This window comes from Mirounga angustirostris, unplaced genomic scaffold (genome assembly GCF_029215605.1).
Source record: "Mirounga angustirostris isolate CCGP_5_RB_7025 unplaced genomic scaffold, mMirAng1.0.hap1 SCAF_3, whole genome shotgun sequence".
NCBI lineage: Eukaryota > Metazoa > Chordata > Mammalia > Carnivora > Phocidae > Mirounga > Mirounga angustirostris.
In genome coordinates this window covers 89,343,700-89,415,788 of record NW_026991711.1, presented here as the reverse complement: position 1 = coordinate 89,415,788, position 72,089 = coordinate 89,343,700, and positions in this window count along the sequence as shown.

The window sequence follows — 72,089 nt, the reverse complement described above, 5'->3', positions numbered from 1 at the left end:
GCACCCCAGTGTTCATAGCAGCAATGTCTGCAATAGCCGAACTGTGGAAAGAGCTGAGATGCCCTTCAACAGATGAGTGGATAAAGATGTGGTCCATATATACAATGGAGTATTACTCAGCCATCAGAAAGGATAAGTACCCAACTTTTACATCAACATGGATGGGACTGGAGGAGATTATGCTAAGTGAAATGAGTCAAGCAGAGAAAGTCAATTATCATATGGTTTCACTTATTTGTGGAACATAAGGAATAGCATGGAGGACATTAGGAGAAAGAAGGGAAAAATGAAGGGGGCAGAAATCAGAGGAGGAGATGAACCATGAGAGACTATGGACTCCGAGAAACAAACTGAGGGTTTTAGAGGGGAGGGCATGGGAGGATGGGTTAGCGGGGTGATGGGTTTTAAGGAAGGCATGTACTGCATGGTGCACTGGGGTTATACGAAAACAATGAATCATGGATCACTACATCAAAGATTAATGATTTATTGTATGATGACTAACATAACATAATAAAATTAAATTAAAAAATTTAAAAAAGACATCATTTCTTTTCATTGGAATATGGTCATGGCAAAACAAGATCTGGGCATTGACTGTATTTAGTGCCACTGGGATGTCATCACTTTTAGGCCTTCTTACCTGAGAGAGCAAGGGAATACATCTGTGTACACTAACCAAGTAGATATATATACACATATCCATGAACGTTTTTTACAACTAATCATCAATATCTGTATTCACTAACCATGTATTCATAGTAATGTCTCCAACTCAAATTCATAACTGCATGGATCATTGTACCTGTTCACCCTTGCTTATCTATAACTTTCTGCTCTCAAGTAGAGAAGCCTGGTTCCTGTTTTCTGCCAGCCATTCATCAGACCATTAAAGTGTGGCATAATTTTATGGAAGTGTCAGAAATGTTAGACTATACCCCCATGGGTAATAACTTTATCGGCTAGATTATAGCACTTAACATAATATTTCTTTTAATCTTAGAGACTCCTGTCATTTCCAGGGATACTTAGGTCAGCATCTTTTCTCCCCACTCCCTGCAGTTAGCTTGTTGTATGCATTTGCAATACTGCTAGATTGTTGTGTACTATTCTATATCCCATTCTGGTTTCTCTCAATCCCCTAAGTGAATTTGGAATCGTTGATTATCTACAATTGGTAAAACATACAATTACTCTATTAATAAAAATAAAATTGTTATGGGGGAGATTTAAATTTAAAAACACCCCAACATGTAACTCTAACAAACCACAGAGAAGTATTTAAAGAAAATTTAGGAGAATGTATTTGTTTATTTGTTTAAGATTTTATTTATTTATTTGAGAGAGAGCGCACAACATGGGGAGGGACAAAGGGAGAGGGACAAGCAGACTCAACAGAGCAGGACCCTGGGATCATGACCTGAGCCGAAGGCAGACACATAACTGACTTTGCCACCCAGGCACCCTTAGGAGAATATATTCATAAGCTTGGGAATGAGATGACATTTTTAAGACAACATAAAGTGAAGAGCCACAGTTGTCTAAAATTACTACATTAAAATTCAAATATTGTATTAAAAAGACTATGGACAGATTATGAAAACTTATTACCAACATATGTAAGTGACAAAGAATTAAAGTCCCCAGAATATATGGAATATTCCTTAAAAAAACAATCCATTGGAGGGCAACTGGGTGGCTCAGTTGGCTGAGAGTCAGATTTGATTTTGGCTCAGGTTATGATCTCAGGGTCCTGAGATTGAGCCCTGGAAAACTGCTTGAAATTCTCTCTCTCCCTCTCTCTCTGCCCCCACCCCCGTTCTTGTGCTTGCACACTCATGTGCATTCTCTCTCTCTCTTTCAAACAAACAAGCAAACAAAAAAAGCAAAAAAACAAACAAAAAAACAATCTATTGAAAAGACACTATGAAGGCATTATGTTTAACAATAAGGTAAAATATTCACACACACATATATATATAATATCAATAGAATAGCATGCATTATTGTATAGTTTCATTTTAATTTGGTTAACACAAAATGTTATGTATATATGAATTTTTTTGTGATTTTAACCATTTTCTTCTTCATAGTTTTTTTTTTAAGATTTTATTTATTTATTTGAGACAGAATGAGAGAGAAAGAGCATGAGAGGGAGGAGGGTCAGAGGGAGAAGCAGACTCCCTGCTGAGCAGGGAGTCCGATGCGGGACTCGATCCCGGGACTCCAGGATCATGACCTGAGCCGAAGGCAGTCGCTTAACCAACTGAGGCACCCAGGCGCCCCTTCTTCATAGTTTTTTTTTTTTTAATTTTATTATGTTATGTTAGTCAACATACAATACATCATTAGTTTTTGATGTAGTGATCCACGCTTCATTGTTTTCATATAACACCCAGTGCTCGATGCAGTATGTGCCCTCCTTAATACCCATCACCAGACTAACCCATCCCCCCACGCTCCTCCCCTCTAACACCCTCAGTTTGTTTCTCAGAGTCCATAGTCTCTCATGGTTCATCTCTCCCTCCGATTTCCCCCCTTTCATTTTTCCCTTCCTTCTCTTAATGTCCTCCATGCTATTCCTTATGTTCCACAAATAAGTGAAACCATATGATAATTGACTTTTTCTGCTTCACTTATTTCACTTAGCATAATCTTCAGTCACATCCATGTTGATGTAACAGTTGGGTATTCATCCTTTCTGATGGCTAAGTAATATTCTATTGTATATATGGAACACATCTTCTTTATACATTCATCTGTTGAAAGGCATCTCAGCTCTTTCCACAGTTTGGCTATTGCAGACATTGCTGCTATGAACATTGGGGTACATATGGCCCCTCTTTTCATTACATCTGTGTCTTTGGGGGAATACCCAGTAGTGAAATTGCTGGGTTATAGAATAGCTCTATTTTTAATTTTTTGAGGCCCTCCACACTGTTTTCCAAAGTGGCTGTACCAACTTACATTCCCACCAACAGTGTAAGAAGGTTCTCCATTCTGCACAACCACTCCAACATTTGTTGTTTCTTGCCCAGTCAATGTTTGCCATTCTAACTGGTGTAAGGTGGTTTCTCAATGTGGTTTTAATTTGAATTTCCCTGATGGCTAGTGATGATGAACATTTTTTCATGTCTGTTAGCCATTTGTATGTCATCTTCAGAGAAGAGTCTGTTCATGTCTTCTGTCCATTTTTTGACTTGATTATTTGTTTTTTTGGGCGTTGAGTTTGAGAAGTTCTTTATAAATCTTGGATACCAGCCATTTATCCGTAGTGTCATTTGCAAATATCTTCTCCCATTCTGTAGGTGGCCTCTTAATTTTGTGACTATTTCCTTTGTTGTGCAAAAGCTTTTTATCTTGATGAAGTCCCAAAAGTTCATTTTTGCTTTTGTTTCACTAGCCTTTGGAGTTGTACCTTGAAAGAAGTTGCTGTGGCCGATGTCAAAGAGGTTGCTGCATATGTTCTCTAGGGTTTTGATGGATTCCTGTCTCACATTGAGGTCTTTCATCCATTTTGAGTTTATCTTTGTGTATGGTGTAAGATAATGGTCCAGTTTCATTCTTCTGTATGTGGCTGTCCAATTTTCCCAGCACCATTTAATGAAGAGACTGTCTTTTTTCTATTGCATATTTTTTCTTGCTCTGTTGAAGAGTATTTGACCACAGAGTTGAGGGTCCATATCTGGGCTCTCTATTCTTTCCCATTGGTCTATTTGTCTGTTTTTGTTCCAGTACCATGTTGTCTTGGAGGTCACTGTTTTGTAAGCTATATATTTATATTTATATATTTATATATTTTAAGCTATATAGCTTGAAATCAGGCAATGTGATGCCCCTAGCTTTGTTTTTCTTTTTCAACATTTCCTTGGTGATTCAGGGTCTTTTCTGATTCCATAGAAATTTTAGGATTGTTTGTTCCAGAACTTTGAAAAATATCATTGGAATTTTGATTGGGATGTCATTGAGGTATAGATTGTTCTCGGTAGCATAGCCATTTTAACATACACCTTAAAGAACTAGAATAAAAGCAACAAATGATGCCAAAGCCATGCATTAGAAGAGAAATAATTAAGATTAGAGCAAAGATCAATGAATTAGAAACCAGAAACACAGTAGCTCAGATCGACAAAACTAGAAGCTGGTTCTTTGAAAGAATTAATAAGATAGATAAACCACTGGCCAGACTTATCCAAAAGAAAAGAGAAAGGACCCAAATTAATAAGATTATGAATGAAAGGGGAGAGATCACGACTAACACCAAGGAAATAGAAACAATTATTAGAAATTATTATCAACAACTATATGCCAATAAATTGAGCAACCTGGATGAAATGGATCCCTTCCTGGAAACCTATAAACTCCCAAGACTGAAACAGGAAGAAATTGACAACCTGAGTAGGCCAATAACCAGTAACAAGATTGAGGCAGTGATCAAAAACCTCCCAAAAAACAAGAGTCCAGGGCCTGATGGATTCCCTGGGGAATTCTACCAAACATTCAAAGAAGAAATAATATCTATTCTCCTAAAGCTGTTTCAAAAAATAGAAAGAGAAGGAAAGCTACCAGACTTATTCTATGAGGCCAGCATTACCTTAATCCCCAAACCAGGCAAAGACCCCATCAAAAAGGAGAATCTCAGACTGATATCCCTGATTAATATGGATTCCAAAATCCTCAACAAAATCCTAGCTAATAGGATCCAACAATACATTAAAAGGATCATCCACCACAACCAAGTGGGATTTATCCCTGGAATGCAAGGGTGGTTCAACATTCACAAATCAATGTGATAGAATACATTAATAAGAGGAGAGAGAAGAACCGTATGGTCCTCTCTATTGATGCAGAAAAAGCATCTGACAAAATACAGCATCTTTTCCTGATTAAAACTCTTCAGAGTATAGGGATAGAGGGAACATTCTTCAAGTTCATAAAGTAAATCTATGAAAAACCCACAGTGAATATCATCCTCAATGGGGAAAAGCTGAGAGCCTTTCTGTTAAGATTAGGAGCATGGGGCGCCTGGGTGGCTCAGTTGGTTAAGCGACTGCCTTCGGCTCAGGTCATGATCCTGGAGTCCCTGGGTCGAGTCTCGCTTCGGGCTCCCTGCTCGGCAGGGAGCCTGCTTCTCCCTCTGACCCTCCCCCCTCTCATGTGCTCTCTCTCTCATTCTCTCTGTCTCAAATAAATAAATAAAATCTTTAAAAAAAAAATCAGGAGCATGACAAGGGGATGCCCACCCTTGTCACTATTGTTCAACATAGTATTAGAGGTCCTAGCAACAGCAATCAGACAACAAAAATAAATAAAATGTATTCAAATCGTCAAAGAAGTCAAACTCTCGGTCTTTAAAGATGACATGATACTTTATGTGGAAAACCCAAAAGACTCCACCCCCAAATTCCTAGAACTCATACAGCAATTCAATAAATATGGCAGGACACAAAATCAATGCACACAAATCAGTTGCTTTCTTATACACTAACAATGCAACTGTAGAAAGAGAAATTAGAGAAATGATTCCATTTACAATAGCACCAAAAAAACATAGACACTTTAGAATAAACCTAACCAAAGAGGTAAAAGATCTGTACTCTAGGAACTACAGAACACTCATGATAGAAATTGAAGAAGACATGAAAAGATGGAAAACATTCCATACTCATGGATCAGAAGAATAAACATATTTTTTAAATATTATTAAAATGTTCCAAAATTTGAAAATGGTGACTTTTATAATAAGGAAAAATATAAGAAAGTAAGAAGAAAGGGAGAAAATCTTGAACATGAAAATCTTGCATATAAATTCTGATTTCATCACTTCCTGACTGTGCCCTTTTGGGAAAGTTAATTAGGCCCATTAATCCTGAGTTTCCTCACCTCTAAAGTAGAGATAGTAATATTTACCTATCTGGCCACTGTTGAGAACCATACAAGATAATTCAGTTACTTACTAGTCATTGAAAAATAACATCTTTTTCTGTCCCGCTTAAACTAGATACCCACATCTTGACCAGTGTACTGTGCTTAGGTCTGCGTTACATAATTTCATTCAGCATTAACTTCCCCTTCACCTTTCTTATTTTCCAATGAGACTGAGTGCCCTTTGTGTCCACTAGCTACTCAAAGGTGAGGGACCCCTTAAACTTCTTTAGTCCCTTTCATCTCTTTTCCACATGATAGAAGAGAAAACAAATTTGAAAAATCTCTGGCAGTTTCTCAGCTTCCACAGCTGTCTCTTCCAGGACAAGCATTCCAGCTGTGGTGGTTTGAGGTGGTGCTTGTCACTAAAGTTATGTTATCATTTTTTTTTCTGAGAAAAGAAAACTTTCATACTTATCATATATAAAAAATACATTAAAACATAAAGAAGAAATTAAAATTTCCATTATTTCCCTTATAGAGATGATATTTTTGACCAGTTTGCATGGATTTCTCCCAAAGTTAATTTTTTATGCACATGTTTATAGAAACACATGCATACACATATACACTGCAGATTCATACACACATATACATATACATTTTTTTCTCCTTGATTTGACTTCTCATTGAGAAATGTTACATATGTATTGGTATTTGACATGTGTATCTTATACTTGGTAGTATTTAATTAACAAAGTTTTGGATCTAGAAATACACAGTCAATAAGCATATTGCAACTCTGCAATTTAGTCCATGACATCAGTGAAGAAATGGTTTATACTGAGTGAGAACTTAGTGTTTCTGTGTAATGAAACCTTTACCTGCATTAACTCACACAGCTCATGCAACATCTCTAAGAAGGCTGCATCTTTATTCTTTTTGTTATACAATGACCTTGGAATCAGTGGCCTTGGAAGGTAAAACACCTTGCCCAAGGTCACATAGCTAGAAGGAGTGGAGCTAGAATCTAAAGACAGACATTCCAACATTGGAACTCTGCTCCTAACCACAGTGCTATGCTTTCAGTCACTAATGTTAATAATTCAAAAGTGTTTTTGTGGGGAATCAGTAAATAAATCTATAGTTCCACTTTTATTTCTTTGAGATGTTATTTTATTTTTTTAAGTAATCTTATACTCAATGTGAGGCTCGAATTTATAATCCTGAGATCAAGAGTTGTACATTTACTGACTGAGCTAGCCAGGCACCCCACAGTTCCACGTGTATTAGTTGTTTATTAAGAAAGTTTCACTATATCAAGAAAATGTCTTTTATAAAGATATATACTTAGAATCATGTCATCACTTTTTCTTCTTCCTTTTCTTTAATTTAGTTAGTGATGGCCAATCATTTGGGTTTTGCCTTAGGTGAGCTAGATTGATGATTTTTCTAAAACCCATTTCTTAGAATATTTGTCTATATTTTGCTAAGTATTGAGAGTGTAAATGTTGATTTGATAAACTACTTAACTTTAATAGTGTTATATATCAGATAATTACAAAAGCTAACAAATATAAAAATGTATATGTAAAAGTCTGAATGCATACATATTCAGTTCTTGAAATATTTCCTATCATTAGTCTCACACTTTCCTCCAACTTTAATAAAATTAAATCTAAAAGCTGTATTTATTTGGATTTTGTTCCTCTACCTAAATATTCCTCTTTATCAATATTCCAAAGATACATTTTAACAAATGAAAATTGATAAATGTTTGAATTTGTAAAAATTAGTACCTTAATTTGTTTACCCTTAAATATTTTACTGCATATATTCTAAGAACAAGAACACTTCTTTAAATAACTACAGTAAGTAATCAAGGTCAGGAAATTTTATATCGATATCTTATAATTATCTAATCTGACTAAATCATCTGCCTTAAATATGCTCAAAGAATTAAGGGAAATACGGACAAAGAACAAAATGAAAATGGGAAAATAATATAGTAATAAAAGAAGTATATCAAAAAGAAATAGACATTATTAAAATATAAACAATCTGGGGCTGAAAAATACAGTAAATTAAATGAAGATTTACTAGGGCAGTTAAACTGCAGATTTAAGCAAGAAGAAGACAGAACCAATGGATTAAAGATAAGACATTTGAAATTACTGAGTTTAAGGACCAGAAGAAAAAAATATGAAGTAAAGTGAGCAAGCATAAGGCACCTGTGAAACACTGTTAAGCAGACTAATATACATTATGGAGATCCCAAAATGATAAGACAAAAAATGAAACAGAGAGAATATTGTTATAAGAAATAATGACCAGGAACTCCTTAATTTGATGAAGTTCAATGAATTATAACTAGGATTAACCCAAAGAGACTCACAATGAAACACAATATAACCACGTTAAGGACAAAGATAAAAAATCTTGAAAGCAACAAGAGAGAAGTGACTGATCACATACAAGTGATTTTCAATGAGATTATCAGCTAATTTCTTATCAGAAAGCTTAGAGTCCAGAAGGCAGTAGGATGATGTATTTAAAGTACTGAAAGAAAAATAACTTAAATATTTTTTTATCCAGCAAAATGGTCCTTAAAATATGAGGGAGAAATTAAGACATTTATAGATAAACAACATCCAAAGGAGTCCATAACCAGTATACCTGGCCTATAAGAAATACTGAAAATCAGATTCCTTCAAGTTGACAAAAAGACACTAGCTGATAACTCAAAACCATATGAAAAGATTTCTCTTTTTTTAAGTTATAAAGATTTCTGATAAAGGTAAATACATGGACAAATGTAAAAGCCAGTACTTTTATAATTTTATTTTGCAACTCCATTTTAGAAACATTCTATGGAATTTAAAAGATAAATACAAAACTATAAGTATACATTTATGTTATTAAGCAATGTATAAAGTTGTTATTTGTGTTATGACTAACATAAAGGGGAAGGGACAATGTAGGAGTCAAATTTTTGTATATGAGTGATGTTAATTTTGTATGAATTCATATTTGATTTTTGTATCTTTAGGATGTTATATGCGATCTTCCTAGCAACCACACATCTACTCACACAAACATAAACACACACACACACACACACATCACACACATAAACACACACACACACAAATTCAATGAATAAAAAAAGGGGAAATGAGAAGTGAATCAAAATGTATCACTAAAAACATCAGCCAAACACAAAAGAAAGCATAGATCAATAAATGGGAGACAAAGGGGATGCCTGGCTGGCTGGCTCAATCTCAGTAGAACATGCAATTCTTGATCTTGGAGTTGTAAGTTTAAGCCCTATGATGGGTGTAGAAATTACTTAAAAATAAAATCTTAAACAAAACAAAACAAACAAAAAACAGAAATGAGGGATGAAAAAGTTATACAACATACAGAAAACAAATAGAAAAAATATAGAATTCCTTCCCTACCAAAAATCCTTCAATAAAAGACAAAATAGACTTTAATAAAATAGACTTTATGGAGGCCCCTGGTGGCTCAGTTGATTAAGCCAACTCTTGACTTTGGCTCAGGTCATGATCTCAGGGTAGTGGGATCAAGCCCTGTGTCCAGCTCCATGCTGGGCATGAGGCCTGCATAAGATTTTTTTTCTCCCTCTCCCTCTGTCCTTTCCCCCCTAAAACAACAAAAACAAAAGAAAACAAACAAAAAATAAAAGACTTAATGTATGAATGAAGAAAACAGAAAGAATTGAAGACAAAATAGACAGTTCTACAATAATAGTTGAAAGATTAAATATCCCACTTTTAACACCTGAAAGAATAATCAGGCAGCATATCCATAAGAAAACAGAGCCCTTGAATGACACTATAGACCAATTGGATCTAACAGACATATATGTATATGTATCCTTCCAACAACACTAGGCTACACATTTTTCTGTGTCTATGGAATGCATGGACAGTACCTTATGCCACAAAAGAGTCTTAATATAAAAGATTGAAATCAGGGGTGCCTGGGTGGCTCATTCATTGAGCGTATGTTTTTGGCTCAGGTCATCATCCCAGGGTCCTGGGATTGAGCCCCGCATCAGGCTCCCTGTTTGTCAGGAAGCCTGCTTCTCCCTCTCTCACTCCCCTGCTTGTGCTCCTGCTCTCAGTATCTCTCTGTCAAATAAATAAATAAAGTCTTAAAAAAAACCTGATTGAAATCATATCTAGTAACCTTTCTGATCACAACTGAATGAAACTAGAAATCAATAATAGGAATAATAGGAAATTCAGAAAGAAGGCAAGATGGCAAAGAGTAGGGGACCTTGTATCATCTGGTCCCTTGAATTTAGCTAGATAACTATCAATACCCATGAATTCAGCCTGAGTTTTAAGAAAATATATCTGGAACTCTGCAAGTAGAAAAGAGACTGGTTTTTGCAAGGTAGGAGGTGTGGAGATGTGAATCTCAGGAGAGATATCAGAAGATAAATGGAAGGGGGAGGGAGCCTCCATAAGTTGGCTACTGGAAACTGATATAGCCCAGGAGGGCAAAATTGGAACCCTTAGAAATCTGCTCCTGTGAGAGATATCCTGTCTGAAAGGGGCTCAGAGGATGAAAAGGGCAGAATTCTAAGTGGGTCAGTGTGTTCTCAGGGTCCCAGGAGTCACAGAATGAATGGGGGTGCCTGAGCCAGTAGAGTGCCCAAGCAGTAGAGTGGGGAAACTGGTTATGGTCAGTGAGCCCAGGAAGAGACTCTCAGCTTGGGTTGCCATAAACCTTGAGCTGGGCCAATTGGGTGACTCTTCTCCACCTGAGCACCCTGAAAAGGACTGGAATGCATGGACCATCTGTCATCCCTTGTGAGGGGCAAAAAAAGTGTGCACACAATCGGGCATCATCTCTCAGGTTGGCGGCCATGGAAAGGACAGTAGAGAGACACTCAGCCATCCCCCAGCAGTGGTGGAGTGGGTACATGCAAGAGCCCACAAACGCTCTCAGCCCAAGGGCACACAAAGGACAGTAACGTGGTTCCCTTGGGCTCCCCTGGAGGAGTGCAGGGGTCTGCAGAGTTTGGCACACACAAAAGTGAAATCTGTTTATCTCAAAGGGTTTACTGAGGAGGGGGAACCATGATCTTTCGGCTCTGGGGCTGGAGATCAGGGCACATCCATTTTTATTCTGATCCTCTAAAGAGACACGGAAAGCCTTCAGGGAACAAAAGCCACACAGAGGACCAGCTTACACTGAGCCCAGCCCCTTGGCAAGGGGCAGTGCAATTCCGCCCAGGCAAAGACACCTGAGAAGCAGCACAGCAGACCCCTCTCTCAGAAGACAATCTAGAAGAATAGGTGTAAGCTAGGTTATGGATCCCACAAGACTGTAAAACTCCAGCACTAGGGGAAAATAGTATATTGAGCTTGAAGGTTTTCTCATGATTCATTTATCTTTCAGTCTAAAAATTTTCCATTTCTTTTTTTTTTCTTTTTTCATGTTTCACTTAGTTTCTTATTATATCAACTCCTTATTTTTTAAGTCACTTTTTAACTTTTATTTTTTACATCTACATTTTATAAATATATACTTATTTTTTGGCTTTTTTCCACTCAATTCAATTTTGGTTTTGTATATATATGAGTTTTGCTTTCTTTGAAATTTTGGGATTTAGTATCTTCTAACACACAGACTAAAATTCACTCAGGAACAAGTGGAACACCCTGTTTTGGAACACCATATTCTCCCCCCCCTTTTTTTTTTTCTTTTTCTTTTTTGTTTTGTTTTGCTTTGTTTTTGTTTACTTTTTTGTTTTGGTTTCCAACTGCTTTGGATTTGTCTAGTGTGTATTTCGTTTGGGTTGTGGTGGATATTTTCGATTCTGCTCAGTCACTCACCCATTTTTCTCTGGGCAAAATGACTAGGAGGACTATACAACAAAAGAAAGAACCAGAGGTAATCAATATGGATATAAGTAAGCTGTCAAAGATGGAATTCAGGATAACAATTATAAAATTAATAGCTAGGCATGAAAAAAGCATAAAAGACAGTAGAGAATCTCTTAGTGCAGAAATGAGATCTATCAGGCCAAACTTAAAAAAATGTTATAACTGAGATGCAGTCTAAATTGGATCCTCTAACAGCTAGGGTGAATGAGGCAGAAGAGAGAGTAAGTGATTTAGAAGGCCGACTGATGGAAAAGAAGGAAGTTGAGGAAAAGAGAGAAAAAAACACTAAAAGCCCATGAACAAAGGCTTCGAGAAATTAATGATGCCATGAAATGTACCAATGTCAGAATTATTGGGGTGCCTTAGAGTAAAGAATGAGGGAGAGGGCCAGAAGGTATACTTGAGCAAATCATAGCTGACAACTTCCCTAATCTGGGGAAGGAAACAAGCATTCATGTCAAAGAGGCAGAGAGGACCCCTCCCCAAATCAATACAAATAGATCAACACCCAGACATATAATAGTGAAGCTTGCAAATTTTAGAGGAAAAGAGAGAATCCTGAGAGCAACTCGAGACAAGAGGTTTCTTGCCTACAGAGGGATGAATATCAGACTAACATCAGACCTATCCACAGAAACCTGACAGGCCAGAAAAGTCTGGAATGATATATTCAGGGTACTCAATGAGGAGAACATGAAGCCAAGAATACTTTATCCAACAAGGATGTCATTCATAATGGAAAGAGAGATAAAGAGCTTCCAGCACAGACAGAAACTGAAAGAGTATGTGACCACCAAGCTAGCCTTGCAAGAAATATTAAGGGGGATCCTGTACATGAAGAGAGAGCCCAGGAATAACATAGATCAGAAAGAAACAGACAATCTAGCAAAACAGGGACTTTACAAGTAGTACAATGGCACTAAATTCATATCTCCCAGTAATTACTCTGAATGTAAATGGGCTAAATGCTCCAAGCAAAAGACACAGGGTATCAGATTGGATAAAAAAGCAAGACCCATCCATATTCTGTCTACAAGAGACTCATTTTAGACCTAAAGACAACTCCAGACTGAAAGTGAGGGGGTAGAGAACAATTTAGCACACTAATGGATCTCAAAAGAAAACTGGGGTACCAATCCTCATATCAGACAAACTAGATTTTAAACCAAATACTGTAGTAAGGGATGAAGAGGGACACTATATCATACTTAAAGTGTCTATCCAACAAGAGGATCAAACAATTGCAAATATTTATGCCCCCCATAAGGGAGTAGCCAATTATAAAATCCAATTAATAACCAAAGTAAAGAAACACATGGTTAGTAATACATAACAGTAGGGACTTCAACACCCCGCTCACAGCAATGGACAGATCATCTAAGGAGAAGATCAACAAAGAAACATGGGCTTTGAATGATACACTGGAACAGATGGACTTCACAGATATATACAGAACATTCCATCCTAAAACAACAGAATACACATTATTCTCAAGTGCACATGGAACTTTTTCCAGAATAGATCACATACTGGGTCACAAATTGTGAAACACAAAGAGTATTTCTTGCTTTCAGAACACAATGCTTTGAAACTTGAACTCAATCACAAGAGGAAATTTGGAAGGAACTCAAACACTTGGAGGTTATAGAACATCCTACTAAAGAATGAATGGGTCAACCAGGAAATTGAAGAAGAATTTTAAAAATCATGGAAATTAATGAGAATGAAAACACAACTGTTCAAAACTTTTGGGATACAGCAAAGGTGGTCCTAAGAGGATATTACATTGTAATACAAACCTTTCTCACAAATTAGAAAGATCTCAAATACAAAAGCTAACCTTACACCTAAAGATGCTGGAGAAAGAACAGCAAATAAAGCCTAAATCAGGTAGGAGAAGAGAAATAATAAAGATTAGAGTGGAAATCAATGAAATAGAAACCATAAGAACAGCAAAATGAAACTAGAAGCTGTTTCTTTGAAAGAATTAATAAGATTGATAAACCTCTGGCCAGACTTATCCAAAAGAAAAGAGAAAGGACCCTAATTAACAAAATCATGATGAGAGGGGAAAGATCATGACCAACACCAAGGAAATACAAACAATTGTAAGAATATATTATAAGCAACTATATGCCAACAAATTAAGCAATCAGGAAGAAATGGATGCATTCCTGGAAACTTATAAATTACCAAAACTAAAATAGAAAGAAATAGAAAGTCTGAACAGACCAATAACCAGCAAGGAAATTGAAGCAGAAATAAAAAACCTCCCAAAAAAACAAGAGTACTGGGCCCAATGGCTTCCCAGGGGAATTCTACCAAACATTTAAAGAAGAAATAGTACCTATTCTATTGAAGCTGTTTCAAGAAAATAGAAATAGAAAGAAAACTTCCAAACTTGTTCTATGAGGCCAGCATTACCTTGATCCCCAAACCAGACAATGACCCCACCAAAATGGAGAATTACAGACCAACATCCCTAATGAACATGGATTCCAAAATACTCACCAAGATACTAGCCAACAGGATCCAACAGTACATTAAAAGGATTATTCACCACGACCAAGTGGGATTTATTCCTGAGTTGCAAGGGTGGTTCAATATTTGTAAATCAATCAATATGATAGATCACATTAATAAAAGAAAAGACAAGAAGCATATGATCCTCTCAATTGTTGCAGAAAAAGCATTTGACAAAATACAGCATTGTTTCTTGATTAAAACTCTTCAAAGCGTAGGGATAGAAGGAACATACTTTAATATCATAAAAGCCATCTATAAAAAGCCCACAGCAAATATCATTCTCAATAGGGAAAAATTGGGAGCTTTCCCCTTAAGGTCAGTAACAGGACAGGAATGCCCACTCTCACCACTATTGTTCAAAATATTAAAAGAAGTCTTAGCCTCAACAATCAGACAACAAAAAGAAATAAAAATAATTGAAATTGGCAAAGAAGACTTTGACTCTTTGCGGGTGACATACTTTATGTAGAAAATCCAAAACACTCCATCCCAAAATTGCTAGAACTCATACAGCAATTCAACAACATGGCAGGTATGAAATCAATGGACAGAAAACAGTTACACTTCTATACACTAACAATGTGAATGAAGAAAGAGAAATTAAGGAATCAATCGTATTTATAATTGCACCAAAAATCATAAGATCCTAGGAATAAACCTAACTGAAGAGGTAAAGGGTCTGTACTCTAAAAACTACAGAAAATTTATAAAAGAAATTGAGGAAGACACAAAGAGATGAAAAAACTTTCCATGCTCATGAGTCAGAAGACTACACTTTATTTGCTACCCAGAGCAATCTACATGTTCAATGCAATCCCCATCAAAATACCATCAAAATTTTTCACAGAGCTGGAACAAACAATCCTAAGATTAATATGGAACCAGAAAAGACCCCAAATCACCAAGGAAATGTTGAAAAAGAAAAACAAAGCTAGGGGCATCATGTTGCCTGATTTCAAGTTATATTACAAAGCAGTGATCACCAAGACAGCATGGTACTGTCACAAAAACAGACATATAGACCAATGGAACAGAATAGAGAGCCCAGATATGGACCCTCAACTCTATGGTCAACTCATCTTTGACAAAGCAGGAAAAATAATGCAATGGAAAAAAGACAGTCACTTCAATAAATGGTGCTGGGAAAATTGGACAGCCACATGCAGAAGAATGAAACTGGACCATTCTCTTACACCATAAACAAAGATAAACTCAAAATGGATGAAAGACCTAAATGTGAGACACAAATCAATCAAAATCCTAGAGGAGGACACAGACAGCAACCTCTTCGACCTCAGCTGCAGCAACTTCTTGTAAGACACATCTCTAAAGACAAGGGAAACAAAAGCAAAAATGAACTTTTGGGACTACATCAAGATAAAAACTTCTGCACAGCAAAGGAAATGGTCACAAAACTAAAAGGCCACCTACGGAATGGGAGAAGATATTTGCAAATGACATAACAGATAAAGGGCTGGTATCCAAGGTCTATAAAGAACTTCTCAAACTCAACACCCAAAAAACTAATAATCCAGTCAAGAAATGGGCAGAAGACATGAGCAGACATTTCTCCAAAGGAGACATACAAATGGCCAACAGATACATGAAAAAATGCTCCACATCGCTTGTCATCAGGGAAATACAAATCAAAACCACATTGAGATTCCATTTAGAATGGCTAAAAGTCAATAAGACAAGGAACAACAAGTGGTGAGGATGTGGAGAAAGGGGACTCCTTTTACACTGTTGGTGAGACTGCAAGCTGGTACAGCCTCTCTGGAAAACAGTATGGAGTTTCCTTAAGAAGTTCAAAACAGAGGGTTGCCTGGGTGGCTCAGTAGATTAAGTGTCTGTCTTCAGCTCAGGTCGTGATCCCGGAGTCCTGGGATCGAGCCCCACGTCAGGCTCTCTGCTCGGCGGAGAGCCTGTTTCTCCTTCCCCCTCTTCCTCTGCCACGCCTCCTGGCTTGTGCTTTCTCTCTCTCTCAAATAAATAAATGAAATTTTAAAAAGAAAAAAAAAAGTTCAAAATAGAGCTACCCTACAACCCAGAAATTTCACTACTGGATATTTACCCCAAAGATACAGATATAGTGAAACAAAGGTGCACCTGCACTCCAGTGTTCATAGCAGCAATGTCCACAATAGCCAAACTGTGGAAGGAGCTGAGATGTTCTTCAACAGATGAATGGATAAAGAAGATGAGGTATATATACAGTAGGATATTACTCAACCATCAGAAAGAATGAGTATCTACCACTTACATCAACATAGATGGAACTGGAGGATTTTATGCTCAGTGAAATAAGTCAAACAGAGAAAGACAATTATCATATGGTTTCACTCCTATGTGGAATATAAGAAATTGTGCAGAAGATCATAGGGAAAGGGAGGGAAAACTCAATGGGAAGAAATCAGAGAGGGAGACAAACCACGAGAGACTCTTGACTCTGGGAAACAAACTGAGGGTTTTGGAAGGGGAGGGGTTGGAGGGATGGGGTAACTTGGTGATGGGCATTAAGGAGGGCACGTGATGCGATGATCACTGGGTATTATACTCAACTGATGAGTCAATGAACACTATATCTGAAACCAATGATGTATTATATGTTTTTTATTTGAATTTAACTTAAAAAAAGGAATATTAGGAAATTCACAAGTATGTGGAAATGAAACAACACACTCTTAATCAATGGTTCAAAGAAGAAATCAGAAGAGAAATTAGAAAATACCTTGACAGAAATAAAAGTGAAAAAACAATGTACCAAAACTTATGAGATGTAACAAAACCAGTGCTAAGAAAGAAATTTATGGCTGTAAATGAAAGCATTGAAAAATGAAGTTACTCAAATCAATAACTTAACTTTACCATTTAAACAACTAGAGGATGAAGAGCAAACTAAACCAAAAGCTATCAAAGAAAACAAAAGAATAATAAAGATTAAAATACAAATAAATAGAGAATAGTAAAACAAGAGAAATTCAATAAAACCCAAAATTGGTTTTTACAGAAGATCAACAAAATTGACAAACCTCTGTCTACATAAATTAAGGGAAGAAGAGAAGACTCAAATTATTAAAACCCCAAAGTAGGGGCATTACTAAAATTTTACAAAAATAAAAAAGGTAAGAGAATACTATGAACAATTGTATGCTGGCAGAATGAATATCTTAGATGAAATGGACAAATTCCTATACACACATGATCTATCAAAACTGATTGAAGAGGGGCGCCTGGGTGGCTCAGTCGTTGGGCGTCTGCCTTTGGCTCAGGTCATGGTCCTGGGGTCCTGGGATCGAGCCCCACATCGAGCCCTGCATCGGGCTCCCTGCTCTGCGGGAAGCCTGCTTCTCCCTCTCCCACTCCCCCTGCTTGTGTTCCCTCTTTCGCTGTCTCTCTCTGTCAAATAAATAAAAATTAAAAAACAAACAAACAAAAAAAACTGATTGAAGAAAAAATGGAAAGTCTGAATCAACCTATACCAGTGAGAAGATGGAATCAATCACAAACCTCTAAACAAAGAGAAGTTCAGGACCAGATGATTTCACTGGTGAATTCTACCAAACATTTAAAGTATTAACACCAATACTTTTGAAACTGTCCCAAAATATTGAAAAGTAGGGAGCAGTTCAAACACATTCTGTAAGGCCAACATTACCCAGATAGCCAATCAAAAACAGTACAAGAAATAAAAATTACAGGCCAATATCCCATATGAACATAGATGCCCATGTACTCAACAAAAAGCTAGCAACTAATTGCAGCACCATATTCAATGGATTATATACCATGACCAACTGGAATTTATTCCCGGATTAAAAACACTCAATAAACTAGGAAAAAGAAAATATCCTTGACATGATAAATACCATACATAAAACAAAACAGTGTACACACACACACAGAGATCTAATTTCATACTTAGTGGTGAAAAAATGAAAAATTTTCCCTAAAATCAGAAACAAGAGGAGTATTACCACTTTTGCCATTTCTATTCAATGTAGTATCGAAAGTTCCGGCAAGAACAATTAGCCAGGCTAAAGAAATAAAAGGTTACTTTTTTTTTTTTAATTCAATAATATGAGCCAGACTAACTTGTAGCAAATTTATAAAAAGTAACAATAACAGTAATAAACATTATAAAACGGGATATTATTTTTACAAAAAGTGTGACTTAGTACAAAAAATAGTCTTGTTTAAAAAAACAAAACAAAACAGGGGTGCCTAAGTAGAGCAGTCTGTTAAGCATCTGACTCTTGGTTTCAGCTCAGGTCGTCATCTCAGGGTCATGAGGCCGAGCTCTGTATCAGGTTTGAGTTTCTTTCTCCCTCTTCCTCTACTCCTCCCCACCATACTCTCTCTCTCTCTTTCTCTGATTTTATTTATTTATTTAAGAGAGAGAGAGATCGAGAGAGCATGAGGGGGGAGGGGCAGAGGGAGAGGGACAAGCAGACTCCCCATTGAGCAGGGAGCCCCATGTGAGGCTCAATCCCTGGACTCCAGGATCATGACCTGAGCCAAAGGCAGACACTCAACCGACAGCCACCTAGGAGCCCCTAATATTACAGATCTTGAAAGTAATTTGACAATTTATACCAAAGATTTTCAAAAATATTATTTTATTTGATTCATTAAACTTTGGGGATGCTAAAGCAATAATCCAAGACTTGTAACTGTTTTAAACCAGGGATCAGTAAATTTCTGATTTGGATCCCCGCAAGCCAATTCTGACTCACTGCCCTTATATTTTCAAGTAAAATTTTATAGGAAGATAGCCAAACCATCAATCACAAGTTGTCTATGGCAATTGTTGTGGTGCAATGGCAGAGTTGAAGTGTTGGATCAGAGACAATATGGACAACAAAACTTAAAATATTTACTCTCTGGCCCTCGACCAAAAAGGTTTGCAGACCCTATTCTTTATTATTTTATACTTAATATTAAGACAATTATTATTTTTTTTAGATTGTATTTATTTATTTGAGAGAGAGAATGAGAGAGAGCACATGAGAAGGGGGAGGGTCAGAGGGAGAAGCAGACTCCCTGCTGAGCAGGGAGCCCCATGCAGGACTCAATCCCGGGACTCCAGGATCATGACCTGAGCCGAAGGCAGTCGCTTAACCAACTGAGCCACCCAGGCGCCCAAGACAATTATTTTTAAACAGTTTTAGGTTCACACCAAAATTGAGGGAATATTACAGAGATTCAGATGCCCATTTAAAATCATTATTTATTAGAGAAAAATGGGAACAAATTATATATCTATAAAGTTGCTACTTAGGTAAATTATACCTTTAAGGTGTAAAATGTTAAAAGGAAATTCCAGTTTGGGGCGCCTGAGTGGCTCAGTCAGTTAAGCATCTACCATCTGCTCAGGTTATGATCCGGGGTCCTGGGATCGAGCCCCATGTCGGGCTCTCTGCTCGGCGGGGAGCCTGCTTCTCCCTCTCCCTCTGCTGCTCCAGCTGCTTGTTCGCTTTTTCTCTCTCTGCCAAATAAATAAATAAAATCTTTAGAAAAAAAGGGAATTCAGTCTTAATAGGGGTTTTATTAATATAAGAAATTATACTTGGTGCTTTGGTGTTTTCTTTGTTACTGTGTTGTGATGATGCTGCTTCTGTGCATTAAAGTCACATAGCTGTTGAGTGTCTGCTCAATGCCAGTTACAGGAGGAGAATCTAGGATCCCAGAGATGAAATGGCAAACTTAAAGAATTCAGAATAAGGTAAGGGGAAGGGAAATTCAGAAATTAATACACTGTGGCAGTGGCTGACAAGAAAGTCTAGATATGATAAAAGTAGTTATATATAGAAATGAGTTTTAGTGTTCAGTGTGTTGACCTGAGTGATTCTTTTTTAGTTCCTTTATGTTTTTACTTTGTTTTTTTTTTTTTAAGTTTTAATTTGAAGTACAGTTAGTTAACATACAGTGTAATATTAGTTTCAGGTGTACAATATAGTGATTCAACACTGCCGTACATCACCCAGTGCTCATCACGACAAGTGCACTCCTTAATCCTCATCACCAATGTCACCCATCCTCCTCACTCCTCCTCTCTGGTAACCATTGGTTAACAGTCCTGAATGATCTTTGCATTTAGACAAGACTGCTTTTGACCTTTTCTCTTTGACCCACCTCAGCGATGTTTGTCAGTGTTAACATAAAGATTCTGCTTGACTGTTGGCATCATCAAATGACTATCTGTCCTGTGGTGTAGGGGAGGAGAAATTAGAACCTCTGGAAGAAAGCACTCCAAACTAGACTTTGAGGGGAATGGTTGTGTTTTGCACTCTAGACTCTGCATAGAAGAGTGTGCTTTTTTTTTTTTTTTTACCTGAACACACAGTGGCTCTATTTTTTTAAACATTTTATTTATTTATTTGACAGAGAGAGAGAGAGAGAGAGAGAGAGCGCACAAGCAAGGGGGAGCAGAGGGAGAGGGAGAAAGAGGCTCCCCACTGAACAGAGAGCCCGATGCAGGGCTAGATCCCAGGACCCTAGGATCATGACCTGAGCTGAAGGCAGATGCTTAACTCACTGAGCCACCCAGGTGCCCCAGCACAGTGGCTCTATTAACATTAACCCCAATCAGTTGGTGGTTGGATGGCAGAATCAGAACTGCCCAGGTCAGTGGCAGGGGGTGGGGGGGATGTTTCCATTTTAGTGACTAAATTAATTTTGTTTTTACCTCCTGCACCTGTGTACATGTATGAATGTGAGCAGGAGGTAGAATAAGAAAAAAAAAAATGCTCAAGAGTAAATAAAGCGATTAAAAGCAATTTCAAGCTCTGTGAGATACATCCTTTGAGTGAGTTACTAACTGTAGACATTATATTTGTTTGATTAGAGGAATATTGTAAAGCCTGATGCCATAGCAAGCTTGTGATATGGTTTTTAGACAGGATTAATCTCTTCAGACCACTGGGAATCATACAAATTCCTGCCTCCACCCCCCACTCATCCTTCACCTTTAGCTCCCTTCCTCCCTACCCTCTGGGTTACCTGCTATGCCCAGCCACTAGTCACAAGGGCCTTCTTTCTGTTTCTGAAATATGCAAAGCTCCTCTCTCTCGGAATCTTTATACTTCCTGATTCTTCTGCATATGGTGGCCCTTTCCAGATAGTTTTCTTCCATATTCCTTTTCATCATTTAAACTCTCAGCTCTAATAAAATTATCCTATTTGTCTATATATCGATTTATGTCTTTACTAACTTTTCATTTCTCCTCACTTTACTCTGAGTTCCATTAGAGCAAGGTCCTTGACAATGCTTACCTGAAACAGTGCCTGGCATTGAATAAATGCCCAACATCAATTTGGTCATAAAAAAAAGATCTTTTAGGTTATGTATGAAAATTTCCTTTTCTCTTTAATAGATGAAGAAATTGTATCTCTTGAACATTTTACCATTTCTCAAGTTTTTCACAGTCTTACACAGAGGACTTCCATCCTCTAATTCCAATCATCCCCTTATGGATCACACTCAACAACCTGACCTCATGATCCACTGCCAACTTCACTGTAATATCACATTTGATCAGTGAGACTTTGTGATTTATTTGTATTTGTAGAACAGCCATAGAGTTTACCATCCTGCCCTGTCTTTTTACTTCCCATACCATTGTTTTCATGTCTGCCTCCTTAAGTATTATTTTCTCTTCTGGATATAAGTCCTCTTAATACATTGCCTGCCATAAACCTGCCTTTTTCATTATAATCCTCACATTACAACCAGAGACTCTTTTTTACAATACACCGATAAATATGGAACTGAAGTTCTTATTTTATCAAAGAGGCATATAGCTTCTTTAGGGTAATATAAGCATACCACCTCTGTGGCATGTAAACTCATCTTCCTAAGCTCCCCAACCTCCTTCTACTTCATCTCCTGCTCTGTCTCCATGCACAGTGTGCCCGCTGACTACACACACCCCTCATTGCCAGTGCCACTCTCTAGTCCCTTTACACACTCTGCTTTGATGACACCCTTGCCTCTGCTGGAGGCTGACCCAGTTCAAACATAACAAGCTTTGAGGAACTTTTCCTGATTTTTCATTTAGACTTAAAACTCCTTCCTTTTTTTTAACTACTGGAGGTATTCTTTTGAAAAATAAATATCTTCCTATACCAATCAGAGGAAACTCATTTTATAAATTGAGATAAGGGAGGACCCCTCTCTTTAGACTGGAGACTCCCGAGGCCAGGGCACCCTAATAATTCTTGCTCCCCCACCAATGGATATAACCACTTCTTACCGTAAACTCTCAGAACATTTTACATACCTCTTTTATGGCTTTCACCATGGTGTCTTACCTAACTTATGAATTCCCTTCTAGAAGATTTAAAGTTATTTTGAGCATATAACAGTATTTCTAATTTTGTTTTCTTCTTGATATATAAATATATAGATATATACACACACAACAATAGAAATGAACATTTATTTATAGCTTTTAAGTAGTGTTTCATAGATGAATCTTTAATCTTTGAGTTCTTGGACACTCCTTACATTGTCTATTTCTTCATCCCGTTAATTCAGGTTAGCATGTGAATATTTTGAATAATAGGGTGCAGGAGAAGTGATGCTCAGATATTTCTGGGCTTAGTCATAACAAACTTACTGTTTCTACATTGATCTCTGAGTCCTGAGCACCAAGTAAGTAGGCTGATTGCCGGGCTGGAGAAACAACATGGAGATGAAGAGTCTGGCCTTTAACTATAACCACTGAGGAAATAGATGTGAGAGAAAAGCTGTTTTTCATGCTCTAGACTCGTCCAGCTGCCAGCTGACAACTGCTAAATTTGTTCTGTTGGTATCATGTGTAGAAGAATCCCCCACTTGAACCCTTCTCCTATTAATGACCCATAGAATCATGAGATATACATATACAAATAAATTATTTTTTAAGTCACTTAGTTTTTAGGTAGTTTGTTTTTGGTCAGTTGCTCAGACATTTCCGATTTATAGTAAACAAATTAGGTGTTAAAGCCCTGAGCTATTTCCTAAGGCTATCCAGCCAGCTAGTAGCGAAATATTCTTGTAGCTTCTTCTATCTCTAAGTTCTGTACACTCTCTATACTTCGCAGCATCTGTACTAAATATCTGCTTCTATTTGCCTAAGTTATATAGCATATAGTGGACATCCAGGGGCATTCTAATGTAAAGTTCTAGATGTAATTATAAATAAAGTTGCCAGATTTAGCAAATGCAAATACAGGTATACAGTTAAATTTGACTCTCAAACAAAGAATACTTTTTTTTTTTTTCAAATATAAGTATGCCCTACATTATACTTGGTACTTATACTAAAAGAAAAATAATGGTTGTTTATCTAATATAAACTTAAGTGGATGTCTTGCATTTTATCGAGCAAATCTAAACATAGAGAAAATATTCAATAAGACTTTGGGAAGAATCCTTGAGCTCTGAAACTCAATATTCTAATTTGGGACATTATTTACCACTTAGGAGGATTAAGAAGGTAAAGGGAGACACTGCTTTCAGGAATTCCTACCTTTATGTCTGCCTTAACTTTGATGCTGGGGAAATGTTAGTTCAAATTTAAATAGTCTCATTCTGATTCTGAATCTTAAACTTTTTTCTGTATATTAAAGCCTCAATCATCTTTTTTTCTTCCATAACTGCTCCATTCAGAAATACATATATTTATTAAGGGCTTGCTAAAATCCTGCACTGACTCTGGTAAAATTATATTGAATAATAGAAATATATCCATACATATAAAAATTTAGTTTCATGTAATAATATTTAATATATAATTTAAACCTTTGAACCAGTTCTTGGCATTATCAACATTTCGACATGAGAAAACAGAGGTTCATTGAACCGAAGCTACTTGATAAGACTCTACAGGTAGTAAACACACTCTGAGGAAGAAATGAAAGAAAAAGAGGGTTTTTTGAAATCTCTGCAATACAAAAAAGATAACAAATGCCCATCATCATATTGCTACCTTCTATTTGGGAAATTCACCTTTTTCCTCCCCTTTAAAGAACTCCCTAGATTGCAACTCTTTCAAACGTCTGTTAGCAAAAGAAGTATTTTCCAATTGTATTCTATTTTCTGAGACATAATAGGTGAAAAGTCATACATTCATAAAAGTCACCTCAAAGAATTTGGGTTGTATAGATAAAACAGGATAAAACATTTAGTGCTATTTTTCAATAAGAAAACCAACCACTTGAACCAAATATGTTTCCTGGGCACACAGACTTTTGGACAATAAAATTATTTTTAGAGCATAAGTCAGGCCCTTCTTTGCTCATCCAGGATGACAACTAGAATATCTCACTTAATCGTGGGCTTTTGAAGATCCATCTGCAAGCATTTAATAAACAGCCAACAAGAGATATATAGTACGATTCAACAATATATAAAACCGGAGCTTTGGACTTGACAGAAACTGTAAACAGTGTCTAGTTCAGATCCCCATTTTGTAGAAAATAAAACTGAAGCCCATAGAAGTTGAGTGAAATAAGGTCACACTTTTTCAGTGTCAAAGCAAATTAACTTAATGAGTATTCATGGATAATTGCTACATGATTAGTCCAGTGTTAGTGAGCAGTTTTGGCGGTCTGGTTTCCTCACAACTTTTCTTAAGTTTCCAATCTACTCAAACCACATATGCTGTAAACTATTATACAGAATGAACATGGTATTGTTTGATTTTAAGCCAGTGGAATAGTCTTACATATCATCTATATGCTAGTATCTCCGGAATCCATAACTCCAGAGCATCTTTATGAGTTCCAGGCCTGTAAACTCTATTCTGAATTTGACACATCCATGTCAGTGTGCCACAGGGTTTCAAACTACACACGCACAAAATTCCTATGTTTAGATTTCCCCCTACAACATGCACTCATGAGTTTTCTTTGTCTTTCTTTCCAAGGGCACTTAGGCACAAAACATAATAAATTGGATTTAAAGAAGATAACATTTCCAACCTTGGGTATAGGCATTTTTTCCCCTTCTATTTTGAAGTATCAGCTTACCTAGTAAGTATGTATTTTCAGAGGGAAGAGCTCCGCTTTCTTCCTAATTTATTCATGTATTTTCTTCCTGTTTTCGGTTTTAATCCGAAAGCTTCCCAGCCTGATCCTCATAAGAACAATTAGAAGCAGCTTCACAAAGAGAGGAAAAACAGAGATGAAAGGTCTAAAAACACCAAATGAGGGGTAGGACAATTCCTACTCAATCAGGTGCTGTTTTTTTGCCTTCCTTTTACAAATTTGCTGAGTTACATTTATTCAGTTTAATATTTACTTCATTTCAATGTCTTCTTCCCAAGCACTATAAGGAAAAACAGAGACTTCTCATTGGGGGAGAAAAAATACCTTCAAATATGATACTGGCCTGAGGTGTTAGTGTGTTTGCAGTTGCTATAGATAAAGATCATCACACTCATTTTCCCAATGAGTATAAAATAATAATAATAATAATAATAATAATAATAATAATAATAGCAACAACAAGCCTCCTGGATATTATTTATCTAACAAAGTAATTGAGTTATTTAAAAATTCTGGAGGAAAATCGGTTTGGGATTCAAATGCTCTTTCTGGGAAATTTGGTATCTCAGTCTGATGCAGTACAGAACAAAAACAACTACATATATATGTATATATATGTATATATTTATATATATAAAATTATAGATATAATAAATTATATATATATATATAATTTATTGAGTTTCTAGTGTTTGCTTGTTACTTTACATAAGTTGTACCATTTAATTCACCTTCATAGTGTCTCTTGCGTGAGAGGAAAGTATTATCCCCTTAGAAGAGGAGGTAGACATGGAGTCAGTAAACAAATCCAGGTTTGTCTCCTCTCAAGGCTACTGTTAACAGTTGCCTCACTAACCAGGTAGAAATATTATGCTCCTAATTTTACAAACATGTAGATGTCAACTTCAAGTGATTTCAATGACTTTTACTCCAAAATCTAGATTTGGTAACATTGAAAATCCAAATATTAGAGGACAGGTGACCAGGAGAAACAAGCAAGTCATGGTTGAAGACAGAGCAGAAACAGGACACTTAATCAAAGAGGCAGTTTAAAGACATGATCATGCAAACAAAGAAGCCATGAGCTGTACAAGAGAGAACATACCTGGAGAGCTCATGGATTTGAACAAGTCTTAAATAAAATGATTCCTGGTTTTACTCCTTGGAAATTCCATGGGCCAGAATCATCTGGTCTCAAAGCCATTCTTCTAGGACTTAAAATCTATCAGAAGAAACATTACCTGTTGTAAAAAAGTGCATGTTATCAGCATAAGAACATAAAAATATATTTGTTGATAAAGTTATTTCTTCTGGCTGGATACAAACTAATCTGAGGGATTTAGGCCTACTATGACGTCAATGGAATTGACATCCATTCAAAGCCAAAACACTTTTGACACTGGGGATACTCATGAACTCAAAATGTAACTCTTTCTAGTATGAGATGTTGAATTTCCAGATTCCATTTCTGTAATAAGTCGTATCTATGTATTCATTACTTTTTGCCATGCTTTCAAGTGTTTTCCTTCTGAAGCACAGAGACAGCCACAGTTTTTAAGTTGTTACTTCAAAACTGTTTTTATACATATATACCTGTTTTATAAAAGTTTTCTTTTTTGAGAAATACTAAACAAAGAGGATCGAGGCAAGTCCGAGGAATGTGGATTAAAAAAAAAAAAAAAAGGCACAGATGATTCTGAGACCAACTGGTAAGGAATTAGTTCTGGCCCTCCTGCTCTGCCCAACTCACTCTTTATGGAAAACTACACTTCTTGATTTGATCTTCTCATGACACAGAACCCAGAGGAGTTATTCTGTTGGCTGGGATGGTGATATCTATTATCAGTTGAAATTTGGCTTGCTGCTACAAATAAAGGAAAGCAAAATAGCAAGTAAGTTCAAAGAAAATTATTTAATAAATGCAGGGCCACTAAAAGCTTAGATCCATTAAAAAAGAGAAGTTTGATTAAATCTAATATGTTAAGAACCCTATCGAGTAGATATACTGGTTGGGGATAAGAATAACATAAAATGAGGGGCGCCTCGGTGTCTCAGTCATTAAGCGTCTGCCTTCAGCTCAGGTCATGATCCCAGGGTCCTGATCAAGCCTGCTTCTCCCTCTCCCACTCGCCCTGCTTGTGTCCCCTTTCTTGCTGTGCCTCTCTTTGTCAAATAAATAAAATCTTTAAAAAAAAAAGTAGAACATAAAATGGATAGTGGAAAAAGAAGTGATATATAGAACTATATCTTCATGTAAATTTACAGATATATATGTATATATATGTATATAAACTGATATCTATCTATCATCTATCTATCTATCTATCTATCTATCTATCTATCTATCTATATGTAAATCTTTTCACTCCATTTTTACAAAAGAAATTGTCTATAAGGAGCATTAATGGTATTTAAATATGCAATTCACTTCATAACTATTTAGACCACAAGGAGTCTTGGGACTACCAAAAGCAGACAATTGATCAAATATCACTTGCTTTGGGCTATGACTCTAAAAAAATGCACTGGAATTAAATCAGCCAATAGACTATATCTGGGCTAGGCTTTGCATGTTATGTTTTCTCAAGGAATCTCAAGGCTTGAGCAGGGTTTAAGATGATCTTTGACATGATTTTTTGAGTTTTCAAATATAATGTCCAACATGCAGGTGAACACATATACACACAAACAGGTGTACGCACACCCACACACAAATTGGGTGTGTTTTTTGAGCAGGCATCAGAAGGAATAGTGGACAACAGAAATAGATCCACTGGAACTCCAGATATTAGAACTATTGCTATAAAACAACATTTTACTCCTGTTAAAAAACAAAACAAGTATAAAATGGAGTCATTTATGTAAAGCCCTATATCAACAAACTGATACTTAACATAATTATAGCATCAGCTTCCCCCAACACAGAATCATAAACCAGTCAATTAGAAATCACTTCATCAGCACTGGGTAGGTAATCTGCATGATAGACCACTGCCTTTCCCTAAAGGAAGGTGATCTTGTAATAATCAACCTGACTTTTGTTGAGTATAACTTCATTGTCGCCATTTATTTCTGCCTATAAAGGTCTTTCATTTTCTACTCATTTCCAACTGCTAAACAGGATGCTGCCTGATTCAAATCAATTTCTGCTCAAATAAACACTTAAAAATTTTAATATGACTCAGTTTATCTTTTAACATTCCTTCTAAAATAATAAAGTCACACTTGAAAATTTTCAGAAGGAATACTAACTATAAATATTTGATATTGATTTTTTAAAATATATATGAACATATCTTTTAAGTTTTTAATCTCTTATATTGTGTAATAGTAGAAATGGCAAACTGAAGAAAAAACTGTGGCCTAGAAGATAGGTCAGGAGATGTTATCCAGAGTGAACCATACAAAAGAAATGATGAAAAGTTCAGAAATAAATGTAAGCAACATAGAGAATGTAATGATGAGGTGTAACAGTTAATTGAAGTTTCAGAGAAGACAAAGAAAAAGAGATGGACAAGGGAATATTTTAAGAAAAAAAAATAGCTGAGAAATTTAAAGAACTCATTGCAGACATTAATTGACATTCAAAACGGCAAGAAAATCTCAAGGATATATATATAGAGAGAGAGACAGAGAGAGAGATGTTATTTATTTATTTATTTTAGAGAAAGAGAGAGAGAACGTATGTGAGCAGGGGGAGGGGCAGAGAGAGAGAGAGAAGGAGAGAATCTCAAGCAGACTCCACACTGAGCACAGAGGCCAATTCAGGGCTCGATCTCAAGACCTCAAGGATATATTTTTTAAAATTCATGTTTAAACATGTAATTGTGAAAGTGTAAAATAAAATTAAAGACAGAAAAATAACTAAAGCATTTAGTTATTTAAATGAGAGATTAACTAAAGGAAACACAGACTTATACTAACTTTTAAACAACAATAATGAAAGTTATAAGGCAATAAAATGATGCCATTAATATAAGGGGAGTAAACCCTTCCCAAATTATAACTGTATAATGCATGGAAAAAAAAAAAACACATTTCAAAAATGAAAGCAAAATAAAGACTTTATCAAGCAATTGAAACTGAGAAAATTTGTCGCTGGCAAAATAACACAGAACAGAAGTCCAAAGTTTATTCTTCAGGCAAAAGGATAATGAATCCAGAATGAAGGTCAGAGTTGTAATAGGGAATGAAGATAAAACAAATTTGTGGTTATATTTAAGTGAACTTTGTATAAATCAATAACAATGTAATACTGGCTTTAAAAATGCATTGAAATGTAATTCAACTGCACTATGAAAATCCATCCTAAGAGAGTAAACTCAATTACAGGACTCTAAAGCCCTTCATTTTCAATAAGAAGGGTAGATATGTCCATTAACAAAATTTTTTTAAAGATTTTTATTTATTTATTTGAGAGAGAGAGAGTGCATGTGCAGGGGGAGGGGCAGAGGGAAAGAGACAAGCAGACTCCTGCTGAGTGGGGCACACAAGGTGGAACTCGATCCCAGGACCCTGAGATCATGACTTGAGCCAAAGCCAGATGCTTAACCAACTGAGCCAACAAGGTGCCCCAAGAAACTTTCTTTTTTTTTTTTTTTTAAAGATTTTATTTATTTATTTGAGAGAGAATGAGATAGAGAGAGAGAGCATGGGAGAGGGGAGGGTCAGAGGGAGAAGCAGACTCCCTGCTGAGCAAGGAGCCCGATGCGGGACTCGATCCTGGGACTCCAGGATCATGACCTGAGCCGAAGGCAGTCGCTTAACCAACTGAGCCACCCAGGCGCCCCCCAAGAAACTTTCTTAAGTCAAGTCTACATTTTGAAAATTCCAAGATATCCATTCAAATATATAAGTAAATATGTTCTAAAATAAGTAATTGCATTCATATTAAGAGAGATAGGAGTGCCTAGGTGGCTCAGTCAGTTGGAGCCTCTGACTCTCAGTTTCAGTTCAGGTTAAGGTCTTGAGGTTGTGGGTTGGAACCCTGCATTGGACTCCATGCTCAGTGCAGAGTCTGCTTGAAATTCTCTGCCTCTCCCCCTGCCCCTACCTCCATTTGTGCTCTCTCTCTACAAAATAAATGAATAAAATCTTTAAAAAGAGAGAGAGAGAAAAAGAGAGAAAAAAAACAAGTACAGAATAATTAAGTTAAATCCAAAAATGACAAGAAAGAAGTGAGAGAAGCCCAAAGAATAAGCAGGAAAATGAAAACTTATAAGTAATTAAATAAAGTATAAATGGATAAACTTTTGTTGTGACAAAATAAATTGTGGCAGACTAGGTGAACATCAAAACATAATATCCTATTGATAAAATAATATATTATAATATAATATTGCCAAAAGTAATAGACATACTAGGCAAAAGCATATGAGTGTACCTATATTAATATCAGACAAAGTAGACTTTAGAGAAAAGCAGTACTACAAGTGATGATCACTTTACAATGGTAGTAGGATAATTTTAAATGTGTGTATATATAATTATATGGCCCTCAAAAATATAAAGCAAAAATTTACTGATAATCAATGACAAATAGATACATCTACATTAGTTCCCATTAACTCTCTAAGTGGTTAGTAGGACAAGCAGGAAAAACTGTCAGTAAGAGTAGAGAATTAACACAGATACAAAATATGAATTAATATATGGAACTTAGAACTCAAAAACTGGATTAAAATTAGGTCAGTTTTTCTGACAATAATGCAAAAATGCTGAAAATCAATAAGAAAGGTGTAAAGGTTAACCCGAGGCTATGTTCCGACATTATAACTTATAAATAAACCATGTATAAAACAAAATTATATTGAATATTGGAAAATAATCAATGATTAATAAACTGAATGATTAATTCTGAAAAACTGCATATCAAAAGTATAACAAATGAGGGGTGCCTGGGTTGCTCATCAGTTAATCATCTGACTCTTGATTTTGGCCTAGGTGATGATCCCAGGGTCATGAGATTGAACCTCACATAGGGCTCCATGCTGATCATGGAGCCTGCTTGAGATTCTCTGTCCCTCCCCATTTTCTCCTCCCCACTTCCTCTCTCTCTCTCTTTCTCTCAAAAATAAATAAATAAAAATAACATCTTTTAAGAAAAGCAAAAAACAAAGTATAATTAATGATATATTTAGAGGAAAATATTTAGACTTAAGGGCATATGTTAGAAACAAAGAATACCAATGACAGTAATAATAAAAAATTATCTCAGTAAGTTACAAAAATTAGCTAAATAAGCCAAAATAACATAAAAAGGAAGATACTATGAAGGTAACACCAAACATGATATTTAGAGGAAATCTATAATTATGAAAGCTAATTTTTCAAGAGATTAACATAACTGATACATCTAAAGCCTGATTCATTAAAATGAAGAAGGGAAGAGAGAGAGAAATAAAGAGAGAGAGAGAAGGAGAGAGAGAGAAGGAAAACAAGTAAAAATCAACTTCAAGTATTAAAATTGCAATATCACTCTAGTTCTGCAGAATTAAAATCGTGATAGGAAGATATAAATACATTTCTAACAGAATATGCAAATGCTTATGGAATGTACAAATTGCTAGAATCATATAATTTACCAAAATTGACATGAAAAGATAGAGAAATCCTGAATAGTCAAATAATGATTGAAATTATTTCTTTATTAATGAAAATCTTTCCATAAAGATTTTTTAGGCCTAGCTGACTTCACTAGTGAAACCATCAAATTGTAAAGTGATAAGTTAATCTTAAACATTTTTTTTAGATTTTATTTATTTATTTTGCAGACAGAGAGAGAAAGGAAGAATTTAAGCAGGGGGAAGTGACAGGGAGAGGGAGAAGCAGGCTCCCCACTGAGTAAGAAGCCAGATGCCTGACTTGATCCCAGGACTCTGGGATCATGACCTGAGCTGAAGGCAGACGCTTAACCAACTGAGCCACCCAGGCATCAAACTAATTCTTCTAAGAGTAGAAAAAGAAAATGCATCCTTCAGAATATTTTATGAGGCTACTAACCCTCAAAATAAATATGACAAAGTCAGCATGGAAAAGAGAAAAATTATTGACCAATCTCATTATTGAAAAAGTATTTTAAAATTCTAAACAAAATATTAGCTAACTAAATGCATTGATATATACAAAATAGAATAAGATATATTCACCAAGTTGATTTTATATCAGGAATTCAAAATTTGTTAGAAATATAATTGTTGGATTTTTCTATATTAACGTATTTAGGAAATCTTTTTTCTAAAGATTTTATTTATTTATTTGAGAGAGAAAGAGAGTGAGAGAGAGAGAGACAGAGCATAAACAGGTGGCTGGATAGAGGGAGAGGCAGAAGCAGACCTGATGTGCGGCTCAATCCCAGGACTCTAGGATCTTGACCTCAGCCGAAGGCAGATGCTTAACTGACTGAGCCACCCAGGTGCCCCCATATTAAGGAAATAGTTTTATGAACATTAGAATAGATGCAGAAACAGTTCTGATAAAATTCAACGTCTATTCATGACTTAAAAATTACTCAAAAAGTCAGGAACAAAGAGGCGTTTTATCTATATGATAAAAGTATATAAAAATATATGGCAAACATCACACTTAATGATGAAATGATGAAATCATTCCCTTTTAGATTACAGTGAGACCAGATGCCTACCATGACCACACTTATTTCACATTGTATTTGAGATCAGGGCCAGTGCAGTAGGCAAATAAGTGAGCTAAAATTAAAATAATTGGGAAAGAAAGAAAATAAAATTCCTATTATTCATAAATCCTATGAGTATATGAAAAATAAAAAATGTAGAGAAAAAATTATTAAGTTGGTGAGTTTAGCAAATTTTCTAGATAAAAAATATAAAAAATTAACAACAAAGATAACATTCACTATAGAATCAAAAACTTTACATGTTTAAAGATAAATCTAAAAACTATTCTAAATTTAACTATTTTTCACAAATTGATTGATTCAAAACAATCTTAATAAAAATTCCAGTATGATTATGGATCTTACCCTATTTCCCACAATACATCATGAGTATGAAGTGTGATTGAGAAATAAAACTTCTATGGTTCTTTGTTATTGCAGGAAACTTACTTGAACCCTCTCCTCCCCAGTGATACAGTGTGGTATAATTATGAGGAAGGTCCATGGGTCTTGTCAGTTTATTTAAAAAACAACAAAACTTGAACAATTTGCCATATTCTAATCATTGCACTTCAAATTTTGCACACTGGGGGCGCCTGGGTGGCTTAGTTGGTTAAGTGTCTGCCTTCGGTTCAGGTCATGATCTCGGAGTTCTGGGATTGAGTCCTACATCGGGCTCCCTGCTGAGCTAGGAGCTTGCTTCTCCCTCTGCCTCTGCCCCCCCCCCCCCCCCGCTTGTACACTCTCTCTGTCAAAAATAAATAAAATCTTTAAAAAAAAGAAATCTTAAAAAAAAATTGCATACTGGCTTTAGCATTTAATATGTGTGTGATTTAGGATAAAATTACTTAATTTCTTTAAATTCCTGTCGTTATTAAAAAAAATAGTTTGCTTGTGTGTGTGTAAATTCAGATTAAGATTAATTTACCAATTAATTGACTCAAGTGGCATACTTTTGAGAATGAGCACTAGTATCATTATAAAACATGCTGGTATAATTGGCTGTATTAGTGAGCCTAATTAGAGAAGATGATATAAAGCGCCTGGCATTTGAACAAGTATCTGAACCCCTATTGTATTCACTCATGTGACAGGAAGCAGCATAGACAGTGAAGAATAGTCCTTCCCTTAAATATTTGCAGTATGTGAAACTACAGGATTCATCTCTAGGCCAGTTGTTTCAGGTATACAAAACCACTGGAAAAAAGTTTCAAAGACAGTTGGTTGAAACTATTAATCACTTAATACGAATGCATTTATAAAAAGATCACTTGTGGAAATGGGTACAAAATGAAGAACAAGTTGTTGTAGACAAGGGCAGAAAGAAAATTCAGAAAGGTACAGACTTGGGAGTAAGGAAGTGTAGGAGGAGCCTGTTGTATACCCATGGAGGGAAACAGGAAGCCTCAGGGTCTCAGTGTGCTGGAGACTGAGGGGTCAGAGTCAGTCAAGGCTCTGTTGAAGGAATAGGATGCAGATTAACACCTTTAAGTCAATATAACACCTTATAAATAGTGGTTCTGATCTTGGTATCGGATGTGGTCTTTGAGGGTTAATATTACGCAGTTAAAGGGAATAACATTGGTTAATTCTCTAAGTTTCAGTGCTCAGTGCTTTGTATACATTATTTATTTAAATATTTGCAGTGACATTGTATGTTCTAATTTTACATGTGAAGAAATCAAGTTTTAAAAAAGATCTTCTGACATGTCCAAGATCACACAGTTTAATAGCTAGAAGAGCTAGGATTTCAAACTAGGCTTCTCTTTCTAAGGCTTGTGTTCATACATCTACCTGACAAGGTGATAACACCTGGCACAAAAGAAAGTCTCTTTAGTAGAGATGGGGAGCATCTCTAGTAGCCATGACCATTGCTTTGCTAAGTGATGTTAGTGAGAATTTTATATCTGCATTTTCTCATTTGTGATAATGGAGTCACTCGCCCCAGCCCTCTTTTACGTAGAGCTGTTAAGAAGACTAATTAGATATGTTTATAAAACTGGTTTAGCTCCTTGGAGAAAGTTTTTATATAAATCCCAGACATTATTATTCAAACAATATTGCAACTCAATGAAGATTAATTTTGAAGAATCACTCAGACAACCGTTTGTCAGTTAAATGGACAATAACACAAGCAATATGTTTGTTTATCTTTTATTCTTATCTTAACTCCTATCTTAATTATGTAATACTGCAGGAGAGGCCAAACACAGCCCTCTTACTGAATATTAAATGTATTTGCTGGCTTGACTTCTAGCACCTGCTTGGATAGCACGACTTCTCGAAAATTAAGTAGCTAAATTACTTTAGGTTGTTGGTTAAGATAAACAGCTTCTTCCTAAAGGAAAAAAAAAAAAAAGTGTTAATCAGAAAAATGCCTTCTGCCATCTTTCCCATTTTATTCCCCTGTAAAAATCTTGCCCATCTCCAAAATCTTCTTCATCAAAGTCTTTTGTGTCTACCACAGGCACTCTGAGTTTTCTATCTTCTGAACTCAATCAAGCACAGTGGGTGAGTTTCTTCAGATACTCCAGTGACAGTAATTTCTGCACAATGATGAAGAATTGGTCTAAAACACAATGGAAAGAACAGTTTTTGTTCATTTCCTTTTGTGCAGAGACATAGTCTGCCGCCATGCTGTCTCTACTCACCATTATAGAATGAAGGTAAGTGGACCCTGGAGCCCATAGTCATTCTTCAGATATGTCTTTGCCATTATACATTATAAGAAACAATGAAACACATCTCTTTATAGATCCTTGAAAACTACCAGGGTTATTTTATTATTTCAAGAATTATTTATTCTGAATATTGTTTTCTGAAGCCATTAATTGTCACACATACACACATTTCTAGACTAGATATTATTTATTTTGAATTCCATAGTCTCTTTTTGTGTGTTTTAGCATTTGTTTGTATAACCTGCTGGATTTTAAGATTCATAAGGAACAATTATTTTCTGCACTAACCCATAGAAAGTGACCATGAATGAAAGAGTAAATAAGATGTCTAAATGCATTATTGTCTTACAGACTTATCTTCCCGTCTTAAAGACCTAAGTACCTTCTCAAAACTCACTTCTTCATGGATAACCCTGTAATTATGACAGAGAAGAATAAATTTTAAAAGAATAATACTTAATGATTAGAGGAATACAAGTAGCTTTATAATTAGTTGCTTAGTTTTCTTTTTCTCATAAAGTGTAATAAAGTGTGGTTTATATTTGAGATTTTTCATTTTTCTTAATAATTATAAATCTCAGTCATCATAAACTTCCCTCTAAGAACTGCTTTTGCAGCATCCTATAGGTTTTGGTGTGTTGTGTTTTAATTCTCATTTGTTTCAAGATATTTTTTTTAATTTCCTTTTTGATTTATTCTTTGACCCATTGCTTGTTCAAGATGTGATGTTTATTTTTCACATTGGAACTTTCCCCAGTTTTCTTCTTCTTATGGATTTCTAGTTTCTTAGCATTATGTTCAGATAAGATACTTGGTATGATTTTAATCTTCTTAAATTTGTTGACTTGTTTTGTGGCCAAATGACCTATATGGAAAATGTTCCATGTGCACTTGAGAAAAATGTGTTATGTTCCTGTTATATAGAATGTTGTATGTACGTCTACTAGATCCATTTGGTTCAAGTCCAAGGTTTCCTTGTTGATTTTCTGTCTGGATGATCTATCCATTTCTGAAAGTGGGCTATTTAATTCCCCTACTATTATTGTATTTTTGTCCATTTCTCCCTTCAGATTTGTTGACATTTGCTTAATATATGCAAGTGCTCCAATGTTAGGTGCATGCATATTTACCACTGATATATCTTTTTGATGAGTTAACCCCATTTTCATTATAATGATAATATAGTAGTCTTTTACTCTTCAGAGCTTGAAGTATATTTTTTTCAGATGTAAGTATAGCCATTCTCACTTGTTTTTGGTTCCCACTTGCATGGAATATTTTTTAATCTCTTCACTTTGAGCCTATGTTGTCCTTTAAGTTGGAGTTGCAGACAGAATAGACTTGAATCTTTTGTTTTGTTTTATCATCCAGCTACTGTGTGTTTTTTTTTATTACAGAACTCAATCCATTATATTTAGAGTAATTATTTCTATGTAAGGATTACTAATGCCCTTTTAATAATTGCTTTCTGGCCTTTTTGCAGGACCAGTATTCCTACCCCCCACCCCCTTATCTACCTACATAGGTGAATTGGTGATGTTCTGTGATGTTGTGCTATGATTCTTTTCTCTTTATCTTTTTGAATCTAGTACAGGTTTTTCTTTTTCTTTTTCTTTTTCTTTTTCTTTTTGCTTACCCCAATGCTTACTTTTAAACATTTTATAAAAGTAACATCTTATGCTGATAGCAACATAAATTTGATTGCATACAAATGGTGTATCCTTATACTCTCCCATTTTATTTACTTTTTGATGTCATAATTTACTTCTTTTATATATTGTATTCATTACCAAAATTTAGTAGATACAGTTATTTTTAATTCTCTTTTCCTTTAACCTTAAACTATGATTAAGTATTCATTACAGCATTCTATTATAGAATTGGAGTTTTCTAAATTTCACCATATCTTTTTCACTTTTACCAGTGTGCTGTATATTTGTGTATGTTTTCATGCTATTAATTAGCATCTTTTCAATTCAGCTTGAAGAATTTCTTTCTGCAGTTTTTGTAAGACAGATGTAGTGGTGATGAACCCAGGTTTTTGGCTGGGAAAGTCTTTTTTTCTCCTTCATACTTAATGAATAACTTTGCCAGATAAAATATTCTTAGCTAGAAATTTTTTTTACTTTCAGCACTTTGAAAGTAAAGTCACTCCATTTTCTCCTGGCCTATAAGGTTTCTGCTGAGAAATCTCCTGATAGATTAATGGGCTTCCTTTCCGGGTTACGATTTTATCTTTCTTGCTGCTTTCAGGATTTTTTTTTTATTCCTTGATTTTGACATTTTTATTATAATATGCCTTGGAGAAGATCATTTTTGGATTGAAATAATGAGATGATCTATTTAACTGCATAAATTTGGATGTCCAAGTCTCTCCCCAGGTTTGGGAAGTACTCAGCCATTATTTCTTTAAACTTTTGCTTCCTCTCCTTCTCTTCTCCTTCTAGAGCACTAATAATTCTGACATTTTTTTAAAGATTTTATTATTTGACAGAAAGAGACAGAGAGAGAGCAAACACAAGAAGGGGGAGTGGGAGAGGGAGAAACAGGTTTTCTGCAGAGCAGGGAGCCTGATGCAGGGCTCAATCCCAGGACCCTGGGATCATGACCCGAGCTGAAGGCAGATGCTTAATGACTGAGCCACCCAGGCGTCCCCTGACATTTTTCTTTGAATGCTGTTCCCCCATGATCATGTAGACTCTCTTCACTCTTTTTAATTCTTTTTTCTTTGTTCTCCTCTTATTGAGACATTTCTAAGTGTCAATCCTCTAACTCACTGATTCTATCTTCTGTTTGATCTATTTTTTTTAAGATTTTATTTATTTATTTGACAGAGAGAGACACAGCGAGAGAAGGAACACAAGCAGGGGGGTGTGGGAGAGGGAGAAGCAGGCTTCCCGTGGAGCAGGGAGCCTGATGCGGGGCTTGATCCCAGGACCCTGGGATCATGACCTGAGCCAAAGGCAGACGCTTAACGACTGAGCCACCCAGGCGCCCCTGTTTGATCTATTTTGATTGTGATGCTCTATATTGCATTTTTCATTTTAGTTACTGAATTCTTCACCTCTTCTTCAGAATTTTGGTTTGGTTCTTTTATATGATTTCTAAGTCTTTGTTAAATTTCTTATTTGGTTCATATATTTTCCCCTTAATTTTGTTGAATTGTTTTTCTGTGTGTTTTTTGTAACTCACTGTGTTTCCTCAGGACAGCTATTTTGAATTACTGCTTAAAGGCATTGCAGATTTCTGTGTATTGGGTTCTTTGCTGGAAAATCATTGTTATCTTTTGGTGATGCCATGCTTCCTTCATTCAGCATGTTCCTTGGAGTTTTGTATTGCTATTTTTACATTCGAAGTAGCTGTCACCTTCTCCAATCTTTACTAACTGCCTTCAGGTGGGAGATACCTTTGGTTGGTCCTGCATTTATTTGAAGCTTTCTCTGGTTTATTATCAATACACCTGTTCCCATGCTTTTTGCTCCCTCTTGTGGCAGAATTCTTAAGCCGGGATGTCTGAAAACCTCTGTTTTCCCAAAGGTGGTGCTACAGCTTAAATTCAAATTTGCTTCCTTGCTTGTTTTCTGTATCCACTTCCTCTTTACTGGAGCTTGGTCTTTCTCACTACCACCTTGAAAGATCACAAAAGGAGCTGGTCACATAGTGAGGGGGGAGGTGTGGATTTGGCCCATGTGGTATTGGGGGAAGCCTGTGGGCCAGTCGGGAGAATCCTGCTGTAAGGTTTTCCAAGTAGCTCATGGTCAGGCTTCCTGCTGGGGTCCTGAACATGGTCACCAGGAACTGGATCCTTTTAATGCCTTTTCATGTTTGTATTTGCCTTTTCCCTCATATTCTCCCTCCTCCCAGTCATGGAGATCTCAACTCAATACTCTGACAGAGAAACAGCTTTCTCTAGCAGTATCCTGCATAGCTGGGGAAGTAGAGCCCTTGCTCACCGTCTCCCTTCCCCCAACAAGATATGTTACCACAGGTTAGTTCAGCTTACACTGTGCCACCCTGGGGTATGGGCCCTGCTGGAAAAGTTCCTCTTACTTTCTCCAGTGCATCCAAACTTTTTTTGTGTGTTTTGGGGTTTTGTTGTGGTGGTGGTTTTGGATTTTGGTTTTGGTCTCCAACAGAGTCCTGGAATCTCTCTTCTTGAAACCTGGACTTTGCGATGGCTGTCTCCTCTGGGGTATTGGCTTAAGTCAGTGCTTTCTAGGAACTTCCTGTCCACAGCTGAGAGGGGATGAAGCCTGGTCATAAGCTCCTGTTATTCCCCAGCCTGTAATGATGTCTGTCTTCCTGTCATCTGATGCACAGATGGGCAAGATTCCTCTTGGGTCCCTTAGTGTATGGTGCCACAATTCCCACAGAGACACTTTTGTTCATGGATGAATGATGAATTTTAATTGTTAAAAGGAGGAACAAAAAGGAAGAGCATCTTATGCTGTCATGATGTTAACATTGATTTTTTTTTTTTTAATTAAGTAGATTCCACTCCTGGTGTGGCCCAGTGTGGTCCAATATGGGGTTTGAACTCAGGACGCTGAGATCAATGTCTGAACTGATATCAAAAGTTGAATGCTTAACCAACTGAGCACCCTCTAACATTGATTTTCAATTTGATGATTTCTCTATTTGTTATAATTATCCCTAAGTAAAATTTATTTGATAATTTAACCTGTAAACTTACTCTAAAATTTATTTCAGAATCTCATTTATGGTTTCTTACTAAAATTAATTTAAAAAGTATTACCAAGATTCTTAATTCTTCATATTGTTTTCTGAACACATGGAACTGGGTATTACAGTACATGGTCTATCTAATGCCTAGCAAGATGTGTAGCAGTAGTAAATTTATTAAATAACTTCAGGGTGCTTTGTAAACTGTTAGAGGGCAGTGTGAGAGCTCCAAAAATTTAGAGAAAATGTTGTTGGAAAGAATGCATAGGATAAAGAGAATTAGATCCCCATTAAATCCCCATTACTAGTAGAATGTTATATATCTAATTTACTTGAGTTTTAAAAACTTATTATGAGGGCACCTGGGTGGTTCAGTTGTTAAGCATCTGCCTTCGGCTCAGGTCATGATCGCAGGGTCCTGGGATCGAGCCCCACATCAGGATCCCTGCTTGGCAGAAAGCCTGCTTCTCCCTCTCCCACTCCCCCTGCTTGTGTTCCCTCTCTCGCTGTGCCTCTCTCTTTCAAATAAATTAATAAAATCTTAAAAAAAACTTATTATGATTTATTTAAATATAGCAAAGGCATAAAAATAAAATTACAAAACTCCTGACTCACTCTCAGCTTTATAAATAAAATATTGTATTACCAACTTAGCTGTGATACCTAATACCCTCCCTGGTTGCATCAATTTCAATCACTCTCCTTTCCAGTGATTACCAAGATCATGAATTTGATTTTATTATTCCCAAGTATATGTGTATGTATCTTATCAAATATATACATATGTGCATGTATATAATAATGCATGTGTGAAAATTATGTGTTACATGCCTTGTTTTGCATGTTTATCTAGGTGCTTAATTACTATATATATTTTTACCACTTGTTTTTTTCAATCAATAGATTTGTCAAATTCTCCTTGTTAACATTTGTTACTCCAGTGTTTCTAGATTCACTGATAGTGTTTCATTGTACAAGTAAACCACAATTAATTTACTCGTTCGTCTGCTGATGAGCATATGGTTATGTCAGTGTGTGTATGTTATATACATGCGTATGCACATATATTACTGTATACACACAAAACACTGTAGTGGAATTATAGAAGTCAAGGTATGTGACTTCATAAATATATGAGAAATTCTCTAGGATATATATTTAGGAGTGAAATTGCTAGGTAGCAGGATATGTACACTATCAAAATTCAACATGAAAAACCAAATTGCTATTCAAAGTGATTGTAACACATTAACATCTGTAATAGCATTAACAAGGGAATTATACAAATGCTCCTATTGATCTACATCCTCATCTAGACCTGGTGTCTGTTCTCCAACCCCCCATTCAAAACCAGAATAGGAATGTGAATTGGTGGCTCACTATAATTTTAACTTGTTTTCTCTATTCTCTTATTTTCATAATTTTATTGTTACTTAGAATTTCATTTCTGTTAACTACTTTTTCACAAATTTTTCTATCAGACTGTTTTTCTTTATTTGCAGTTCTTCAATTTTGGGTAGTGATCCTTCATAAAATATATTTGTTGCAAATAACTTCTTATAGTCTATGGCTTATCATATCAATTTTAGTATTTTTGGATGCACAGAAATTTATACATATTACTTAGATACATTTATCAATTTTTCTTCCATGGTTTGTGATTTTGGTTAATTTGATAATTCCTTCTCTGTAGTAAAATAATAGATATATTTTCATATATTTCCTCCATAATTTTTTAAAGTTTTGTTTCCCAATTTGTGTTTTAATTAATCTTTAATTTATTTTTGTACATTATCTGATTCAGTTATGTTTTGTCAAGAATTATTTTTGAATATTCCATCTTTTTTCTCAATGGTTTACAAAGCATTTAAGTCATTTAACAAATTTTCATGAATACATCTGTCCATTTCTGGCCTATCAATTGTTTTTCACTGGGTTATCAATCCCAATATCAAAGGGATTATCATATTATCATTACTTTAGCTTTTTTTTCCACGAAATTTTGTAGCTAATATATTTTCCACAGCTTTATGAGTTATAATTTAAATACTATAAAATTCACCAATTTAAAATGTATACTTTGAGATTTTTAGTATATTTTAGTACAACCATCACTACAATCTAAGTTTAGAACATTTTCATCACCTCATAAAGAAACCCTATACTCAGTAACAGTCACATTCAATTCCCTGCAACCATAGACAAAGCCATAGACAAACACTAATCTACCTTCTGTCACTATAGACTTGCCTGTTATGGATAATGTTAAGTGGAATCATACAATGTGTGGTCTTTTGTGTCTGGCTTTTTTTATTTCACATAATGTTTTCAAGGTTCATCCATGTTGTACCATGTATTAATTCTTCATTATTTTTACTGCCAAATTTGCTCTTGTCATGATCTCAGGGTCCTGTGATCAAGTCCTGCATCAGGCTCCCTGCTCAGCGGGGAGCCTGCTTCTCACTCTCCCTCTGCTGCTCCCCCTACTTGTGCTCACTTGCTCCCCCTGCCGTCAAATAAATAAATCAAATCTTAAAAAAAATAATATTCTATTATATGGATATATTATATATTGTTTAGCTATTCATCAGTTCATGAACACGTGGATTATTTTCACCTTTCTGGTTGTTCCACATAATACTGCTGCTTAAATAATCTCGATCCTTTATTTTTTACATTCAGTTTAGAACTTCTTTTTCAAGTTCCATAAAATACCCTGGAAGACTTTGTAATTAAATCTAATTTTAATGTGAGGGTAATTAACATATCTACAATATTGGATCTTTTATAAAAAGTAATTATATATGTATATATATAAACATATACACACATACCCATTATTATTTCCTCTTCAATTAGGGTCATGTACAGATATTATTAGATTTATTACTAGGAGCTTTTATGACTACTATACATTTAGGAATCTTAAAAGTATATGGTCTATGAGTTGATAAAAAGGTATTTAATTAATTGTTATGTGTTGATCTTACCTCCAGCAAACTTGTTGAACTTTATACTATATATCTGCCTTTAAAATATCTGTGTTTATATATGAGTAATCATATTGTATTCAATTAATGACAGATTTATTTTTTTCTTTGAAATTTTCCTCCTGTTATTTATTTGTTAGTCCTCTGGTCTGGTCAGAGTTCCCATTTCTATACTGATGAAAGATATGGGAAGTAATGTATTTTTATTTCTGAATTTAAAATAACAAATTCTAATGTTGTGCATTAGGCATGATATGTGATAATGCAGACAATCTCTATCACGTAAAAGAAGTCTCCTACTATTCCTAATTGTTTCAGGATTTTAAAACAAATGTGTGTTGAAATAGACCATATAACATTTTCTACATCTATTCAGATTAATTTCCCACTTTAATTAATAATGTGGTAAAGAACGTCAACAGACTTTATGTTACGTAATTATTGCGCTCCTAGAAAGTTGACTTTGTCATATTATTATTATACACATTACTGGATTTTGTTTGCTGAACAGTTTAGGAATGTTTGCATCTATATTCATGAATGAAAATAGCATGCAAATATATTACTTGGCTGGTTTGTTATGAAGATTACAGTGACTCCAGAAGATTTTGGGAGAATTCTTTCTCTTTTAGCTATCTTATAGCACTAAAGGTCTAATAATATTGCCATTATCTGATATTTGAAGCTCACATAGACTTATTGGGGGGGAGTTTATTATCTTTAATATTTATATGTCTTTTCTTATCATTTATTTCCTACTGAGCATATTTCAGTGAATATATATTTTTTTAGGACATTGTTCCTTTTGGGAGTTTTCATATGTATTGCTATATTTTTGAGATTAGACATGTCTCGTTATTATTATTTTAATACTTAGTATAGTTAAACATATGTCTCTTTTTTTGGGGCGCCTGGGTGGCTCAGTCGTTAAGCGTCTGCCTTCGGCTCAGGTCATGATCCCAGGGTCCTGGGATCGAGCCCCACATCGGGCTCCCTGCTCTGTGAGAAGTCTGCTTCTCCGTCTCCCACTCCCCTGCTTGTGTTCCCCCTCTCTCTGTGTCTCTCTCTGTCAAATAAATAAATAAAAAATCTTAAAAAAAAAACCAAACAAACAAACATATGTCTCTTTTTTTAAAAGATTTTATTTATTTATTTGACAGAGAGAGACACAGAGAGAGGAGGAACACAAGCAGGAGGAGTGGGAGAGGGAGAAGCAGGCTCTCCGCTGAGCAGGGAGCCCGATGCAGGACTTGATCCCAGGACCCTGGGATCATGACCTGAGCCAAAGGCAAAGACGCTTAACGACTGAGCCACCCAGGCACCCCAAACATATGTCTCCTTTTTATACCTACCATTATTTTTGTGTGTTTGTGTGTGTAAATTGTCTCTATTATTTTTTAGCCATTATGTCAGAAGTTTGCTACTTTATTAGTCTTTTCAAAGAAATGTAGAAACTTTGGGCTTTGTTTATCATTTCCATTTTATAATTATTTCGTAAAAGTTAAGAGTTATTATACAAGAAAGTATCAAGTGGAAGTTCCCGAAAATGCCCCCACTGAACTAATGTAATAAAGCAAAAACAATGCTTGATCCCATGATAAATTTCATAAATTAGCACCAATATCAGTGACTTAAGTTACAAGAGTACAGGGGCGTCTGGGTGGCTCAGTCATGAAGCGTCTGCCTTCAGCTCAGGTCATGATCCCGGGGTCCTGGGATCAAGCCCCGCGTGGGGCTCCCTGCTCCACGGGAGGCCTGTTTCTCCCTCTCCCACTCCCCCTGCTTGTGTTCCCTCTCTCGCTGTGTCTCTGTCAAATAAATAAATCAAATCTTAAAAAAAAAAAAGAGAGTACAGATCTCTATCAAAACTATAGTCGGTTTGCTTTTATTGCCTTCAAAAATCTATTGTTAGGAAACTAAACTTGTTACTGTAACTTACAAGTTGTAACACCATTAGCATGGAATGCACCTGTACCAGGAACGTATCAGTATACCATCTGGCCTTTAGTATGTAACTACTGTTATGGTAAATATACTTTTTTTCCGATCTTCACCATCAAAGAGATCAATAGCCAATTGCATTAGATCAATAGCCAATTGCATTTAAGTGTGAAAGATGACAGCACACACTGCTTGTCTTGCCCCAGGGCTATGGCCACTGTCTTCCCCTCAGTCACAATACTGTCCGCAAGTATGTAACAGACCACTGATTATCAAGGGTATCAAGATGACTAATAAAGATATTAAATCAATACTAGTCATTAAAATTCAAATTAAAACTATAATTTGATATCATTTTTAGTCCATCAAATTGATAAAAGTTTAGATACATTACGGGGCTGTTGATAATATTGTTACTCTCATCCATTACTTGTGGAAATAACAATTGTCACAATGTTTTGGGGATTATCTCACAATACCCAAAGTAAAGGTAATAATAATAATAATAATAATAATAATAATAATAATAAGCTTTGACATGAGAATCCTAAGTGTATGGATCAATTTTAAATAAATAAAAGGCTATGTGAAATATATAAGAATATACATATAGTTATTTTTATTGCAGAATTGCTTGAGTGGCAAAAACAAACATCAAAAACCTAAAAAATCTGAATTTCCAACTATCTAATATCTCTTACATAATAAAATTGAGATATATCTGTAGCTATCACCTTGCAGAACTTCCCTTGGTGTATCACTAAGTAAAACAATTAGGCAATGGTAGTATTTAGTAATACAACCCTGTATTAGAAAATAACAACAAACAGCATGAGGTTAGATGAAGATGTTAATACATATACTCCAAATTGTTCATTGTTAGTTTGAAGAAGGGTAGGATTATTGAAAAATTTTCTCTGACTTTGTGTTTAGAATTTATATAAAAAGCTTGATTTATTTTATTTAAAATAATATATAAAACATTGGATTGAAAACTATGTTATACCCAATGTGCATTCAAATTGGATGCAAACTAAGTCCAGAACTCTCATCTCCTAGTTCACTGTATTTTCCTAGATATTCACTTTTTCCATCCCATTGTTATATATAATTAAATACTAAGGAATTTTCACTTCAAAGAGAATGTTTCATGTTTCATTTTTTTTAATAACTCATGAAGTCTGGGGATAGTATTTGTTTGGCAGGCAATAATTTATGCATCCATCAAGGAAACAATTCATTTGTCTGTAAACTATGTAGAACAAAATTTGGAAAATCTGAGTAGGCAAGAATAACCTCTGAGAATGCAGAAAAAAATCTTACAGCCCAGATTCTCAACCTTGTGTATTTTATTCCTAAGAAAATTCTTGAACTGCTTCATAGAAACTGAGTATTTATGATTGCCTCATGGAATTAATAACTTGTATTAGATTTATGAAGAATGATGGTTATTAAGCCAGAGCAGTAATGTCTATTTACAAAGAAAAACTCCCCTTGAATGAAGCAGGGATGACTGAAAAAGAAACTGACAAAATAAGAGCTGGAAGAGTCAACTAAATAAATAATAACCCTATGCAGGTTCAGATGTAGAAACATGTGCAAAGGTTAAGTGGAAATTTAAGATGCGTATCTAGTTTCTGCGTTCAATCCCAGGTTACAGTGTTCCTCCAGTTAGAATGGAAAAATGGAAAAGCATGGGGTGGTTCAATGAATGGGGTTTTTACCCACATACAACCTGTGCAAGCCAGAATTACCAAATGGCAAATAAAATGGAATGTACACATACTGAGAGTATTTCCCGGGTGCTCTCTAGAAGGTAATGATGTATGAATGGAGCTGCAACAAGATAAAATCAACACCATAAATGAGTTCATGGCTACTGACAGAAGACCTACAAATCCAGGAAATGGACAATAACACACTTTTAAAAAGCAAAATCAAAACCACACAAGTGCCCTGCTTAGAAATATTTAGTGAAGTAGCCCCAAAAGTGAGTTAAAAATGTATTCATAGAAATTTATGAAAAATATAAATATATATAAAACATAAAAAGATGATTATTTAAGAATGAAAGATGTTTAAAGTCAGAAATCTGTGTTATATACAACATTAATAGACTGAAAAAAAACACTCTGCCATCATGTCATGGTGCGCAAAAGTATTTTGATAAAATAAACAATCATTCGTCATGAACATATTTAGGAGATGATGAATAAATATTATCTTCTTAACTTGATCAAATATATCTCTCAGAAATTTGTAGCAATCATCATACTTCACAATGAGACTTTAAAATAATTTCCTATGTAGTCAGGAACATAACTAGAATCATGACTATCATGGCTTCTACTAAACATTGTTCAAAGAGAATTGACCAAGGGAATGAAAAGGAATGGAATAAAGGAAGAAACAGAGGGAGACAGACAAGAGGAGAGAAAGCTCTAACAGGTTACAGTTGAAAGTCCAGCAAACAAAGATCACTATCTTTCCCTTGATAGTGGTCCAAGGGTCAGTTATCCCTGTGCCACCATGTTCAGGGGTAGAATTCTAAATGTTAAACTGGGTTTCAATGTGATTATGAAAGTATGTTATTGAAAGTTGGAAATAGAATATATTTTCTTTAACAATTTATTTTATAACAGTTTAACTTATAACTCTTAAATATTAGACATAGAGTATGTCACCCTTCATTTGCACAATTTCCATGTACTCCGCTATTGTTAATATTGAGCACTTTAGCACATTTTTTACACAATTAATTAAAAAAGAACAGAAAAAAAAGGACAGAGTATATTTGGAATAAATTATTTGCAATCCATAAGACTGACAAAATGGTGTATGTAAAAGTACACATATTCATTACACAAGTATTTTCTAAAATTATGAGAAAAAAGATAGAAATACATAGAAAAATTGGCAGACTTTGGGAGCAGGCATTGCATAAAAAAGAAAATCCAAATTACCAGCAACCAATTAACAATGGCAAGGAGTCAGAGATGGTTGCTTTGAAATATATCGCATATAGTGGGATGGTAGATTTCCACAGTATTTTTTTGGAAAGAAATCTATAAATATATATTAAAGTTTAAGTACACATAATCTTTGACCCAATAATCTTACTCATGTAGATTTCTTTTTAGAGAGTTTAGAAGTGAAAGCATTGGTAAGTACAAGTTTATGTACAAAAATGTCCAATACAGTATTATTTGTGCTGACAAAAAACAAAACAAAACAAAAAGCACTTTGGAAACAATCTTGAATAACTGTTGTTAGAAGAATAAATTTAGTGAATCCATATTATGAAATATAAGATAGCAGTTATTTCAAATGATATATCAAATCTTCCTTAACATGGGGAAAGGTTGAGTGATAAAATCAAGGAATCAAGAAATGCACCAATGCATAATCCCTTTCAGGTATGCTCATGTTGCCATGTTTCTACAACCATAGAGAAATATGTGAAGATATATGGACAAGGTTATTAATTATCTTAGAGGTGGAAGAAGAGAATGGAGGTCCCATATTGTTAGTAAAAATCTAGAGTGGTACATTTCTTTTAGAGAATATTTTAAGAAGATGTTCTTAGAGCAATAAATATGTACGTACATCTTGCCTCTACTTCTGGGAATTTATCATAAATACATACATATATATATATACATACATATATATATATAAATGGTTTATGCACATAAAATTTGTTTATTGCAGGGCGCCTGGGTGGCTCAGATGGTTAAGCGTCTGTCTTCGGCTCAGGTCATGATCCCGGGGTCCTGGGATCGAGTCCCACATCGGGCTCCCTGCTCCTTGGGAGCCTGTTTCTCCCTCTGCTTCTCTCTCTCTCTCTCTCTCTCTCTGTCTCTCGTGAATAAATAAATAAAATATTTAAAAAAAAATTTGTTTATTGCAAGATAATATACAATAACAAATTAAAAATACTAGGAGGAGGATTAACAAATATACAGTCATGGAGGAAGGATAAGTATACTACAGTGGTGTTATTACCCTATGATCTATGAAACCAATATATATAATGATATAAGACTATGAAGTGATATTAAAAAATAGTCAAGTTAAAATAAGGCCTCAAATCAAGAATACCATGGGATTATGTTTATATATGATTAAAATAAAGATCAATTTATAAAAATATGCTTAATGATTAGGAGAATTTGTAAAAGAAGAAAGCATTTCCTTCCATTTTGACTTTGACTGAATAAATGTTTTAGAATAAAAATCTAATTAAAACACTCAGTAGACTTTTGATTGCCTGCTTGGTATCACATATTTTTTTTGAAATACAGTGGTGAAAATGGCTTAAATAGGCTCTGTCCTTGTAGGGCTTATATAGACAGAAAGCCTGGTGTCAAACAAATAATTATGTATATAACTATAAACTTAAAATTGCTATAAATGCTATTGAAGGAAAGCATAGCATCACTGAAAGTGATGCCATAAGTTAGGAGCACCTCCCAGAGGCATTGACAAAATCTGAAGGACCAGCCATGTTGTTCAGGTGTTGGGTCAGAGCTGGGGGGAGGGATGACATGAATACAATGAACATATTCCGGGCAGATTGTGCAAAGGCCCTGGAGACAGAGACAGACAGAGAAACAGAGAAAGAGAGAGACAGGAGAGAGGTAGAAAGACAGAATATGCTGGTAACATCGTAGCTGTGTCACCCAGAAAGCCCTCAATATGTTGTATCTTTGTGTTTAAGAGTGTAAGGAATATTATACCTCATTTTGGAGACTTTTTCCTCTACTTTGGTAGCAGTCTCTCAGCCAAATCAGGAAGATATGGTAAAATTCATTGGTTGTGGTTTAGATCCTGTTTTGCCCTATGATCTTGACTAGGTTACTTCTGTATGACATCATATACCTATCATATCATACCATATATATGTTTATAGGAATAGACATACTGAATTAATTTAGTTTGGAAGTGGATACAGGAACTGGGAACATACACATGCACACAATGTACATTCTTCTTTCTGAAAAAGAAAACCCAAATAGTTCCAGCTGTCTATTTCTTCCTTAAGTGAATGCTCCCCAGGGTGAAGGCAACTCTTCCTGTACCAATAATCAGATATCCAGTGGGAGAAATCTAGTGTCAAAGATACACTGGACCACCCTCAGTTCCCACTCTGAGTTGGCTCTTCCTGTGGCAGTTCACAGACTCACATAAACTAAGAAAAGCAGGACGCCTGGGTGGCTCAGTCGGTTAAACGTCTGCCTTTGGCTTAGGTCCTGATCTCAGAGTCCTGGGATCAAGCCCTGCAAGGGGCTCCCTGCTCGGCAGGGAGTCTGCTTCTCCCTCTCCCTCTGCCTGCCTGCCACTCCACTTGCTTGTGCTCTCTCTCTCACTATCTCTTCCTCTGAGTCAAATAAATATAAAAGAAATGCAAATGGCCAACTCAACTCTACACTATTTAAATAACTACTTCATCTCAGCAATCACCACTGGTGCATGAGGGGAATGGATTAGATGTAGTGTGAACTACTTTGGAATGTCTGGAAGCTGTTTTGCAATGCAAGAAAGACTAAATTGCATCACTCTGCCAATGAAGGCAGGCACTTGGAGGCTTAAATAAGAATTTAAAAGCAGGGATCCTTTACAGTCTTCATGAAGTGTCAAAATTCTGGAAAAATCGGAAAGATTTTCCAATAACAGTTTTTTGTTTGTTTGTTTGTTTGTTTGTTTTAATTCTCATGTAGAGAAGTAAAGTGCAGGAAACAGAAAAGATTAGAAGCCTTACAGGCCTTCTTACCAGGCAAGTTTCAAAATCGCTAAGAGCCTCTGTATCCTTCTTTGGAAAATGGAGGTAATATCAGCTTACAGGGTTATAGAGGTCACTGGAAATGCCCTGCACATATTCCCTTGGCCTGCTTTCAGGTGGCCTGTAGTTCCTGTGCATGCCCATGGCTTCCTCAGTGTCTCTGGGTGATATTCTTTGGCCTGGGGTGTATGCTTGACCTATGTATACAGTAGGGTAGTCATGTAGGAGAGTTAACTCCCCAAGAGCAAACCTCAACCAATGAAGAATGGAAGTTGGTAAACATAGTGAATAATTACATGTCCTTCCTTGTTCTTTATTGGATAAATTGGAGTTGAAGGGCACAGTTTCTCAGACGGTCCCAAATAAATCTGCCTCTGATTAACAGTAGTGGCAAATTATTGGCTTTTATCTCCTCCCTGTCTCATTTCCCCATGTGCTCGTAATGGTTTTTGGGATCATTTTTTTTTAAGATTTTATTTATTTATTTGACAGAGAGACACACAGCAAGAGAGGGAACACAAGCAGGGGGAGTGGGAGAGGGAGAAGCAGGCTTCCCGTGGAGCTGGGAGCCCGATGCGGGGCTCGATCCCAGGACCCTGGGATCATGACCTGAGCCGAAGGCAGACGCTTAACGACTGAGCCACCCAGGCGCCCCTGGGATCATTTCTTAAATGGAGTACTTGTACCCACAACCTTACACAGAGTCTTTTTGTGAGGCAACTCAAACTAAGACAATTTCTTTTGGAATTAAATATTATATAACATATGTGGAACATGAAATGCTGATTCATTTGCTAAACACAAGAGGCTATGTAACTGTTCTTAGCATCAGATGGTCTTGAAAGTCAGAGCATTTAGCAATAAACAAAGAAAGGAAACAATCATATAAACCTCAAATATCCTATCCTATTTCTTCGATAGTAATAGATCCCCCAAATGGTGCTAGAAACATAACTGCCAAGAATAGGTACTACATTTCCCAGTTTTACCTCAGTGACGTGTGTCATATGATTACTTGGTAACTGGAAGAAAGACAATCTCTTCAACAAATGGTGCTGGGGACAAGAGGATAGACATACACACACACACACACACACACAAGAATTCAGACTTGGCCAGACAGGTAATATTTCTTTAGCCACGCTTACTACAGTTACTATCAATTACTTACTGAGACAATAAACAAACAAACAAACAAACAAACATCAAATGGTGCTGGAAAATTGGACAGCCACACACAGAAGAATGAAACTGGACCACTTTCTTACACCATATGCAAAAATAAACTCAAAATGGATGTAGCTTCTTGTATTGAACGGAAAGAGTTGTGCCTTCCCTTTTTCTCTTCCCTCTCTCTTAGAGGAATGTGGTAGCAATGGTGATTTGCTCTTGACCATGCCGATAAGAGAATCACTGTAGGGCTGTTGAAGTGACATGACAGTAAGAGCCTGGCTCATCAACACAGTGCGGCTAGCACACCAGCCTGATCTTTAAGTCTCTGCTATTCTGAGTCTCAGTCACAACAGCTTAACCCATAACCTAGTTAACATTCCTCAAAACCTAAGATTGCAGACATTTAGTATGTCCAACATCTATGAGAACCCCTAACATTTTGAATAGAGGGGAGAAATGCACATGAAAAAACAAAACTATAGCAATGCATTGTCTTCATGGATTTCTCTCATAAAGTATGAAATATTTTGTGGGCATTTGCTTTTGTATTCCTATAAAACAGTGGCTCACCTTGAGATTAAAGAGTTTCAAACAAAGTTGTGATTGCAGGCCCAGTTTTGATTGATTTTCCTTAATGCTTATATTATAAATTATATACTTGCAGAGTTAAAATATTTGGTCTTTAAGCTCCATTTCTGACATATGGACAGTATTGTGGGCCTTCCAACTTAAAAACATAAAAAATAATAAACAAATAAATAAATAAAAACAAAACTGTAGGTTCTATGTAAAATAATTTTTAAAGGTTTTGAGGTAAGGGAAATCTCTATAGACAGAATAAACAGATCAGAACAAATTATGAAAACATGACGTTAGAAGAATAAGCCTTGATGCAAACTGCAAGATGCAGAGAAACACCAAGGCCAAATGTTTAGTCAGCACTGTGATCTGGTAAGTAAGCTTTGGGCCAGAGATAAGGGATTAAGGCTGGAACCCTGGGGCCCAAGGAAAATGACCACAGTGACCTCAGGTCAGTTTCATTTACTGATTTCCAAGTGCCCACAGAGTCTAGAATCACTGATTTAGCTACCCAGGATTCCTGCAGATCAATATTAAGCAAATATGAGCTGGAAAATGGAATAATCAGATTTAAAGGAAATAAACCACCAGTGTCATAGAATCCAAAAGTCTTCAGATATTGGGATCATTAGATACATTTTTAAAACTGGTTTATGAAATTAACATGGTGGTAAGTAACAGTTGCTTCAAATAGTAATGCAGATTTAACGAAATAAAAATAAAACATATACAATCCAAAATACAATAAATGGACTAAATAGAAAGTTAGACGTGGCTTAATAACAAATAAAACAAATAAGCAAAAATCCTAAAACTTTTGATCTTTTTTTTTTTTTTTTAAAGATTTTATTTATTTATTTGACAGAGAGAGGCACAGCGAGAGAGGGAACACAAGCAGGGGGAGTGGGAGAGGGAGAAGCAGGCTTCCCACGGAGCAGGGAGCCCGATGCGGGGCTCGATCCCAGGACCCTGGGATCACGACCTAAGCTGAAGGCAGTCGCTTAACCAACTGAGCCACCCAGGCGCCCCTAAAACTTTTGATCTTAGGTAGCTGATACATTTGTTAACATGGAAAAGTTGAAATAATTTCCAGACAAGTTATTAAAACTTCAGCAAGGTGACTATATAAAAAAATAAACATAATAACCTGTATTTCTATTTACCAGTAATTAAGATTTGGGAAAGATGGATTTTTAAGTTATCATTTACAATAGCAACAAAACTATGCAGTAATGAGGAATAAACTTAATAAGATTTGTGCCAAAGAAACAGATAACCACATTACTTTATTAAACAACAAACAATAATAAAGGAACCCACTGTGTCCTTGGATAAAATGATCTATATCATCAATATGTCCACTCCCTTCAAATTCATCCATAAATTTTTGTACTTACAATTAACACTGCGAGTATCATTTTTGCAAGTGAATTGACAAACTGATTCTAAAATTTGTGTGGTAAAGTCCAAGAATAAGGTATTAGAGCCCACCTACCATATATTTAGACATGTAAGGTTGTATTAAGATAATATAGATACAGAGATTGACAAATGGAACAGAAAGATAAATTAGACTTAGACCCATAAATGATAAGGAAACATCCAATGATGAACATGGCTGGCTAGATCAATAAGGAAAGATTGGCTAGTCAATAAATGGTCTAGTTATATACATGGAAAAATTAATTGGATCATAATTTTATACTACACATATGATTAATTCTGGTGGATTAAGATTTAAAATTTAAAGACCAGACTTTGACATTCTTAAAGTCAGTATAGGAAACTATCTTTGCAGAGTAGAGAAGTGTATCTTAAACAAGATATAGAAACTCTGGTCACAAACAGAAAGGTTGACATTTAGGATATCAGTTAGATAAATCACCATAAGGTAATTAAAAATGCAAGCACTGAATTGGCAAAAGATATGTACAATGATGTGTTTTTGTCTCTGACATTTGAATAACCCAATACAAAATATGCAAATAATCCAATTAAAATATAAGCAAAGCATAAGCAAATGTTTCACAGAGAAAGAAATGTGAAGGGCTCACAGACGTAAGAAAATATGCTTATCCTGATTAATAATCAGAGAAATGGAATTAAGATCATAATTAGGCACAATTTAATATCCACCAGATTGCTAACAATTATCAAGTCTAGCAACACCAAGTATTGAGAAGGATGCCTGTCAAAACAAATTTACATAAACTACTAGAAGTTGTGTGTTGGTACAACCATTTTGGAAAATGTTTGGCATTTTCTTACAGCACTGCATAATCACATCTGTGTTGTCCTAACATTTTCACTCCTAAGTATGTATGTTAGAGTGCTCTTATGCATGGACACGGGAACAATAAAAACCACAGCAATCTTTATCTGTCAGTGTGAACGTGTTCTGTTTGTATAAGAACAACAAAAAAATTGAAAACAATAAATATCATTGCCAAAAGAGTAGATGAAATATGGTATATTCATTCAGTGAAATACTATATAGAAATAAACTTCAGGTATGTAGGGAATGTGCTGAAAGGCTGGTTTTGCAAAGCACACACTGAATGGCTCTGTTAATCACTGTCTTGAGAACGTAGAGGTCCTGTCTTCTGTCTATATGCCCATCAAGCAGGATATGTAGATAAACATGTTGTATAGTATTCAAGGTCAGGGCTCCAGGGGGTGCACAACCTAATGTGTCTCCTTTGTAAGGAAGAATGTACAGATGGGAGGCCTTGATCTCCTTGGAATGCTGGTTTTGCAAGAAGGGAGAGGTTACAGAGAGTTGCGAGGCTAATTGTTACACCATGAGAGCTTACTGTGTATAGATTCCAGCTGCGGATGTTTTGTCCAGTGGGCTGCTCCTGGACCTCCTGGACTTAAGTTCTCCCAATAAACCTGTGTTTTGATCACTGTCTCTGGGGCATTTCTTCATTCTTATGGGTTATCATGCACCCTTGGCTTAGAGTCTGCTGGGGTGGGTGTGGTTGCACAAGGTACAAGCAATGGCTTGTAATAGGACTCTTAGAAACATAAGTCAAGTTATTCCATTATTATGAAACTAACAAACAATACTGAACAGTATGTTATTTAGGCTACCATACATTAAAAGAGGGGGAAAAAGAAGAGCTTCTGCAAAGATGGAAACAGGGAAATGGGACAGGAAAAAAAATAAACTGTTTCGATACCATTTTAGATCTTAACGTATGTGGTGAATTCATAGGTTTAGTTTGTCTTTATACTTTCTATCTTAGATATGGATATTCTACATATATCCTTCAACATATATTAAATATAAGCTACATTTACAACTAATTTTAATGAGATTCTGGAGTATCAACCTTTTGTGGCATGCAGTATTACCTGGGAAAGAACTAAATTTGTTTTTACTACAGTCTCATTAATTGTAAAATGAAGATAATGATGTATACTGACTGGAAGGACAAAAAGCATGCCTTTGCACATACACTGAAAATGATGATGATCATTATTGCATTAAAAATGCCCTTTCACCAGCTATTTTATATCTGTTGGTGCACTGTCTTTCCACAGGCCAGCATGATGAAGGATTGATTAGAAGTGATAGCTAAAAATGGCAGAGAAAATACCATAAAAATGGAGTTTCTTTCTTTCTTTCTTCCTTTTCTTTCCTTTCCTTTTTCTTCTTTCTTTCTTTCTTTCTTTCTTTCTTTCTTTCTTTCTTTCTTTCTTTCTTTCTTTCTTTCTTTCATTCTTTCTTCCCTTTCTTTCCTTCCTTCCTTCCTTCCTTCCTTCCTTCCTTCCTTCCTTCCTTCCTTCCTTCCTTCCTTTCTTCTTTCTTTCTTTCTTTCTTTCTTTCTTTCTTTCTTTCTTTCTTTCTTTCTTTCTTTCTTTCTTTCTTCTTTCTTTCTTTCTTTCTTTCTTTTTCTTTCCTTCCATCCTTCCTTCCTTCCTTTCTTTCTTTGAAGAGATGAGTTGTTTACATGTTTCCAAAGTTAACGATACCTGGATTTATAATCCCTTGAGCTCTGAGAACATATATAAAGATATATACTAAATAGAAGAAGGGGATTACTTTGGTCATCTCAACAATTTTGTTCCCTAGTAAAATGTCTAGTGTCCTGTTATTTATTTTCTTTATGTAATAAACATCTGTTAAGTATCTACTGTATGTCCAGTGACATGTTAGGCACTTGGCAGGCAGTCAAACATCTTATTGAATAAATAAATGAATGACTAGACCTTTGGTATACCACCTAACTAATGTTTGTCATTGAAACTTAGTTCAACTGAGGAGGTTTTGTTAATTTTACATATGAATATAGAAATTTTATAATACAAAGTAATAGAGAATATGGTCTAAAGTATATTTTACAGTGTACAGTTTTATAGTACATTTTTTTTCTGTTTTACAAAATCTAGTTAATTAAAATACAGCAAATGAATCAAAATTGAAAGCAGGAAAGAAAATACATTCCAATACATAGAAACAATCCCTGATACTATTTAAACTATTTTTCTTGTCTTCTTATATGCATACTGTGATTTCATGGCTATCAACATAGTATATATGCATTATTTTATTCTTCATTTTCAATACCTCCGTGCCTTTGTAGAAAGCATATTTTCTGTTAAATGAAGGAGAATACTTCCAAACATAGTAAAATGTACCAAGGTCTTAAAAAAATGGTATAAAATGATATAGTGTACTTTTTATATACCTCATATGTTTTGAACATTTATAATAGGATGGATTTCCATCTATTTTTCCTCTCATAGTCTCATACCTTTTTTGGATCAGGGGAATGGACTGATTAACTCATATGGTCTGTAACAGGCTGAAGATTTTACAATGTCCAGAACAGCTAGAGTTTGTCACAGCACATTGATAAACAGAAATCCTCAACACCTAATGGTGATGTGACCTTAGACACATTTGGGAAATCAGGCTGGCAGTAAGTTTCTAGAGGACTCCTAACCTTGGGTTTTAGGGCTTGGCAATCTTCTATTGAAGACTCCATTATGCATAATATAAGTGGATTAACATTAATGAGGATGAATAATGAGAAGAAATGTCTAACACCATTTTATTGTTTTCTGGGGCAGGAATGGGAGCACAATGAAAACAAGGAGGATATTACAATGAAACCTTATTTGAACATGTGACAGTTTATAAATGAAGAGGAAAAATGCAGTGTAACAGCTTATCCCTAAAAGACAGGCTAAGGTTTTCTTTTGATAGTACTTTTTTTCATTCTCCAAGTAAAAATCAATTGCTTTGGGGTCTATTCCCTCCCCCCCAAATATTCTCTTAGGCTCTGTTGTTATATTCAAAATGCTGAATATAAAAAGAAGAAGGGAAAAAAAAAAAACACAATTCACATAATACACCAAACTAATTTCATTTTGAGGGTGAACTGAATTGGAAAAATCTCATTTTCTTAAAAAAACTTTGTGTCTCATAAAGTCTTGCCCTTGGAGGAACATGTCTTGCCCTAAGGAGAAGCCCGTGCCTTGTTGTGGAGGCAGCAAGAGAGAAAGGAAAAAGAATAAAGAAAACATCCTTTCTACAAAGTGCAAAGGCCTAGACATTTTAATTCCATCATTTCCCCATTATTTCTTGGTTGATCAAGCATTTTTCCCTAAGCAAATTCTCACTTATCTGCTTTTTTTGTGCCTCTGCCTATGCAAATTAGAACCTGCTTTTAATTATAAGGGGGCCCACTCTCAACACCTGATGATATTAGAGTGAAAATAGAAAGTGCATTAAGCAGCTTCAGGGGGATTTATATGCACTGTAATGACCTTTTAATATGAATTCTTAGTAAGGAAAGAAGGATTTATATTTTTCATATTCTATAGGAAGTTGTTCTTTTTTATAAGATGTCACTTGCAATCTGTAGTGACATTTGACTAGAGGTGTAAAAATGTCATATTTTAGCATTGATAGATCCAGTCTGTTCTCTCTTGTCATGGGATAAGGGGCTTTTTCATGCATATATATGACAGCTCGAGATGTTTTCAGTTGGGTTTTCTTTCTTTCAGTTATTAAATATTCTGGATGTTCATTATGCACCAAAACCTGAATAATATAAGATTAGTGGGAAACCTTTGTAGGAGCTTTTATTATCATCATTAATATTAATCATGTATGCTGCACTCACTTTTCTACTTTGCAAACTCAAATGTCAATAGAATAAGCAAACTTCCCCCCCCACCCTCCCCGTACTGGTAGGTAAGGACAAAAAAGCTTCAGAGTAAAAACAAGAAAATTTTTTATCTTAGTTTTTAAAACAATAAGAGAAGAAACAAGAGACCAACTTTATAATTTCTCCTGTTGAAGAGAACAATTTGGAAGATGGAAGCAAGTTTCAAGAAGTGAAAAAAAAAAAATCTCTAAAGTGACACAGGTCAGAAAAGAAAGAAGTAAAATTGAAATCCAAGACTTTTATCTCTGTGTTTTATTGAGATATAATTGACATGTAACCCAACACCTTAAACTGAAGTCCTGGTGCCTCCCTCTTTCACACTGATTTGCTAGAGCTGAATAGATACCATTGCTGTGTCAGCTACTCAATTACAATTGAGTTTTTGAATACCAGAAATCACATTTAATCTTTTTTTTTCACATTTAATCCCTTAAATAGGATTAAATAATGTCTAACAGATGTAGGATACTCTCCATCTTGTCCGTGTTCACACATTTATTTTTATTATAGCATCCGCTACATGCATGAATGAATAAATGAATGAAAGTTTTATCATTGTATCCCAACATGTAGTAAGATTGTCTAGATATGCAATAAAGATTTTTGGAATAAATAAAAGTTAGATTACTTGCTGAAATGTAACTAATGACAAAGATAATAAAACTAGTAAACATTTTAACTGTAACCCTCCCCATTTTGCAGACTGCAGTGCCATGGAAAGGGTAGTGTCTTCAGAATCACAGTCATTGACATTCACTAGCATTGTGACTTAACTATGCTATGTAACTAAAAGTCTGTTTCCTAATCAGCCAAATGGAGATTATAAAATCTGTAAGACAGAGTTAATGAAAAGATGAAATGGAATAATGCATGCAAGTTTCCTGGCACAGAGAGTGCTCCGTATATATTAACTATTATGAATATATTTTTTTACACCTGTCCCTTAAATGTTGACACACATCAGCTTCATGCCAGAGGTTCTTTTTCTCTCTCAACACACTCCCTGACCTTGAATAATATCATCCATCTCATGCCTATAATGATCATCCTTCTGGTCATGGCTCCCAGTTTCACTTCTGAATTTCATATCTGTGTATTACACTCCTCTCTTGACGCCTTCCCTCGAATGTCCTGAAAGAATGTTAAACCTTAGCATAACCTAGAGGCTAAGAGACTGTTTATCACAGTTAGTGTAAATATGCATATATGTTTCCATAAAAATATTAATAAATTCTGAATGGGGTGCCATCCCCGACACAGATGGGGTTTTGCTGTGATAAATGACATGTTCACCATATGTACAATTGTGACAAGAATTTGGAAAAGTCATTGTGAACTTAATACCTTTTTATTAGGTTGTTATGGGGATTAAATTGAGTTAATGTATGTAAAGTAATGAGAATTATGACTGCCACATTTTGAGGAGTGAATACATTTTAACTTGTATTATGATATCCAGAATTGAACTTATTCTATGCCTTCTCAAACTATTTCTCACGTGTTCCTTAATCCAGATTCTGATATCTGCCATCTTCGCAGTTTCTTAGAACATGCATTTGAAGGTCCTCATCAATGCTTCATTCCCACTAAATCCCACTCCTTTCCAACCAGCCACAGAGCCAGGTAAAATCTACTTATAAATGCTTTCACTTAGTGTTTTTATATGTTTGATGTCCATGGCTATCCTTTCTCCATCATGTCTCCTGTCTCTAAGTTCAGGTCACATTGCAGTCATTTTTAAAAAAACATATTTTTACATTAAACATTTAATGTACATATGTGTTAAAAATTCTGACAGAAAAGTGAGAAAATATGTTTCTCCAATCCCAGATCTTCTGTCCCACTATCCAGAGTCCACTCAGACATTTCTGTGAGTATTGTTCAACAGTTTGTCCCTCCCTCTGTCTCTGTCTCTGTCTCTGTCTCTCTCTCTCTCACACACTCATACAGAGCATACGAGCACTGTATATCCCTTTTATTTTTTACATATTTGTTTTTGCACTTATAATAATGACTTTGTTCCTATTAGTACATGCAAGCTCTCCACTCTCTATGTCTGTGGAGTACTTCTTTGTATTAAATCCCACACATTTCCTTAGCACATCCCTACTCTGGGCAATTAAACTGTTTCATTATTTTGCTTTTGCAAATAAACACGTGATTGAATACAATTTCATAAAATATTTATGCACTGGTGAAAGGATACTTATAAGGTAAGTTTCTAGAATTAGAACTTTAGTATCAAAGGGTACATAGAGTTAAAATTTTGATAAACATTGCTAAACTGTCTAAATATGTTGCAACAATTTATTTTACCACAGTACATGAAGTACTTATTTTCCCAACATGTCTAAATTTGTATTTAAAAATATTTTTCACCATTCAAGTGGGTAATAAATGCTACATCTTTTTGTTTTTAAAAATTATTTTCAGGGCACCTGGGTGGCTCTGTTTGGTTAAGCGTCTGCTTTCAGCTCAGGTCATGATCTCAGTGTCCTGGGATCGAGTCCCACATTGAGCTCCCTGTTCAGTGGGAAATTTGCTTCTCCTTCTACCCTTCTCCCACTTGTGATCTCTCTCTCTCTCTCAAATAAATAAATAAAATCTTTATAAAATATTTTGTATTTTTTTAAAGATTTTATTTATTTATTTGAGAGAGAGAGAATGAGAGAGAGAAAGCACATGAGAGAGGGGAGGGTCAGAGGGAGAAGCAGACTCCCCGCCGAGCAGGGAGCCCGATGCGGGACTCGATCCCAGGACTCCAGGATCATGACCTGAGCCGAAGGCAGTGGCTTAACCAACTGAGCCACCCAGGCGCCCCAATATTTTGGGGTTTTTTTGTTTGTTTGTTTGTTTTGTTTTTTTTAAGATTTTATTTATTTATTTGAGAGAGAATGAGAGACAGAGAGCATGAGAGGGAGGAGGGTCAGAGGGAGAAGCAGACTCCCTGCCGAGCAGGGAGCCCGATGCGGGACTCGATCCCAGGACTCCAGGATCATGACCTGAGCTGAAGGTAGTCGCTTAACCAACTGAGCCACCCAGGTGCCCTATTTTGTATTTTTGTTTCTAGGTTTATGGTCGTGCATCCAGTCATAGATTTATGAATTTTTAATGAGTTATTGATTTCTTATTAATCAAAATTCTTTCTTTAAAAAAAAAAAAAAACGATTTTATTTATTTATTTGCCAGAGAGAGAGAGAGAGCACAAGCAGGGGGAGAAGCAGGCTCCCCGCTGAGCAGGGAGCCCTATGTGGGACTTGAACCCAGGACCCTGGGATCATGACCTGAGCTGAAGGCAGACACATAACCAACTGAGACATCCAGGTGTCCCAATCAAAGTCCTTTCTATCTTAAATGAATTCATACTTTTTTTTGTCACATATACTAGTTCCACTAGTTTGTAAGTCATCTATCAGGTTTGGGTAATTTTTTCTTGTGGAAATTATACATTTTTATATGGTCAAGTTTGTTGGGTTTTCCCTTTTTGGCTTCTATATTTTGCATGTTAAAAAGTCCTTCTCTACTCAAATTATTTTTAATATAAAATCTCTCCATGTTTTGTAGTAATTGTTTCAAAATTTAAATGATTGATTCATCTGTAATTTATTTTATTGTGAAAATAAAACATAAAAACCAATTTTTTTCACAATATTTTCTGATAGGTTGAATTCTCTATTTTTTTTTTTTTTTCAGAAAGATCTGGGCTATTGTCACACATTTATTTTTCATATAGACTTTTGAATGAGTTTATCCATACTACTCTCCCTTTTCCTGTGAATCTTATGTTTATTCAAAACACATGGAATCCCACAAATAATCTTTTTAATAATTGCAATCTTTGTAAGATTGAGTCCTACTAGCCAAGATAGTAAATCATTTTTATAGTCGACTTGTTTAAGTTTTTCAATAGTTTTCATATTTTATTGTTTTGAAATGAAATTTTTCCTATAATTCATGATTGCCTTTATTTGTATATAATTATGTTATCAGAGAATATATTTTGTAACCAGATGGATGGTGAATTATCTTACAGCTCAATCTTAATAGCCAGCAGTAAAGGGCAGGGGATAAATATAAACAGAAAACTTTCACCATAGCTAAAGTTAACTACACAGGTAAGAGATAGTGTCACTGTTTTCAGTAAAAATTGTTCTTCAAGCAGCAATGCAAATTGGTGGAACAAGTATTGTGATATAAATCTGCAGATGCAGATTTATTTTCATTTGTTGACCTAAACACACAATAAAGAACATGTACATGCTTTACTTGCTACCTACTCAATCTTTTTATATAATTCAGCTTCTTCCCTTTATTATCTAATCCTTTGCAAGTGTCACTAATCCTTCTCAAATTCCTCCCCAAATTTCCCTCCAATATGGTACTAGCTAGTCCACATCTTGCTCTGTTTTCAAGTCAGTCTGTAGTTAATTTTCAGGTTTATTTTCTTATTATAAAATGACTGACATAAGGTGAGAGCACTATTACTCCTTCAATAAGGAGGAAAGACTGCACAGTTTAGCTTTAATTTAAATACAAAATTTATTTTTAAAGATAATTTTTAAAATGGATTCTCTCATTTCTGTAGCTGAAAGAATATAAATATAAATATATAATTCCCAAGTAAGTCTCTCTTGATGTATGTTCATGCTGTAAACTCTTTCCTAATTTACTAACATTTCTACATTTATGTATTTTAATTAGCATTGCTAGCAAATACTCCAAGACAATATAAATTTCCTTTGATCATTATTTACTAATCAACATTTTAAGTTAACAGATTTGTAATTCCCTAAATATTATTATATCACCTTCACTGATTTTTAGTAATAAAATATATTCAAATCAAAATGGAAAGAGTAAAACTAACACTATTTGCAAATGACATGATATTTTTGTAGAAACCCCTAAAAACTCCATCCAAAATTGTTAGAACTAACAAATTAATTCAATAAAGTTTCAGGATACAAACTTAATATACAAAAATCTGTTGCATTTCTAGATACTAATAAAATCTATCAAAAATAAGGAAACTTGGGGCGCCTGGGTGGCTCAGTCAGTTAGGCCTCTGCCTTCGGCTCAGGTCATGGTCCCAGGGTCCTGGGATTGAGCCCTACATTGGGCTCCCTGCTCGGCGGGAAGCCTGCTTCTCCCTCTCCCACTCCCCCTGCTTGTGTTCCCTCTCTCGCTGTGTCTCTCTCTGTCAAATAAATAAAATCTTAAAAAAAAAATAAAAATAAGGAAACAATACCATTTACCATCAAAAAAAAAAAAAAAATCTAGGAATAAACTTAACCAGGAAAGTGAAAGACCTATACACTAAAAACCACAAGACATTTATTTAAAAAATGAAGAAGAAACAAATACATGGAAAGATATCCCATGTCCATGGATTGGAAGAGTTAATATGGTTAAAAAAAAGTCCATACTGTCCAAAGCAATCTACATATTCAATGCAATCTAAAATTCCAATGGTAATGTTCACAGAAATGGCATGAGTAATCCTAAATTTTGCATGGAAACACAAAGGTACAAATAGCTAAAGTACTCTTGAGAAAGAGTAAAAGTGTGAGGCATCACACTTCCTGATATCAAACTATATTATAAAGCTGTGATATTCAAAACTGTATGGTATTGTGATAAAAACAGACAGATAAATCAATGGAACAATAGAGATCCCAGAAACAAAAACAAGCAAATGTGGTCAATTAATTTACAACAAAGGAGCCAAGAATATACAATGGAGAAATGAGAGTCTCTTCAATAAATGGTGGTGGAAAAACTGAAAAACCAATGCAAAAGAATGAAACTGGACCACTATCTTATACCATAAACAAAAATTAACTCAAAATAGAAAATACTTGAACTTAAGCTCTGAAAACATGAAATTCCTAGAAGAAAACAAGTGATAAGCTCCTTGACATTGGTCTTGACAATAACTTTTTTTTTTTTTTTGGTTTTGACACCAAAAGCCAAAGGAAACAAAATCAAATATAAACAAGTGAGGCTACATCAAACCAAAATCTTTTGCACAGCAAACTATCAATAAAAATACAAAGGAAATCTACAGAATGGAAGACAGTATTTTCAAATCATATATCTGATCAACAGTTAATATCCAAAATATACAAAGAACTCATACAATGGAATAGGAAAAAATATAACCAATCTGATTAAAAAAAGAACAGATGATTTCAATAGATATTTTTCCAAAGAAGACATACAAATGGCCAACAAGTACATAAAAAGCTGCTCAACATCACTGATCATTAGAGAAATGCAAATCAGAACCACAATATCTCATTTCATACCTGTTAGAATGGCTATTATTAAAAAGACAAGAAATAATAAGTGTTGGCAAAGATACAGAGAAAGCGAACACTTGTGCTTTATTGGTGGGAAGGTAAATTGGTGTGGCCACCCTGAAAAATGGTATGGCATTTTCTCCAGACAACTGAAAATAAAACTATCATAGTATCCAGCAATTCTACTTTTTGGTATTTATTTGAAGGAAATGAAATCATTAACACAAAAAGATATATGTATCCCCCATGTTCATTACAGCATTCTGTACAATAACCAAGGCATGAAAGCAAGCTAAATGTCCATGAGTGGATGAATGAATAAAAGAAATATGATATATAGATCACATTATAATATGTACTATATAATATCAATATAATATCTAATATATAGATATATATAGATATTATATAATAATATATAATATCTAATATTATTATATATCATTATATACTACATAATATTGATATATATGTGTTAATATATTATGTTTGCTTCATATATTATGTATATTTAATATTACATATATAATTCAGCCACAAAAAAGAGGGAAATCTTGCCATTTATGACAACACCAGTAGACCCTGAGAGCATTATGGTAATTGAGCCAAAGAAAAATACCATTGAATTTCAATGATATGTGGAATATATAAAAAAAACAAAATGAAACTGAACTCATAGATACAGAGAACACATTGGTGGTTTCCAGAAGTGGGACTGGGGCAAAATGGGTGGAGATAGTCAAAAGGTACAAACTTCCAATTATAGATAAGTTCTAGGGATATCCTACATAGCATGGTGACTATGATTAATAACACTGTATATTTGAAATTTGCTAAGAGGATGGATCTTAACAGTTCTCATCAAAAGAATAAAATATATACAATGATGAATGTTAACTAAACTTATTGTGATGATCATTTCACAATCTATACAAATATTGAATATGTTCTATACCTGAAAGTAGTATCATTTTATAGGCCAATTACCTCTCAATTAAAAAAATGGGGAGAAAAAAATTAAAAACCTTTGAATTCTGAACCAACATGCTCTAGATTTATCTAGTGGTCATAGAAAATATTGGGAGTTCTTCATTAGGGAGCATGGTCACAGGAAAATTGTAGAATGAACAATCTGGTGGCAGTGTAAAGGAGCAAATACACAGAGGTACAAAGAAAAATTTTTAAAAAAAAGGTCAGATTATGCAAAGATGGATAAAAAGAAATAGTATTTTTGAAGAGTCAAATCATTATGAAAGCATGGTTTTGCAGATTTTTGTTTAACAGTTGAGGGAAAAAGTTCCCATAAAACAATAAAACTCTAACCCAACTTTACACATGTCCCACTGCTTATTAATTCACTGAATTCCAATAATAAGAAGGTCCCATTTTCTATGAAAAAAAACTAAAAAAAAAAAAAGATGGGGAATTTTACTCCTTTTTTGACTAATACTTTATTTAAGAAATGGTAATTGAAAGAAACACATTCACAAGTTACTATGCATTTTTTGCAACCCCACATGGTGGGATGAAAAGCAGATTAAGATAGAAGAAGAAAACGTGGTTAAGCTAAAGAAGATTTTCCTTTTAATTTTTACAAGTCCTATACACTCTGAACAATTTGAATTTTATTTTACTGAAGTATTTATTCCTTCTCTTCTTAAGTGAACTATATTTTTTAAATGTCTTCCCGAATTAACATTTAAATGACTTAACAGGGGTCCCTGGGTGGCTCAGAGGGTTAGGCATCTGGCTCTTGATTTTGGCTCAAGTCCTGATCTCATGGTCCTGGGATTGAGACCACATCAGGCGCCATGCTCAGCAGGACATCTTCTTGAGATTCTCTCTCTCTCTCTCTCTCTCTCTCTCTCTCTCCCTCTTCCTCTGCTGCCTCTCCCCCCGCCACCCCTGTGCTCACTTGTTCTCTCTTTCACTCTCTCAAATAAATAAATAAATTAAAAAAAATAAATAAATAAATGAGGACTTAACAGTGATTTTGGAATTGAGAAACCTGCGTTTGAGTCCTGGCTCTGCCTGCTGCTAACTCTATATCCTAGTACAATTCATTTAGAACCTTTCTGAAACACAACTTTTAAAATAAATATTAATCATTTATACATAAACACAATACAGATTGATTATATGGGTCAATTAAATTAAACTTACCATAATTTTATTCAATGCAATTAAATGCAATAAACAAACATTAATGACAGCCTAAGAGCTAAAAGAAATATAAACTCAAATAAAAAGTAGCACTCATTATCACCATGTTCACCAAGACTCACACCCTCTGATCCATTTAAAATATAGCCAGATCTAGCCAATTGGCTTTCAGGATCAGCTTAACATTTTATTATGATGTTGGATCTCATAGAATTACTTTTAAGTTGTAAGTTACACTTATAAAACACACTAATAGTACTCACAAAAGAATGAACTATGTACATGTCAGTAAATTCATTTACTCTGAGTAACATAACTGTAAAGAGAGGAAGTATCTTGTGTCAAACTTATCAGACATTTTTATTCCTCTGGAAAAACTACTTAGAAAACTAAATAGTGTAAAGATACTAGGTAAAATAAAATTAGACTTACTAAAATATCTCATGTTTTTAAAGACATTTTAATGCCTTTAGTTTTGCCAGGAAAATTAGAATACAAAAAATAATCAGTCATCTAATAATTCCTGAAGAGTTTTGATTATATACAGTCTACCCCAATGATCTGCAATATTTAGTAATTTGGTATTTTTCTGAACCTGGTATTTTCATCTTTAGTACTGACAAATAGACATGTTTTGACTATACTTGGAATAACAAAGCATAGTCACATAGTGGTTAAGCATATTTACTTTGATCAAACAGACATTAATTTGAATGTTAGATCTAGAATTTGTTAACTGGATGATTTTAGACAGGTTTCTTAACCTCTCTGAGGTTCTGTTTCCTCATTTATAAACAGAAAAATTAGAAAGCTGCATTTTAGTTTCTTGTCAGGTTTCAGTGATGTAGTTTTACATTTTTAACATGTGTTTAGCACAAAGGGTTCAACATGGTAACTTTCTGTATGTTATCTTGTAAAGCCAGAACAATAGTGAACATGCTTACAAGTAGGGTATGTGACCTGAGAGAAGACGGACAGCTCTTCACAGTGAATAATACCTGAAACTCTTTTTAAAGGGCTTGCACTCATAAAACCATAGGTCTCGCATTCATAAAACTGTAGGTCTCTAAGTTGAACATAACTTGTAACTTAGAAGGACAACTAATCAAAATAGCTATGGATAGCTGGATATTTGTCTTGTAATTATACCTATTTTGTATCTGTTAAGTATGCAAATCTAACCTTTCTCTCATTATTTAAGAAGGAATTATAAAATAAGTCAATTTAATTCACTAAGCATCAGAAATTCTGCTGTTTACCACGACCACTCAAAGGTAAACAAGATAACGCCCTGCCTTAAATGAAGAACTCTCATCAGAAATGGTACTGATACAGTATAATATTGCAATAATAAGTGCAAGCACAAGATTTGTTGCAAATAAAAGAAACACTGGAAAAGTCATATGAGAGAAAATAATGCAAACTTAGTATTCAATGAGTTTAATTGAGCTAAAGGAATACCCAAGGAGGAAAAACTAGGAGGCAGCATTATGGGAGAAATCAAGGAGAACTGAAATCTCATGCTGCGTAGTCATATTGGACACTCATCTGTTGGGCAGGATGTATTGTAAAAAGATCAAGTCCTGAGAAGCCTCTGACACCATATTAAGGAGTTCTATAACTGTAATAAAGGCAAGGAAAGGCATCTGAAAAATAATCTCACTGTGCTGATAGGGTGAAAGTCGTAGCATATAACAAACAAATAAGCTTATTTTGAAAAAGTCACAGAGAAGAGTTACACTAAAGATTAGAAAAACATTGGGGGGGGTGTCTGGGTGGCTCAGTTGGTTGAGCATCTGACTCTTGATTTCATCTCAGGTCATGATCTCAGGGTCATGAAATTGAGCCCTGAATTGGGCTCCCCGCTGGGCATGGAGCCTGCTTGGAATTCTTTCTCTCCCTCTGCTCCTCTTCCTCATTCTCTCTCTAAACAAATAAATAAACAAAAACCACTTGGGACAGGAGAGAATGATGAGTATGGTAACCATAATGTATAGAGCACACCAACAAAACAAGTTCTGAAAATCATACAATGGGTCATTTTATGAAATGTTTCCCTCATTGTGACCATGCGGGAATTTTTCTTCCTATAGGTACATAATATAGTGTTTATGTTTAGTGGAAAGAAATGGGAAATAAGAATTAATCTCATATCCCTACTAATACTCTTGGGGAAGTCACTATGGCATTCAAATAGGAATGATAATCCTATTCTACTACTTGTACCAAAGAACATACCCCATCGTCATCTAAAAGAGATAAAAGATATGAAAATAATTCTAACCATTTAAAATGTCAGTGGATAAATGCAAGGAATTATTACTGTCATACACACATACACACACACATATATGAATCACCTAAAAATTGTGCCTTTGCCTTCTTGGAGCAAAATGTCAAGATGTTTGAATGCACTTTAAGGTGTATTGGCACATAAAGATCAAGAGAGCTAAAAAAGAACAAAGTTCAATGGCATATTATGAAAAAAATAGGCATATTTCCAAAATAAGGATGAAAAAGCAAAAAAAAAATATTCTCAATCACACTATTTCTAATCTTAAAGTAATAATCTGCATTTGTTTAATCATTTTCAAGCATCTTTATATGCATATGGATTGATGTGACAGAATTCTAATTCTAATTCTGGAATTAGACAACTGCTAGAAACTAGAGAACACTACAATGGTGCATGATCCTCAATGAACCTGATGGTTCCCCTAAGCCCAAGGAAACAGTTGCCAAATAAATATAATAAAATTTCTTCCCTTGTAGATTTAGGAGGACTAAATTAGATAGTACACATATAATATATAAACCAGGATTCAGTGTGTACCTGGTAAGCAATAAATATAGGCAATATCATTGTAATTAGTTTCATGTTATTGAATTATCAAATATCAAGCTTTATTAACACATGTTTGAGATAAGTGAACTGAAGCTCAGAAAGGCCAAATCATTTACTCAACATTGCATGGCAGTGCTAAGACCAGAAACCAATGCTTTGATTCTACATTTAGAGCTGCCCTTGCTATCTCAGATATACTTCAGTGGTGAGAAAGATGGGGTCATCTGCTTCCAATAGAATGCCTCCTTCATACAGCAAACGTGTTACCACATGCAGATTTTCATGAAAAATGCCAAAACATATCCCACAGACCCACCAATTGGTCAGTATTTCTTATTTTGCTATGTCAAAACATCTTAGGACTTATTTCATTTCACCTGGTTCTAAAACTCAAATGAATGTTTCAAAATAAATTTTCTTTAGTCTTACAGAGAGAAGATACCACATTAAGAAACAAAACACAAATATAAGTGCAAGGTAAAAATATGTCATGCCCTGACTTATAGAAATAGGTTTTGGATTATGTGTGACAAAAATTAAACTCTAAGATTAATGAAGTAAAAGTGAGATCAGTCCTATTTATAAATATAGCTGAAAATCTAGGATTCTTTGAGCAGAAATAAAATACGTGAGGCAATTCTCCTTTTGCTTTCCCCATATAATCTGGGCATTGTTTGGGTATCTGAGCTGGAAATGATATAGACAGTAAGATAACAAGAAACCCCATTCATCACTCTGATGGCTGTTTCACTTTATCTGTGTGTAAATTGCCAGTGATAGAGTAGCCTGTCTCTCTCTCTTCTCAGCCTTATAACCCACGCTTCAACTGAACTAAAGTTCTTGTTTTTTTGTAATCAAGTTTCAGGGACCTGCATTGTTATTCATGTATTCTAGAAGAGGTAAGGTTTCCAATTCAGAAATACAATTCTGTTGTAGCCAAAAGTAAGTGCGCATATCACCAAACTGGACTAGATATTTAAACATGAATCAAGCAACTATTTATTAGCATGCAAACTATGTTGATGCATAAATGCATGTGAATACATGCATATGCATATTTGAACAGCATCTAATATTTGATACTCCGGGGCAGTGTTATCCAATAGAACTTTCTGCTGTAATAAAAATGTTCTATATCTGCACCCTTCAATATGGTAGCCACTAGCCATAAGAGCAATGAAATGTGTCTAGTGTAACTAAGGAACTGCAGTTTTAAGTTCATCTAATTTAATTAATTTTAACTTAAAAAGCCACATGTTGCTATTGGCTACCATATTGCTCAGTGCTTTTCTAGAAAAATCATTAATTCACTTGAACTCAAATTAAACTCTCTTCCTAAATGAATATGCCCTCTGATATTCTTATAAATATCTTATAATCTTATAGCTTACATTCTTATGAATAATTGATGTTTTAAGGCAAAAGCCAAAATATACATTACATATTTTTACTAATGGATATACTCATGTTTAGAAAGGATCATATCAAATTGGGGGCTATATCTGAGGTGCTAATTGTTGTTCTGTTTCATTGCTGATCCTCAACTTTTCAATAAAGGAGTCGTCAAATTAAAGCAAAACAAAAAAACAAGAACAACAACAACAACAATAACAAAAACCCACAAACAACCTAACAGAAAGTATTTGACTCCTTTTGGAGAACTCACAAAACTTTGGAAAATTTAACTCTTTCTTAGTGAGGATCTGAATAGTGATTTTTAAAAAAAGGATATGTTTTCATCCCATTAAGTGACATGCAGAAACTGTAATGCAATTAGACAATGTCT